Raw genomic sequence first — 72,089 nt, forward strand, 5'->3', positions numbered from 1 at the left:
GGGCAGTCTAAGGGATCACTGTCATTTTTGCCAGATTTACTACTAGTCATACTTTGAATTCTTTCTCTATCATGTCAGAAAATGTAGCTGAGACATAACTAAACATTACAAAGGGGTTATAAATCATATTCTAAATACATACTCGTACTGGACTATGTGGTAATCTATTTGACTGTGAACTTTACAGAAAAATATTGTCATTCCATTACTAGAAATTTAAAGCCCCATAATGAAATATAATTCACAATTTCTACTGACTATTTTGATGAGATGAAATTTTCTTTCTAGATTAGATTAAGTTTTTGTTACATAGACCCAAAAGTGACATGACTCTCATGGGTGTGGAACATGTCAGAAAGTATAACAAAATATAGAACATATGAATGCAACACTCACTTCCCCAATCATTTGTCAGGAGATTGTCACAATATGTGAACATATTACTATAAACTGGAACTGCTAATATTTACAGAATTCATACACTATCAGAATGAAACCTAGTTATAAATATTTGATAAATTTATCATCATACCTAATCTTAACTGTTGTGACTAAGTGCTGTCAAAACGGAAATTTTTACATAAGCTGGTCTAACTATCCCTGTTAGGATATTCGTCTACAGAGTAGATGAGTTTCCTACCAAAACGCCTTTCAAACTCTGTTTAAGCTGTAATTTATCTGAAACAAAGTTTTTAATGGTTGCTGGCAGTTAACTGAATCTATGTATTCCTGAATATTGGGCGCCTTTTTCGACCAAGGTACGTGATTTTAGGTTTTTATGTAGATTGTTCTTATCACTAGTATTGATACTATATATTAAGCTATTGGTTGTAGACACATTATTTTCAACTAATTTAATAAAGGAATAAATATACTGAAGCAGCGGTTAGAATATCCGATTCCTTGTGTCCACTACTACAATAACTTTGTCTCAACTTCGAAACTAAACACGCTATCCTTAAGTACTAACAAGTCCTTTGGCGCTGTTACACTGACAGATAATAGCAGGAATTGGCATAAACGTGGAGGGTGTGCAACTTATCCATTCATAAACTGTTATATTTTGCTGTTATAAGAATAGCTATAACCACGAAAAGTTTTATTAAATAGAAACGGTTATGCCCAGAAGTATTTGCATTTCGGTTGAAGAGATTGGGGAAGCTCCAACATTCCTGCTTGTTACGCTCGTTGAAATTGTGTGGCTTATTCAATATTATTATTATCGTAGTCGTCATTACGACTATGGTACTAAGCTCTATAGGATCTCTCCAACTATTTTATGTCGATTCTTTTACGGCTTCTGCGCTTCGCCAACCCTCCTCCTTTCTCCGGGCTTGGGACCGGCAGCAGCAACTGCAGAGCTACTTAATTCACTCCAACAGTAACTGCAGGCGGAGTTAAAGTGGTTTCCCACACCAACATGTCAATTTCTACGTTCACACTACAAACAAATTTACGACAAGTGCTTGTGCTTTTGCTTTTGACTCTTCTGGACTTCAATTTTCTCAATCAATAGCAGCGCCGAAGATTCGCTATTTATATGCTACAAGATTGACGCGCACAACTATCGATAGTTAACGAGTGTCGAACCATTACAAAGAAATTTATTACACTTGTATTTCCATGGACCTAGCTTTCGGTGAATTAGTCAATTTACTTTGTTTTGCAATATTTGTAAATATGTAATAAATCGATGCAAATACAGTGTTTGGCGGTGAATCGCACAAGACTTTAATGACAGCGAAACAAGCGGACGTGATATAGTTCTCAGATGTTACCACATCCCATTTGAAGGCGTTGTGAGTATTAACTTTGAAGACGAAATTTTTGGCGAACGGGAAGATCTGTGTTTGTTATTGTTTTGGTCAAGATGGTAGGTGCTTCGTGGAACTGTAGTGGTAACTCAGCCATAGGCTTCGTGCTCTTCCGATTTATAAGAAACGAAAAGCAGAACCCAAAATGGGTTGCAAAATTGTTGGAGAGAGAATAGGAAACCTAATATACATTGACATTCTGGGAGGCAAGTGAGTTGATCAGTTAAAATGATTGTGGTTAGCATATCGTATTTTCCCGTAGAATATAAATGTAGAGGATTTATCTAATACTGTGTCGTATGTGCTCAAGCTGCAAGTACAGCGTTGTACTGAGAACGTTATAAACTGCATATTTAGTTTCATAGTTGTAAGCATATATTAAAGAGTACAGAGCTATGTTGTATGCAACTTAGTACTGTTTATATGGTTGATGGAAGGTTTCTTGAAGGTTAACTCTCATTTAAACATTTTGAGTTGTTAAGTAGTGAAGTTCTTGAACTTTATTTTCAGTCACTGAAGCGTTTAACGATGAAACGTGCTAAAAGCAGAAGGTGACATGCAGCTAAACAGTAGATACTGTGAGAAATTTGCATTTGCAAAACAAGATACTGAAGTAGCAGGTAAGGGTTTATGCGAATGTCTCTGCTTACATTCAGAAAATCAGCGTCTTCAAAATTCGCTGTTTATTATTAATCTTAAGTACCAGTGGGGAGTAAATGGTTTAGGGTGTAAGTATATGAATTTGTGTTAGAATAGACAATTTTTAAATCTTACGCTGCGCTGATTAAAAAGAAAATGCTGTAGGACAGATTGAATAAAATTGTGCTGTCAGTCTTGTTTGTGGGCCAGTACAGTGAGAAAGATTTCTAAGTGCAAAGCAGGCAGTGCTGACCCTTTTGGGTTGTACCAAGAAGATGCACACACTGAACAAATGTTCCAACAGTAATTAAGCTTCTTTCTAGATAATTTAGGCCTGTTTTCTTGCCGATTGGTAGTCATTGCCTCATCAATATTTGTGAGGCGGAAAGCGAAAAGGGACCGCTCGTCGATAATTTAGGAATTTGAGTTTTTGTAGTTTTTACATTCAGCATTAAATTCTGAACAACCTGTAAAAAACTTTTATTTTCTATCTCTAAATTTGAGGGAGTTATGGCAGGTTGATTATTTATGACATAAAAGAGGTGTTTTGAGATATGGGCTTTTAAAGTTTCACTTTATTATCATTGCTTAACTTTACACATTTAAGAAACAAATTCTGCATATATATTATACTTAAAATGTCTTTTGTCAAGTGGTTTGGAGTTTTTTTAATTAACACTTCACAATAAGTGGATTACTCCCTGAGACCTACATCACATCAGAGTGTAAATACATTTGAAACCAAATAAATTTGCCCCTTGTTGAGAAAAATATAGCAAGCCCCGTGCTTATTTCTTTGGCATAATATTTATATTTTTACACTATGTTATGGCATCTTTTGGATCAAATTTTGATCCTGGAGCAATTAATGGCACTAGAACCACAAGAAATTGGAAGTCACAAATCCTCCAAAATAGATTACTGAGATCTCATATTTTGTAGTTGCCAAACAGCTTGATTTTCTGTTCATAAAAAAAGGTCTGAATGGGGTTAAAAGCACTTTAACAAGAGCATTTTCGCCTCTTCTTTTTTCACTGGAATATTTGTTTGGTCAGGTTCTTCTTCAGGATCTTTACTTTCGCTGACTTGAGTTTCTAGTTCACGTTCTGAGCCTACTTCGAGACACATAATGTCTTTGTAGTTCTCTTTGCAATAGGTCCTGATGTTCTTAAAATGGTACTGTTTTTGTTGTCTTGTCATCCCTGGAGGAATTACTGCAGCAGGAAACCCAGTGGGTCCATTGTCATTGGGGAAGAATTGGTGCACAAATTCATTTCCATCAATGTCCAATTTGCAATGTACTCTACCTTTGTAGCTAACGTTGAACTCAAAGTGGTTTTATTTAGTTATGTGAGGTACTTTGTTAGCATTACTATCCTTCAATAAATTTAGCCAGTCATATGTATTCACAGCAACTTCACCTATTACATTTCCAACAGCAACAGCTGAGTTAACATGTGTTGTAGATGTAGATTTCTCAATGCAGTTGGCGAATTATTGTATGTAAGAGATATGTCGTTGTTGTGGTCTTAAGTCCTGAGACTGGTTTGATGCAGCTCTCCATGCTAATCTATCCTGTGCAAGCTCCTTCATCTCCCAGTACCTACTGCAACCTACATCCTTTTGAATCTGTTTAGTGTATTCATCTCTTGGTCTCCCTCTACGATTTTTGCCCTCCATGCTGCCCTCCAATGCTAAATTTGTGATCCCTTGATGCTCAGGACATGTCCTACCAACCAATCCCTTGTTCTGGTCAAGTTGTGCCACAAACCTCTCTTCTCCCCAATTCTATTCAACACCACCTCATTAGTTACGTGATCTACCCACCTAACCTTCAACATTCTTCTGTAGCACCACATTTCGAAAGCTTTTATTCTCTTCTTGTCCAAACTATTTATTGTCCATGTTTCACTTCCATACATGGCTACACTCCATACAAATTCTTTCAGAAACGACTTCCTGACACTTAAATCTATACTCGACGTTAACAAATTTCTCTTTTTCAGAAACGCTTTCCTTGCCATTGCAAGTCTACATTTTATATCCTCTCTACTTCGACCATCATCAGTTATTTTGCTCCCCAAACAGCAAATCTCCTTTACTACTTTAAGTGTCTCATTTCCTAATCTAATTCCCGCAGCATGACCCGACTTAATTCGACTACATTCCTTTATCCTCGTTTTGCTTTTGTTGATGTTCATCTTATATCCTCCTTTCAAGACACTGTCCATTCTGTTCAACTGCTGTTCCAAGTCCTTAGCTGTCTCTGACAGAATTACAATGTCATTGGCGAACCTCAAAGTTTTTATTTCTTTTCCCTGGATTTTAATACCTACTCCAAATTTTTCTTTTGTTTCCTTTACTGCTTGCTCAATATACAGATCGAATAACATCGGAGAGAGGCTACAACCCTGTCTCACTCCCTTTCCAACCACTGCTTCCCTTTAATGCCCCTAGACTCTAATAACTGCCATCTGGTTTCTGTACAAATTGTAAATAGCCTTTTGCTCCCTGTATTTTACCCCTGCCACCTTCAGAATTTGAAAGAGAGTATTCCAGTCAACATTGTCAAAAGCTTTCTCTCAGTCTACAAATGCTAGAAACGTAGGGTTGCCTTTTCTTAATCTTTCTTCTAAGATAAGTCGTAAGGTTAGTATTGCCTCACGTGTTCCAACGTTTCTACGGAATCCAAACTGATCTTCCCCGAGGTCGGCTTCTACCAGTTTTTCCATTCATCTGTAAATAATTCGCGTTAGTATTTTGCAGCTGTGGCTTATTAAACTGATAGTTCGGTAATTTTCACATCTGTCAACACCTGATTTCTTTGGGATTGGAATTATTATATTCGTCTTGAAGTCTGAGAGTATTTTGCCTGTCTCATACATCTTGCTCACCAGATGGTAGAGTTTTGTCAGAACTGGCTCTCCCAAGGCTGTCAGTAGTTCCAATGGAATGTTTTCTACTCCCGGGGCCTTGTTTAGACCCAGGTCTTTCAGTGCTCTGTGAAACTCTTCACGCAGTATCGTATCTCCCAATTCATCTTCATCTACTTCCTCTTCCATTTCCGTAATATTGCCCTCAAGTACATCGCCCTTGTATAGACCCTCTATATACTCCTTCCACCTTTCCGCTTTCCCCTCTTTGCTTAGAACTGGGTTGCCATCTGAGCTCTTGATATTCATACAAGTGGCTCTCTTTTCTCCAAAGGTCTCTTTAATTTTCCTGTAGGCTGTGTCTGTCTTACCCCTAGTGAGGTAAGCCTCTACATCCTTACATTTGTCCCCTAGCCATGCCTGCTTAGCCTTTTTGCCTGCTTCATTTACTGCATTTTTATATTTTCTCCTTTCATGAATGAAATTCAATATTTCTTCTGTTACCCAAGGATTTCTACTAGCCCTTGTGTTTTTACCTACTTGATCCTCTGCTGCCTTCACTACTTCATCCCTCAAAGCTACCCATTCTTCTTCTACTGTATTTCTTTCCCCCATTCCTGTCAATTGTTCCCTTATGCTGTCCCTGAAACTCTGTACAACCTCTGGTTTAGTCAGTTTATTCAGGTCCCATCTCCTTAAATTCCCACCTTTTTGCAATTTCTTCAGTTTTAATCTACAGTTCATGACCAATAGATTGTGGTCAGAGTCCACATCTGCCCCTGGAAATGTCCTACAATTTAAAACCTGGTTCCTAAATCTCTGTCTTACCATTATATAATCTATCTGATACATGATTAAGTTACGATCTGTGCAAAATTCTACCAGACGGCTTCCTCTTTCATTTCTTAGCCCCAAGCCATATTCACCTACAATGTTTCCTTCTCTCCCATTTCCTACTGTCGAATTCCAGTCACCCATGACTATTAAATTTTCGTCTCCCTTCACTACCTTGATAATTTCTTTTATCTCATCATACATTTCTTTTATCTCATCATACATTTCTTCAATTTCTTCGTCATCTGCAAAGCTAGTTGGCATATAAACTTGTACTACTGTAGTAGGCATGGGCTTCGTGTCTATCTTGGCCACTATAACGCGTTCACTATGCTGTTTGTAGTAGCTTACCCGCACTCCTATTTTTTTATTCATTATTAAACCTACTCCTGCATTACCCCTAGTTGATTTTGTATTTATAACCCTGTATTCACCTGACCAGAAGTCTTGCTCCTCCTGCCACCGAACTTAACTAATTCCCACTATATCTAACTTTAACCTATCCATTTCCCTTTTCAAATTTTCTAACCTACCTGCCCAATTAAGTGATCTGACATTCCACGCTCCGATCCGTAGAATGCCAGTTTTCTTTCTCCTGATAACGACATCCTCTTGAGTAGTCCCCGCCTGGAGATCCGAATGGGGGACTATTTTACCTCCGGAATATTTTACCCAAGAGGACGCCATCATCATTTAACCATACAGTAAAGCTGCATGCCCTCGGGAAAAATTACGGCTGTAGTTTCCCCTTGCTTTCAGCCGTTCGCAGTACCAGCACAGCAAGGCCGTTTTGGTTAGTGTTACAAGGCCAGATCAGTCAATCATCCAGACTGTTGCCCCTGCAACTACTGAAAAGGCTGCTGCCCCTCTTCAGGAACCACACGTTTGTCTGGCCTCTCAACAGATACCCCTCCGTTGTGGTTGCACCTACGGTACGGCTATCTGTATCATTGAGGCACGCAAGACTCCCCACCAATGGCAAGGTCCGTGGTTGATGGGGGGAGGATGGAAGAGATGTAGGTGACCCTAAATCTTTTCTTTAAAAGTCCAAGTGCCCAGTCACATGCAAATTTCGTATGACCTACTTTCATGAATGACAAAGCAATACTCTTATTTTTGTTATTATTGATTTTCCAAGGAAGATATCCTAATAAGATATCGTTCTTGTTCTGACCTACACAATTGTCAGCATGAATGAACATTGTCTTCTCCATGACTGTAGTATTTCAAGTAGTTGTGGAAAAGACTGACAACAACGTTGGATCCCATTGTTGTTCCTACACTTTCTGGGAGTAGATAGTTTACTTGTTTGTTCACAGTCTCACACATAACCCCAAATATTCCTATTCTGAATGGAACCAAGAACTAAATAGGTCCAGGCTGCAATGGGTTACTGGGTATGTGAACCTGCTGGGCTATGTCAAAACTGTAGTGTACACAACTTCTATCACCATCTTCAAAATTTTCTGTAGTCTTTTTGATAGTTCCCTTATAAAACACTCTTTCTTTTGCAACAAGTTGTAGATGGGACCTCATTTTTTCAATCGTTTCCATTTTAGTTTCTTCAGGCACTGATGCCATTGCAGTTCCTGATGTGAAATGCTGTTGGCAAAATGCACAAAGATCTGATTTGGGCTTCATGACAACTATTTTTGGGCATATCTCTTTCCAAATATTACAAAACACTCTACTTGATACTGGTTTTAAGGGCATATCATTTGTAAAGGAAGCCATATAAGTTTCAAAAATTTTGGCTTTATTATCACTTGAAGGTAGAAGCTTGAAATTTGCATTATACTGAGTGCTACTTCTACCTGGTAAAATTATGGCATGTTGTTCTGCATAATTGTGTAAAAACCTTACAACAAACTCTGAATCAGAAAAAGAAGTCACATTCTTAGGAAGTTTTCTTGCATTACCATGAGCTTTGACAGTCAATCCTGTATCATTTTACATTTTTGTTAGAGCGCTTTAGTCTTTTAATTTTAATATTGTTGGAAAACATGTAAGTGTTTTTACAAACATGCCGACCTTTTACTTAGTATTTACTTCTGGTAGTTTCCTCTCAGTGTGTACTTTATGTTTACGAGCTGTCAAAGAAGAATCTGAAGTTACACACCGCAATTGGCCTAAAATTACTTGATCTAATGTGTTGACATTGTTCTCATTTTGATCAATCTCAGCACATTCATGACGTATTTCCAAATAGTCATCAACTGAACACTAATTGCAACATTCTTCTTTGCACCCGCGACCTGCTTTTAAAAACTCTGAAACGAGAGCATGATCTCTGTCAGCATCAAAAGAGTCAATTAAATTTATGCAGCCATCAGGTCAAAGTCTTGAGCACCATCGTTCTCATCTACAACTTGATCACTATTAACTTTTCGTTCTATTTCAATAATAACATTATCAGTAACATTATCGTTGTTACCTAAGGCTTCATTAAACTTCGGAATGTTTTGTAATAAAGAAATACCAGATAGGTTTTTGCTTGTATTGAAAATTTTACTCTTCTGACAAGAGGTCCCTTTTTGCTTTCCGCTTCACATTTACTATCTGAGGCTACTGTCATGTTATTTGCTCAAGGTCAGGTCCTGACGCTACACCCATCTGCTTAGACCTCTGACGTACCTGTGATGTGGTGTTAATGTCATGGTGAGATTTGATGTTTCTGAGTCTGTCTGTGTTTGTAGATGCTGTGTTGTAGTATTTGGGGGCGCTCTCTTGTGCTAGATGTATGTTAGTGAGTTGTTTGACATGAATTGAATGTTTCAGGTTGCTATTGAAAGAATTTCTGCGGAGATAGTTTGAATTTTCACATTGTGGCTGATGGATTCATTTTTAGGTTTGGAAATATTAGTGGCATGTGTTTCTTATGGTCAGAGATTTAATATTAATTTTTTTTCTTTTTTCTTCAATTGTGAATAAGATACAGATATTTATGGGTAGGTCATTACTTGTTGCAGTGGGAGATATTTTTGCTTTTATTATATGTTTTATGATGGCGATGAACGAGTTGTCGCCAGTGTTGGCTGGTTGCCAGTGCTAAATAGAAACATATAAATCACAGCAGGTTTGTCAGTAATGTCAATAAGGTGCTGGCTGCATGGTCTGGATCTGCAATGACTAGAAGTCATTGGATAATATTACATATATACCCCCCCCATGAACCATGGACCTTGCCGTTGGTGGGGAGGCTTGCGTGCCTCAGCGATACAGATAGCCGTACCGTAGGTGCAACCACAACGGAGGGGTATCTGTTGAGAGGCCAGACAAACGTGTGGTTCCTGAAGAGGGGCAGCAGCCTTTTCAGTAGTTGCAAGGGCAACAGTCTGGATGATTGACTGATCTGGCCTTGTAACACTAGCCAAAACGGCCTTGCTGTGCTGGTACTGCGAACGGCTGAAAGCAAGGGGAAACTACAGCCGTAATTTTTCCCGAGGGCATGCAGCTTTACTGTATGATTACATGATGATGGCGTCCTCTTGGGTAAAATATTCCGGAGGTAAAATAGTCCCCCATTCGGATCTCCGGGCGGGGACTACTCAAGAGGATGTTGCTATCAGGAGAAAGAAAACTGGCGTTCTACGGATCGGAGCGTGGAATGTCAGATCCCTTAATCGGGCAGGTAGGTTAGAAAATTTAAAAAGGGAAATGGATAGGTTGAAGTTAGATATAGTGGGAATTAGTGAAGTTCGGTGGCAGGAGGAACAAGACTTCTGGTCAGGTGACTACAGGGTTATAAACACAAAATCAAATAGGGGTAATGCAGGAGTAGGTTTAATAATGAATAGGAAAATAGGAATGCGGGTAAGCTACTACAAACAGCATAGTGAACGCATTATTGTGGCCAAGATAGATACGAAGCCCACACCTACTACAGTAGTACAAGTTTATATGCCAACTAGCTCTGCAGATGACGAAGAAATTGAAGAAATGTATGATGAAATAAAAGAAATTGTTCAGATTGTGAAGGGAGACGAAAATTTAATAGTCATGGGTGACTGGAATTCGAGTGTAGGAAAAGGGAGAGAAGGAAACATAGTAGGTGAATATGGATTGGGGGACAGAAATGAAAGAGGAAGCCGCCTTGTAGAATTTTGCACAGAGCACAACATAATCATAACTAACACTTGGTTTAAGAATCATGACAGAAGGTTGTATACATGGAAGAACCCTGGAGATACTAAAAGGTATCAGATAGATTATATAATGGTAAGACAGAGATTTAGGAACCAGGTTTTAAATTGTAAGACATTTCCAGGGGCAGATGTGGACTCCGACCACAATCTATTGGTTATGACCTGTAGATTAAAACTGAAGAAACTGCAAAAAGGTGGGAATTCAAGGAGATGGGACCTGGATAAACTAAAAGAACCAGAGGTTGTACAGAGATTCAGGGATAGCATAAGGGAGCAATTGACAGGAATGGGGGAAATAAATACAGTAGAAGAAGAATGGGTAGCTTTGAGGGATGAAGTAGTGAAGGCAGCAGAGGATCAAGTAGGTAAAAAGACGAGGGCTAGTAGAAATCCTTGGGTAACAGAAGAAATACTGAATTTAATTGATGAAAGGAGAAAATATAAAAATGCAGTAAGTGAAACAGGCAAAAAGGAATACAAACGTCTCAAAAATGAGATCGACAGGAAGTGCAAAATGACTAAGCAGGGATGGCTAGAGGACAAATGTAAGGATGTAGAGGCCTATCTCACTAGGGGTAAGATAGATACCGCCTACAGGAAAATTAAAGAGACCTTTGGAGATAAGAGAACGACTTGTATGAATATCAAGAGCTCAGATGGAAACCCAGTTCTAAGCAAAGAAGGGAAAGCAGAAAGGTGGAAGGAGTATATAGAGGGTCTATACAAGGGCGATGTACTTGAGGACAATATTATGGAAATGGAAGAGGATGTAGATGAAGATGAAATGGGAGATATGATACTGCGTGAAGAGTTTGACAGAGCACTGAAAGACCTGAGTCGAAACAAGGCCCCCGGAGTAGACAATATTCCATTGGAACTACTGACGGCCGTGGGAGAGCCAGTCCTGACAAAACTCTACCATCTGGTGAGCAAGATGTATGAAACAGGCGAAATACCCTCAGACTTCAAGAAGAATATAATAATTCCAATCCCAAAGAAAGCAGGTGTTGACAGATGTGAAAATTACCGAACTATCAGCTTAATAAGTCACAGCTGCAAAATACTAACACGAATTCTTTACAGACGAATGGAAAAACTAGTAGAAGCCAACCTCGGGGAAGATCAGTTTGGATTCCGTAGAAACACTGGAACACGTGAGGCAATACTGACCTTACGACTTATCTTAGAAGAAAGATTAAGGAAAGGCAAACCTACGTTTCTAGCATTTGTAGACTTAGAGAAAGCTTTTGACAATGTTGACTGGAATACTCTCTTTCAAATTCTAAAGGTGGCAGGGGTAAAATACAGGGAGCGAAAGGCTATTTACAATTTGTACAGAAACCAGATGGCAGTTATAAGAGTCGAGGGACATGAAAGGGAAGCAGTGGTTGGGAAGGGAGTAAGACAGGGTTGTAGCCTCTCCCCGATGTTGTTCAATCTGTATATTGAGCAAGCAGTAAAGGAAACAAAAGAAAAATTAGGAGTAGGTATTAAAATTCATGGAGAAGAAATAAAAACTTTGAGGTTCGCCGATGACATTGTAATTCTGTCAGAGACAGCAAAGGACTTGGAAGAGCAGTTGAATGGAATGGACAGTGTCTTGAAAGGAAGATATAAGATGAACATCAACAAAAGCAAAACAAGGGTAATGGAATGTAGTCTAATTAAGTCAGGTGATGCTGAGGGAATTAGATTAGGAAATGAGGCACTTAAAGTAGTAAAGGAGTTTTGCTATTTGGGGAGCAAAATAACTGATGATGGTCGAAGTAGAGAGGATATAAAATGTAGACTGGCAATGGCAAGGAAAGCGTTTCTGAAGAAGAGAAATTTGTTAACATCGAGTATTGATTTAAGTGTCAGGAAGTCGTTTCTGAAAGTATTTGTATGGAGTGTAGCCATGTATGGAAGTGAAACATGGACGATAAATAGTTTGGACAAGAAGAGAATAGAAGCTTTTGAAATGTGGTGCTACAGAAGAATGCTGAAGATTAGATGGGTAGATCACATAACTAATGAGGAAGTATTGAATAGGATTGGGGAGAAGAGAAGTTTGTGGCACAACTTGACCAGAAGAAGGGATCGGTTGGTAGGACATGTTCTGAGGCATCAAGGGATCACCAATTTAGTATTAGAGGGCAGCGTGGAGGGTAAAAATCGTAGGGGGAGACCAAGAGATGAATACACTAAGCAGATTCAGAAGGATGTAGGTTGCAGTAGGTACTGGGAGATGAAAAAGCTTGCACAGGATAGAGTAGCATGGAGAGCTGCATCAAACCAGTCTCAGGACTGAAGACCACAACAACAACAACATATATTTAACTGGTTGTTCAGGATTCTTCTTGGCTTCATACATATAATTATAAACAGATAGCTATTGTGGCCTCACTTAGGCCATACGTTACGAAGTGCCTTGTTAGAGGTTGTTTCCTATCAGCTGAAGGCTATGCTACTTTACTACTTGACATTCCGAGCAAGAGTGGACGAGAGCTTGCTAGAAACATGATACAAGTCGCAGAGCAGCGCTAGCGGCGCTAGTCATGACTCATGGGTACAATGATACTAATACGGACTGCAATTGATAACTTCAACCCCTGACAATTGAGGTATCATACGTTGATACCACATTCCTCCCTGGCAAATCTGCGAACGGCTGTTGAATATGGCTTATGACCGCCACGTGGAGGACGCCATGCTGATGTAGTTGAGGAGGTGGGGAGCCTGACTGCAGGCGAGGCATGCCCACCTACACCCTGCCATTCCGACCAATGGGAGACAGGAAACGCCTGGAAACCTAGTCCAGGGTGCACGTCAACATGAGGCATCTGTGCTTCTACAACTATGGGAGCAACCGAAGGGTCGACCTCAATCGGGTCCGTGCACCCGACCGGCAACATAGAAGGAAATCAGGAAGTGCAGACTGTTCTGCGGCATTGGATGGCGTTGTAACTGGAATTTCACTGTGCCCTATCACGGTTGAAGGCACCTGGTCCGTATGGTCATCTGGTCACCGCAGCGTTGCTGGCACTGCAGGTGACTCCACTGTGAGACATGGTATCGGCGCTGGCGCATAATCGCGTGGCAAAAGCGAAGCTACGGGCGCTGGCACCCAGGGGTGCCATGGGAATGACGAAAATAGACAATATCATCTGGCAATAATTTGTGGGTCTGCCATGGCTAAGAAACATGGTGCAGGGGATGCAACAAATGCAGAGTTCTGTGAGGATGACCTTGCAGTGATTCACCTGCGAAGCACCATCGCATGGCTGCGATTGGTACGAAGACGAAAACAACAAAAGAGCATCCTCACGAGAATGAGAGTCAATCAGTTTAGGCATTTGCGACTTAAATGTCCGAACGAATCTTTCAATGGCTCCGTTCGATTGAGGGGAGAATGGTGCTGAAGTTAAATGCTGAATACCATTAGCTTCACAAAAGGTTTTGAACCCTGCAGACACAAATTGAGGTCCATTGTCAGTGACGACAACTTCTAGCAATCCTTCTATGCTAAATATAGAAGACAAGTATTTGATGGTAGCAGACGATGTTGATGACATGTGAACAACAGATGGAAAACTGCTAAAAGAATCAACAAGAATTAACCATCGTGCATCCCAAACAGGACCAGCGAAATCTAAATGCAAGCTATTCTGTGGCAAAGTTGCCTTAAGCCAAGAGAAAATTTTCTGCGGTGGTGCGGATTGTTTTCTGCACACACGGAACAAGAAGAACAAATCTTGGGTATGTCAGCAACAATACCAACCAGGTACAGTGACGGCAAGCTAACTGTTTTGTCTGTACAATACCCTAATGACCGTGGTGAAGAAGTTGTAGCACAGTGACTCCAAAGAATGAGGAACAATAACATGAGACTGATCGTTCTCCGTGCAGAGCAAGATGATGCCACATTGGACAAAAAGTCGTCTGCACAAAAAAAAGACGAACCAATGGTTCTTCGATCCAAATTTTAGACAAAGGCCATTGCTTAGTGACATAACGCAAAACAACACTTAATACTAGGTTGTTAGCTGTTGCTGTGGTTATACGAGAAAAGTCAGCGGGAAAACTTTCTACTACATCATCATTTTGCACACCAGTGAACATACAAGCCTGTTTGGAAGAGTCGAACAGCAAGTCTTCAGCTATTGGCAATCTGGATAACGTGTCGGCGTGGGTTTTTGTGACTCCAAAAATCAAAGCAAGAGCTTCCTTCTCGATCTGTGAGTAGTTACGCTGTGCAGAGGAGAGTAGCTTTGAAGCAAATGCGATCAGGCAATTGCGCAAACCAATTTTGTGAGCAAGAACAGCTCCGATCCTAAAATCGGAAGCATCAACCATGAGGCCAAGAGGTTATGTACTAGATAACAACGCAGTTTTAAGCTGCTGAAGGGCACATTCACATTCAAGTGACCAGTTGAACGAAACGTTCTTTCAACATAGTCGATGTAATGATGTTGCGAGAGATGATGCGTGAGGCAAAAACTCTTGATAATAATTGAGCTTTCCAAGGATGGATTGTAATTATTTAACTGTCTTGCATGCTGGTAGCTCTGATATTGCTCTTACATGATCCGGACTTGGATGGATGCCTTGAGAGTTTATTACATGTCCTAAGTAGGATAACTGTTCAGAAAAAAATGTACACCTGTCCTTATTGAGTTTAAGTCCATTCTCATGTAACACTTCAAATAACTGTCTCAAATTATGCAAATGTTCATGCTGTGTAGAACCAGAAGCTACGATGTCATCTAGGTAATTAGACACTGAAGAAATCGATGCACAAAGAGTCCGTAAGTACTGCTGAAATAGTGCAGGTGCAGAGGCTCATCCAAACAGAAGCCTCTTAAATTTGTAGAGACCTAAATGCGTTTTCACGATGAGAATCTTGTGGGATTCGTCATCCCCAGGAATTTGAAGATGTGCATCTTGCAAATCTAACTTGGAAAAATATTTACCTTGACACAATTTGTCAAACAAGTCTTCTGGACGTGGCAAAGGAAATGTTGAAACAACAAGTTGAGGATTGATGGCAGCAATTTGCCTGATGGTTTTGTTAAGATAACCAACAGTGAAGCCCATAGTGATGCTGTCACTGGTTAAATCACTCCTTGTTCCTCAAGTGCATGCAGTGTTTTAGCAACTTCATCTAGAAAGCGCGTGAGGCACTGTGTGAGAGCGGAAACATTTAGGCTGTGCATTGTCCTTCAATTCAATATGCGTCTGAAAATTTGTCTCGCGCCCTAAACCTGGCGAAAAAAATGTCAGCAAACTCTTGACATAGTTCGGAAACACTGTTGGTGGGAACACGTTTAGTGATGGCTAGTAAATCATCATGCATAATTAAGGAGAATACATCAAATAAATCAAGATCAGAAATGTTTACAGATGAGGGTGAACACAGTGCATGAAAAGAAATCACTTGAGTTTGCAGTCCTAAAACCTGGATACTTTGACCACTGTAGGTAGCTAACTTAACATTTGCGTTACTCAATGGAGGTGAACCAAGCAATTCATAAGTTCTATGATTTATGAGTGTAACAGAAGCTCCAGTGTCCAACTGAAAAGGGATCATATGATTCTGAATGTTCAAGTTTACAAAAAGTTTGTTCTGCCATCAGCGAAAGATGGCATTCTGAGAAGCAGTGTGCACTGGCTTGTGTTGACAGGCAGATCGTGTGTGACGTGTCTCCTTACGTCGGCTTGCACTGGCATCACAAAGAAAATTCACACACTCGGGCAATGTCACAGGTGTTGGAGGCGAATGTACAACATTTATTTCGATTGCTTACAGCTCATTGTGATAGGAAGTCTTAATTTGGAAACCGTTCCGGTGGAAGCTACTTTGTCTGGAAACGTAATATGGAGCATTTGATTTTTGTCTTTTGAGGCACACTGCCTGGACATGTCCCTTCTTGTTGCAAAAATGGCACACTGCCTTGCATGATGGGCATGAGCGCAAAGCAGGCGGCTTCTGCCGGCGCATAACAGGTGTTTGTCTCCTGGAAGTGAATTGGGCAGGCGCGCGCTGAGCCGGTACAGCATCATGTATGTGTGATGCGCGTGCAGCCAGCTTGCTAACCTGACAGACAGTGGGAGGCGATTCAAAAGAATTTGCAGCAAAATCCAAAGTGTCCTGCCTGTCCAAAATGTCCAACACTTGTTCTAATTTAAGAATTTGCTCTCTAATGCATGTGTTGGACTTGTTTTGCACAATAGCGTCCTGTACCATTATGTCAGAATATGATATGCCACAAGAACATGAAAAGCCACAGTTGTGAGTGAGGCCTTGCAAAGTGATTACCCACTCACGGTAATTCTGCTGAGGTGCAAGTTTTGTGTGGAAAAATTTGTACTGCTGAGTGACAACATTCACACTTTCCTTTTAATAATCAGTTAATTCCTGAACAAGTTCTTCAAAACTGTGCTGATCTGGAGAACTTCTCGGGAAGAGTTTGAGGAGAATGTGGTACGATGCTATGCCAACACAAGATAAAAGCACATGCAGCCGTGTTTTACGTTGGATGTCATATGCCGCAAGGTGGTGTGAAAACTGCACATGTCACTCCTGCCATCTTTCCACACAGAAGTCAAATGCACAAAATGGCAGGGCTGTGACCCGCTGTACGGCCGGCTCCTGTGCAGCCGGTACTTGTAGCACAGCTTGTTGTTGTCCCTGGACGAGCGGTCCCAATGTGTGCAGTAGTGCGTTGGGCTGCTGATTCTGTAATCGTAACAGTTCTGCCTCTGGATTTGCCATCACAACGAAAGCAAATATTCACGAACGGGAGTAGGAAAAAATGTCATGCACTCATCAATCACACCATGTGGAGAGGATGGGTGGCACAGCCGGGTATACAGTCTGTAAACATTTATAAATAGCACTGCTTTCACTGTTCCGCTTTCCAAAAAATCTGTACCTTTAACCTTGTCGCCAATTGTTATGACGACGACGACGACGAACAAGTCGTCGCCAGTGTTGACTGGTGGCCAATGCTAAATAGAAACACATAAATCACAGCAGGTTTGTCAGTAACGTCGATAACTTGCTGGCTGAATGGTCTGGATCTGCAACGACTAAAATAATTAAAAGTCGTTGGTAAAAAAATAATATATATTGTACTTAACTGGTTGTACAGGATTCTTCTTGGCTGCATACATATAATTATAAACAGATAGCTATTGAGGCCTCGTTTGGGCCATACGTTACTAAGTGCCTTGTTAGAGGTTGATTCCTATCAGCTAAAGGCTTTACTACTTGACGTCCCGAGCAAGAGTGGATGAGAGCTTGCTAGAAACTTGATACAAGCCACGGAGCGGCACTGGTCGCAACTCGCGGGTCCAATGATACTAATATGGACCGTGGTCGATAACTTCAACCCCTAACAAGTGTGGTATCGAACATTGATACCACACTATGTATGGTATGAGTTTGTTGACTATAGTTTCTTTGTGTATATTGAAATTAGTGATGATGCAATTTTTCATAAATTTTGGGATTTTTCTTGTCAGTGTGTGGTAATTGTGTTGGATTGTAATTGGTTGGTATCATGGTTATTGAAGTACCATTAGAAAATGTTTCTGATATTAGTCATGTGGGCATGATTTGGTTTGTTGTACTGTGGTTTTTGTTTTAGAGTAAGTGAAAGTGTGGAAAATAGATTTTAGTGTTTGAGTGTGTTTCTTTTTGTACAGTGGGCTTTGTTTTTTGGTGCTATATAGGTCAATTTGTCACATCGGGTTTTGGAGTTGGGTGCAAGTTCACGATATGAAGACCTTTGCTTGAGGATTAAGGGTGAAGTGAAATTTGCAACACCTTGTTTTAGAGTAGTATGTTAGTTCCTGGTATCGAGGGCTTTGTTGGAGCTATGTGGGTGAAAATTGTGGTGTTGAGTTTTTTAGTTGTGTATGGGTTACTGGTATTGTAGTCCTCATTTGAGGTATCGAAATTTACAACACCAATAGATTTTGTTTTTGTAATTTTTTTGTGTTAAATTTTGAGGATTTCATGTGCTTGATTTTTGGGCAAATATTTGTTTTGCTGTAATGTCGTTATTCTTACTGTCATATATTTGTCCGCGCCCGAAACCACCTCCGTCATTCAGTTCTCCTGTCAGTTTCATTCTGTTGTTGGAGTTAAATACTTGTTATTTATGTTTGTCTGCAGTTGTAATAAGTGATGCCATGGTCACCGTATTTATGTGCTTGAAGTAGTTAAAACGATGTTGATGACATTACTGTTCAAAACAGGTGGGTGGAGTCATGATTTTGTTTTGCCAATCTACCTTTTATCATAGTCAGAGCAGTAGATCCCTTTATATAGACTGATTTTGTTCTTCAGATATAGTTTGTGTGTCTAACTAGAAATAATGCTATGTTCCAAGGATCATTGGTCTGTTTGTACCAAAATGGTGTAGGTTACATTGGTTTTACACTCTGTGTCTTCTGTGTCTACATACTAGCTACTTACAGATTACCAGCTAGCTCACTGGCTGAAAAGTAATAATAATGAACATATTGGTATCTGTCACTGCTCATGTTACTGTGAAGGAATATTGATATCTAGTTCTAAATAGCCCAAGCAATCGTAGTCTTATGCCACAAGGTTTTTGTTAAATATCTCTCTTCAGGCAGATGTTGCCAGAAGAAGCAATTTCAGTTCAGGTTTAAAATTGTGTAAAGGTTTGCAGCAGCCAGGCGCCTTTGATTTTATTCTTCAGTTTCTATTTACCATGGCCGGTTTTGAATTCACAAGCGATTTATCATCAGATGGGACATATTTATTGCATATTTCCAGCATTGTTGTGGCTCATGTAGCTATGGCCAGAGAACAAAACATGTACACACTGAATGTAGTGAGAAGTATGTACAGTTCACACCTGGCCACAGCTGGACCACTCCAACAATGCTGCAAACATGCACCATCTGATGATAGGGCAACAGTTGGCTCTCCCCATCCTGTGCATCATACTGCACCTGAGAATGCTGTCTGGTGGGTAAAAAAAAGTCAGTCATTATAGTGGGCATATAGGTGTCAAGAAAGAACTGTAGTGTGGCTGTGAAAAATCAGTTCAAGCTGAACTGTGATCTGGACCATCAATACAAGACAGAAATCTAACTTAGGAATTATATCCTATGATGTGAAGATATTTGAGAAGCTCCCATCTAACATACAGCAAGTAATTGGTTATCTCAGCCAATTAAAAACATTCCTGGTGATGACTCCTTCCACTGTTTATCTTAGTGCAAGGGTTTGATTCCTCCTTTAGATGGATGGCAAGTAGTATGTTGTAAACTGTCCTGTGTAATAACAGATTTAGGTTACTATTTTCTTTGAAAAATACTTTATTAATTAAGTAAATATTAAGTTCCTGTTAAGACAGTCTGCAGCTACCTAATGGAACTGAAGTAACAGCAGCTTTCTTTCTAATTCATTAGAACACTTTTATCTGGCAGAGACAGAACTATTATTAAGCAGTATTGTGATAGTTTCTTGTTAATATAGTGTAGGGCTTAAGCTGTAAATGATGTAGCTGACAGTTGCACAAGAAAGAAGGATCCTTTATTGTATGATTATATGATAGCAGAACAAACACTGGTAGCAGTTACTTCTGTAAAATATCTGGGAGTATGCGTGCGGAACGATTTGAAGTGGAATGATCATATAAAATTAATTGTTCGTAAGGCGGGTACCAGGTTCAGATTCATTGGGAGGGTGCTTAGAAAATGTAGTCCATCAACAAAGGAGGTGGCTTACAAAACGCTCATTCGACCTATACTTGAGTATTGCTCATCAGTGTGGGATCCGTACCAGATCGGTTTGACGGAGGAGATAGAGAAGATCCAAAGAAGAGCGGCGCGGTTTGTCACAGGGTTATTTGGTAACCGTGATAGCGTTACGGAGATGTTTAATAAACTCAAGTGGCAGACTCTGCAAGAGAGGCGCTCTGCATCGCGGTGTAGCTTGCTCGCCAGGTTTCGAGAGGGTGCGTTTCTGGATGAGGCATCGAATATATTGCTTCCCCCTACTTATACCTCCCGAGGAGATCACGAATGTAAAATTAGAGAGATTAGAGCACGCACGGAGGCTTTCAGACAGTCGTTCTTCCCGCGAACCATACGCGACTGGAACAGGAAAGGGAGGTAATGACAGTGGCACGTAAAGTGCCCTCCGCCACACACCGTTGGGTGGCTTGCGGAGTATAGATGTAGATGTAGATGTAGATGAATTGCTCTTCACAGTTCTTTACTTTCACTGTTCACAACCTGCCCAATATTACACAATTATATGGCTGATTAACTGCTGGTTAATGTTGAAAAGCCACATTAATAGGTTGCAGGCAACATCAGCATATTGCTGCAATAGTTTGCCATTGAATTTCTATGAGCAGTAAAAACCTAACTAGGCAGTTCTTGCAGAATAATACGATATATGTGACACTATTTCTCAAATAAATTGAACAGACATTGTCATTAATTGTTCTAACACGCAGCTTCTTTGTGTTACACTTATTCTACTGTTAAGTTGATGGATTGTTGTTAATTTAACGAATACATACTTCCTGTCTGAAAATCGTCCGTGGACTGACTGTCTCAGCACCAAAAATCAGTTTTTTTGTATATCCTCACAATAATAGGTGCTGAAGCTTTACATTTTCACTGTTTAAGTTACAGAAATTACAATTAAAATTTAACTCATTCAATGAAACTCATAACTCATTCTTTTTAGTAGTTCCTTCTACCACAAAGATTAGGCCGAATCATTTGTTTAAATAATGACATTCATATAGTTACACAAACAATACTTTTGACAAACCTGGTAATTATTTTGGAATTAATTAAGGGTTGACTTTGCTAATGTGTTTTTGAATAGAGCCAAATAGGTACTTTAAGAATCTGAGTAGTTTTTCTTCCAAATGTTTATATTTACTACAGAATTTATAATTGTTTATAAGTTGACAATAGAATCTGTCACAAAACAATTACTGATTTCACCCTATAACAAAACTTTAACTAGGAATGGTCAAAATAAATTAGGAAATTAATTACATATACAAAAGAAGGCACAAAATTAGACCTTGTGCTATATTCCTTAAGACGGAGGGCCATAATCTCTCTTTTATGGAAATGCAGATTATATTCATACATGTAAAGGTAACTAGGCAAAAATTAAAATAAAAATAATTTAAGGAGGCAGGTGGAAAAATTAGAGACGAAGTAAGGAGATCCCAGCTTGCTTCGTCACAAATGCTTAAGGCCTTGAACATGCACCTATAAAATGACTCTTGGTAAACACTAGCATCACTGTCTGCAGCTGCCCATTTACATTGTGAATGCAACATGTTATCATATTAGCTGAGTATATGCTTCACCATTTGACAGCTTAATATTTGCTCAAACGCAGCAGTTTTCATTCCTATGTGCTTCATTGGCAATGGAGTGGTGTACTCTACACACAAAATTTATGTTACTAATCAGTACATACTTAATTCTTTTCTAATTTGATATACAGTGATGTTATTCTACTTATGTTTGTTCTTTCCACTCATTCAGTATATCTTTGATTTATTTTCAGGAACACATCGCAAATTCAGTAGTACCACAACAGAACGACTACAGGAGCGATATGTACACCTCGCCACTCTAAATTGGGGCCCAGCTCATCGCCAGACTGCAGAAGAACGTCTCTGTGAAATAGGATACCCTGGACCATATTTAAGCTCTTATGGGGCGTGATGGTTACAGAAACATCCGCCAGCTTGTCACAAGCTAGTAACGTTGGTGACTGGGCTGAGGATGCTGTTTTCATCAAGACTGACCCACATCTTGTTTTGGACAATCCCTACACCTCCCCAAACTTGTACTCCAAATGCTCCACAAAAAACTGAGGCTTCAGTTAAGATTCCCCATCAGCTCTCAAACATACAGGGTACTGTGGCGAATAAGTTCCACTGCCATCCTTAGCCTGATGTTCCTTCCATGGTGTGGCCAAGGAGGGGAACGATTTGGGGTCGCACTTCTGTGCGTTGAATTGAACTTGTGATTGCTCAGAGACTGCTAGTGTTTCACCACCACCAGCAAGAGATGATGGACTACGCTTCGAGTGTCATTCTCCATGATGCCACCCACTCAGACCAGGGGCACTACCCACAGGCGCCACCTAGCCACAGCAAAGGCCACCTGGCAGGACGGCCATTGCCGGACGTCCCGATGTCCCAGGGGGATGGGTATCTACCCCTTGGCACACGTGGGGAGTTAATGGCGCAGGCATCAGCAGACCGATCCCTGTGTGGTCAGGGGGGCTACAACCAACACTGTACATGGCGGCCCCACCACAACGGACTGGCTACCGTGCTGGATATCAGGTGCAAAGAAATCCATGGTCATCGTCGACACAAAGCGACACTGCACAATGTATGGTGGAAAACACATCCAGGAAGGTGTCCTCACCCAAGAGATGGGAATGAGCGGGACTGAGATACGACAATGAGGAAGTGGGCTAAAGATTTCAATGCACGATGGACATATGCACCATGTAAGGCTCCCTTCCCCAATTGGCTTGATCTTCAGGAAAATTTTGAAGAATGGAGTTCAAAACCCTACAGGGGACCGTCACATAAAGGCTGAAACGTGGGAAACTCCTTTTAATCGCCTCTTATGGCAGACAGGAATACCTCTGGCCTATTCTTACCCCCAGGCGTGCAGGGGGAGAACCATCAGTGATTTCACCATACAGGCAAAGCAAAGATGACTGATGTGAATCTACTACTTACTATCTAAACGTTTTGGGGATGACTGGAAGAGCATAGGAGATTTAGATTTCTGTATGAACTTCATTGGTGCAGCTCCTATTGTAACGGGCAGTGAGGAAGAGGTTTGAACATCAGCTTGTGGCTGCTTGTAAGGAGCATGACGACCTTACCAAATATTAACAGAAACCAAAAGAATGGCCATTCTCAAGATTCTATAAATCAAAATATTTATCAGAAAGACATGCTGAGTTTGATATGAAATGATTAATGTGAACATATTTATTGTGTAATAAAAATGTTTTCAAAGACAAATGGCACCAAAAAGGACATCATTAACACTATTATTCTACAATAGTAACAAAAATAAATACTTAGTTATGTATTTGCCTCATTAAATTTTTTTATTTTTATATTTATATTTAGTCATGGCGTATTAAGACCGACACATTTTCCTTAAATATGAAGAACAGAATTGCAAAATTGATTTCACATTTTCACATTTCTAGAAGTACATCTCAAACATAATAACTTCACATTTTAAAGGTAATCAGTTTTTTTGTCATTATGCAATTTGAAATGATGCTCCCCAGTTACACATAGTGGACAATTTCATAAGACAATGAATTCACGGGCAATGAACATAAGTACGTTCTCTCAAAGAATGCATTTTGAACCTTCGGCATTAGTATATAACTGCATAGATAGTAAACTGAGCCAGATATAGCTTACTGTTGATGCTATTTTTAATGTTGCTGGAAAATATTATTGTGTTACTGACATAACTACAGGTAAGTTCTTAAATATGCATGGCAGTGTTGTTCCAATTTGATGGGCATTCGGATGCCAATTTGAATTTCATTCGTCTCCTGCAACATCAACCTCAATGACATGCAGAGAATGCATCTACATCATAATTATCTAATAAGATGTTTCATGAGACTTTTAGGGGTGCCACTGAATGGGATGAGGGCTTGTGGAAAGGAATCATCACAAATAGTTAAGTAAAATTTCCACAGGCATGATGAATTAACCCCATGCTAATATACAAATGGAATAACCAATTTCAAATGAGATGTTTTTCCTGTTTTTATTTTTCAAGGTAACTGCCACAAGACGTACATTCTTCCCAGACTACTCACCGTGCCGTTTCTTCCTGTATGGACTTAAAGGGCAAAGACCATATTCCTTGATTTCTAACAACCGAACTGAGAAAGTGCGCCACCACAGTTAATGAAAATGGTAGACTATATCTGCTAGAAAGAACTCGGGGAAAAAATGGGACTAGACTTCAACACCTGTGATGTTTCTAATGGGTCTCATACCTGGTACCTCACACGTTTCAAATTCTAGTTACAGAGATAGTGTTAGGATAACGTATTTCTTTGTTTATTTTAGATGAAAATATGGTCTTCCTGAACTTCCAGTTTCTGTTCACCTTATACACTGAAGTGACAGAAGTCATGGGATACCCCTTAATATATTGTCAGACCACCTTCTGCCTGACGTAGTGCAGCAATTTCATGTGGCATGGATTCAGAAAGTAATTAGAAGTTCCCTGCAGGAATATTGAGCCATGCTGCCTTTACAGCCATCCATGATTCTGAAAGTGTTGCTGGTGCAAGATTTTGTGCACAAACTGACCTTTTAATTTTGTACCATAAATGCTTGATGGGATTCATGTCCAGTGATCCAGGTGGCCAAATCATTTGCTCAAATTGTGTAGAATATTCTTCAAACCAATCATGAACAATTGTGGTGTGGTGATATGGTCAATTGTCATCCACAGAAATGAAGTCCATAAATGGTTGCAAATGGCCTGCAAGTAGCTGAACATAACCATTTCGTCAACCATTGGTTCAGTTGGACCAGAGGATCCAGTCCAGTCTGTGTAAACTCAGTCCACACCATAATGGAGTCACAAACTGCTTGCACAGTGCCTTATTGATAAAATTGGGTCCGTGGCTTCATGGGATCTGCACCACACTAGAATCCTACCTTCAGATCTTACCAACTGAAACAGGGACTCATCTGACCTGGCTACAGTTTTCCAGTCATCTAGGGTACAATCAATATGGTCATGAGCCTAGGAGAGGCACTGCAGTCTATACCGTGCTGTTAGCAAAGGCACTCCTGTCGGTTGTCTCCTGCCATAGCCCATTAACACCAAATTTCACCATGCTGTCCTAACGGATACATTCATCATGTCCCACAACAGTTTCTGCAGTTATTTTATGCAGTGCTGTTCGTCTGTAAGCACTGACAACTCTATGCTGCATTTGTCAAGAATGAATACAGAGTTCCTTTAATACTTTGTTCTTATCTTCCTCCCTCATTCTTTCTTCCTCTTGTCTACTAACAGCTTATCTTATTAAGAAAGAAAATGTATGCACTGAAACACTGGAATCTCCATTAATATGATGACTGCCATGAGGTCATAGCAGAGCCTCACCCCTAACACTGTGTGCCTGGTTTGGCCTGGTGGTGATGCATGTGGCAGTCAACATGTTAAAGTCACACACACTATTAAGACTTTTTTTCATTTCTTCCCCTCCTCTCCACCTCTAAGGAACTATACATCTCTTAGCAGAAGTTCCTTAACATTTTTCCTCATACTTGCCACTTATCCTAATTTTCTTACTAACATGTATGGCAGTGAAATTGATGATCTTGAAACCTCCACCACCAATAAAAATTTATTCACAGTGCTAGAAAAGAAATAAAATAACAGTTTACAATGCTTGCACTTCAAGATGACAATCACTTGAAATGATGTCATGTAGCTGACGACACATTTCATGTCTTAAAGAAGTTAGACCTCACATCTTGCAAGACTGGCACTGAACTTCAATTAATTTCCTCCTGAATTTGGTCCTTCATTTCCTGGATGGTGTTTGGTGGGTCCACTGGAAGATCTGAGATTTCAAATGACCCCAAAGGAACAAATCACATACTGGAAGGTCAGGGGATCTTGGAGGCCAAGAAACGTCCCCACTGTTGGTGATCAGATGATCAGGAAAGATGTTCTGTTGCATGTTAATGGAATGCTGCAAGGTATGGTCTTGTTGGAAGAATGTCTCTAAAGTTACAGGAAGTTGTCACATTAGGGTGTGTTTCACTATGTGAACACAATGTTTTGTATTCATGGTACCGGCATTAGCACAGTTGTCTTAGAAAAAATAGCACCCAACAATTCCAAACATTAATATACTGCACCACACCACCACTTTATTACTAAAGTTGTGTTTCATGAAGCATTTCAGGATTTTCACATGATCAGTCGCTAAAGTTTTGCTTGTCAGCAAAGCCTGACACCTCATCATTCATGGTCAGATTGTTGCACAGACGTGTGTGGTTGTTCATGAACCCCAAAAATTTCTGGTGAAAGAATAGTATTTTCAGGAGCTCATTTGCATCAGTTTTTGGCACTATCTGAATTTTGTATAGGTAGTTTTGCAGTTCTTAGTGCTATATTCACCACACACTGCAATCTGTTGCGTCAAGTTTCAGCACATGCTTTTGTGCAGAATGCCTGGAATTTCGGCTGAAGGCTTCTTCCATTCTTACAACATTCTCTAGTGTACACTTCCATTTTGCACTTCCATCCCTCTTTTGCACCTCGTCACCTATTCCCTCAAAGTTCTGTACCTGTACTTGGATAGCTTGTGCTGATGGGACAGGGGCATGACTTGCGAGTTTGTAAGGAGTATGAAAAACACACTGCATAGCTGCTTAGTTGTCATTTTTGTAAATCACCTTCGTGGCAACAACACATTGTTCACTGGCCCAGGGACGGCATCTCCACTGAACATAAATATCAGGGTCAGTGGCATCACTCCCGTTTTGTGATTCCTACTTCCAGTGTTGCCAAATCTCTCATTTCACTGCCGCACCTGTTTGTTATTTTACCTTTCATATCCAAAGCTAAAGAACCCATGCATGTGCATATGACATTAATAAGTGCAGTAAGTGATCTTCAGTGGTTTCAGTTGTAGTTTTCATGTTCATGTTTCATTAATATTCCTGATGCACACTTAATTGTGAGATCATAATGCCATGGACAATATGGAGATACTACTATACCTGAAAAATAAACTTACTTCCTTACTACTTTATTTTCCAAGAGGCTAAATTACTGCCTCAGATTAATTTTACAAGAAGTTAGCAAAGTTTGTGTTAAATGTTATCAAACAGTGCTTTTTCCAAAGATTGTAGCCAATGGATTATACTCTCAGCCAATATTGCAACTTATTTTTACTCTCTGCATAGGACATTACATTAGTATGAAATAAACACAAGTGACCATGCACAACTTAAAACATTACTCTTCCTTCTTCTCTGACTTTTGAACTATGAAAATGAAATGTGCATATGGCATATTTTGCCAGGGGTACCCTTTCAGGGAGTTTGTCAGCTGCAAGTCATTTTAGTCGATTTCATTTTGATGACTTGCATGCCGGTAATGATGAGGACAAAACAATACCCAGTCCCCAAGCAGAGGAAATTGCTGACTCTGCTGGTAATCAAATCCAGGCCCCCTTAAATGTCATCCAGCCACACTGACCACTAAACTATGAAGGTGGGAGTGAACTATGAAATGCAGTTAAAAAAGTTCATAATTTAAGTATCAAAAATATCAATTATGTGCTTAAAATAATTAAATAGGCAACACTTTTGATTATAGATCTTCACAGCTATTAATTTGTGAGGTATGTCCACAAAGCAAGTTCCATTTGGTTATATAAAACAAATGTGCACAGACACAGAAAAAATATTTATTGTAAAAAATCTACAACTGTTAACCTACTTTTTTACATAGCTTCTAAAATTTTGTAGACACTTGTCATACTGTGGCACAAGTTTTTGTATGCCTTCTTCATAGAAGATTGCCACCAGTGTATTCAACCATGTGGTAACATGTTCGTTTAGCTTGTCATTATCATTGAAGTGTTGACCACCAAGGACAGATTTTAGGTGTAAGAAGAGAGCTAGGAGCAAGGTCCAGGCTGTACAGAGGATGATCAAATGCATCCCAGTGAAATTCTCATAAGAGCTGTGAGGTTGGGCATTATTGTGGGGAAAAAACACCTTTTGACAGTAATCCATGGCGCTTGTTCTGTATTGCACGGCACAATTTCTTGATGGTCTCTCAGTAACTATGTGCATTGATTTCTTACCACGAGGCCAATCAATCAACAAAATGCCTTTTCTGTCCCAAAAAATGGTGCACATGACTTTTAGAGGTGTCAAGATTTGCTTAGGCTTAACCTTTGTTGGGGTGAAGTGTGCCTCCATTCCATTGATTGCTGTCTTACATTACCCAAGTTTCATCCCCCATGACTACCCGAGAAAGAAAACCATCGATTTCTTCATTGTAGTGTGTCAAAAACTGAAGTGCACTGCCCATCGGTTGTTTTTTGTGTTGTTCAGTAAAAAATTTGGGTACCAAACATGAGCAAAGTTTCCGAAAATTCCGTTTTTCAGTAACAATTTCATGAATTAGTGATACTGAGATTTGCAGAATTTTCATAGCAAGAGCACTAAGTGTAAACGTATGGTTGTTCTTAATCTTCTCTTCAATTGTGTGAACCAGTTCATCAGTAACCACAGACGGGCGTTCACTCCATTCTTTATCGTGAACTTGATCATGTCCTTCATTGAACAGTCTGACCCATCTTCTAACCATTGAATCACTCATAGCATTTTGTCCATAAACCTCACAGATTTGCCAATGAATTTCCTTTGGTTTAACTTTCTTTGCATTTAGAAAATGAATCGCAGATCTGATTTCACACACAATGGCATTTTCAATTACGGCTGACATTATAAAGAAGCACTACAAAGCACATGTCGGCAGTAGCGATCGTAGCGCTACCGCAGATAGAAATAGAAACGGAACTTACTTTGTGGACTACCCTCGTATTATTCAGTGTGGTCATTTACAGATACAGAATGGATGAAGTTATCATGACTAGACGTTTGAAAGTATATTTCTGATTTATCTGAAAGAACTCTGTATCTTTATAGTAATTCTAATTTTTTAATAAAAATAAGAAAATGTGATTCTTGGATTATCTTAGAAGAGAATAATTTACAATAAGCACTGTAACTACACACACCTCAAATGGAGGGTCATTACTACAGTAGCACCAGCAATGCCTGAATGATAAATTCTGATTTAAAGACACTGTAGTTAGGTCACTATTCCCATTTAATTCCATTCTTTGATCTGGCCAGCATTCATGAAGAACATATTTCTGTCAGTGTAATTTGATATTTTATAGTTTTACCGTATTTACTTGAATCTAAGCCGCACTTTTTTTCCGGTTTTCATAATCCAAAAAACCGCCTGCGGCTTAGAATCAAGTGCAAAGGAAGCGGAAGTTATGAAAAACGTTGGTACGTGCCGCCACAACCAACTTCTGCCGTCGAATATATGTAGCGCTACGCAGGCATGCTTTGTAGGCACAAAGATAAATACTGGCGCCAAAACCTCTGCGTCAGTAAATAAATTAAAAGAAAGTGGAAGACAAGCTTTTTTCTCCCCCGCGAGTTTCGACCACTGCATTTTCATACATTATCCAACGAAGTAAATACAAATTCCGTACTGTTCATCTTCGAATGTAGCACAATTTCAGTGTACTACGAAAATCTGACTGGCAAGACTGTTTGGGATGTTTGTCAATATGGCCAACTCTACGTTCTGAATTTTTTCCTATCTGTGAGAAGAGATAGTTGCTAATAGGAACCTGATAAAATTTGAATCACATACAGTATTCTCTTCACCATAAGAATAATACGAATATAAACGTTTTGCCATGTATTCTTTCGTGTTTGCTGCTATCTCATTTAAATCCTGTCTGCCTAATAAAGTACGAAACTTGAGTGAGACAGCAGAAAACGCGGAAGAATATACGTATCGTGTCATGTTTATATTCCTATTATTCTTATGCCTAATAGTGATACAGTCAGAAATGAAGCACGGCAAGTGACTAGATTTTTAAATCTAAGATGACTAATTTCTGTGCAGAATTTGATGTAATAAAGAAGCGGCCGCAAAGATTTTGAAACGGAGAAAAATTTTTGCCTAACTCTCGTTCAGAACATGTTCTATCATACGCAGTCTATCATTTGATTCTTGTTGATCATTATCAAAGAAAGCAGCAGTGTAAGTAACAACAAATAGCAGTCTCTTGCCATTGTTCCGCTAATGAGACGATTCCTTTTTTTTTTTAATTGTACGCGGCGGAAGCGCGCACAAAAGCAAGCCATGCCGCGAGCCGCGACAGGTCGTAGACACGCACTATCAGAATGCGACAAACAATGCATGACACAATGCAGTAATGCATTTTCAGCTTAGTGACGCAAACACCTATAACAAAGAAAACGGCACTTATCAGATCAAAGCAAAATAAGCAATCGACTCAAACCAGACGAAGCACGTGAAAAAGGAAGGGTACCTGTATAAATACGGACGGAGCACCTGACGCATAGCAATGGCTACGTGGTAAAGCTTAACTGCTAAGCTTACGATTCGAACCAAACTACTGTAACTGTATCATCATTCATTCGACCTGAATTGTGTCTCATATTACAATGGACCAACTTTGTTTAGATTTGGAGGTGCCGCCTAAAACTTTTCTCTTCCCTTGAATTTCGAGTCTCAAATTTCAGGTGCGGCTTAGATTTGGGAAATTTTTTTTCCTTTGTTTCGAGTCTCATTTTTCAGGTGCGGCTTAGATTCGAGTAAATACGGTAAATGAATTAAATGGTAGTTACATCCCAAAAACAACATTAAATTTTTCATAAAACACACTTTTTAAACTAAATATAGCATCACCAGGTCCTTCAGTGGCTGTAGAGGAAGTACATGAACAATGAGTATTAAACAACTTTTTTTCACAATGGTACAGTTTTAAGAGAATCTGCACATGAAAGAAATATGTTATGTACATCATGTTCCTAGCCAAGCATGTTACTCATATTCACTATCCATCATAACTGCTAAAAACAGTTAAAGTTCAGCGCACAGATTATTTCTCGCTGATAAGCTCGGCAATATTTACAGTTAACAGTGACTCAAATAGCTTTTTATGGATTTAAAATTTTTATTCAGTCAGTCAGAGGAACAATAGAATTTGTTTCTACATCTTATGTTCTCAAAGTCTCACACTATTTACTGACAACAGAAGTAAAATTATACATCTTTCCATAGTATAGTTAACACCATAATCTTGAATTATGATGAAAATCAATTTTTTTCATGCGTCTATTCCTTTTTACCAACATTTTAGCCCAGGAAATCTTTCATACTTCAGCTAAAGCCAATGACTGATATAGAAATATCTAGTAGGTATTACACAAAATATATAACAGAAAAAACAATAAGAGTCATTAAGATGAAAAGCTCTCCTCATGCAGATCTTGTCAAAGAGTAGGTCTGCCTATCACATTTATGGTGGATTTACTAATAACCTCATTTGTTTTACTTGTAGCCATCTGAGGGCCTATTAATATTAAATTTAAAAAAATGAGTGATTTTTGATGAACAATCAATATTAGACTGCAGAGAAAGTAATATTTCAATTATTTACTTAAATTTGCAAGAAGACCACCAAACTTCTGCCTGATACATAATACCCACAGTTGACAAATGTCACAGTACAGATTATAAACAAATACATAATAATCTTTCACACAAATAAGAAGATATAAGTAATGTCATTACATGATGTAAGAGCAAAAAATAAAAGAATTAGAAACTATCAAAGCAAGTTCCTTTCCCCTCCCCCCCCTTTCAATAGGCAATTACATTTTAAAATCAAAGGTTTACTGTCAGTCATGAATCACAGCAGTTTGACAGCCTCCAGATTATCATGGCTTTCCAAAGTTGCTAAGGCTGCATATGATATGATGTGTTATTTCTTCATTAATTTTCATTTTATTGACAATGAATCATTCTTTGATGTCAAATGTGAATGTCTATATGAGACACACACACTTAATAGGGAGTATGTCCACCATTTTCACATGGATGACAGTGGTGAGGTGACACATAATGGCATGTAAGCAGTGAGGTCTTGGTAGGTCACTGTAGGGAGCTGGCAACACACCTGCACACCCAAGGCACCCGATTTCCCTAAATTCCTTGGAGGGGGGCGATGGGCTGTGTTAAATCAGGTTCAGATCTGGCTAGTTGGGGTGGCCAGCACATCAATTGGAACTCACCACTGTGTTCCTTGAACCATTCTGTCACACTCATGGCCCTGTGATATATCACATTATCTTGTTGAAAAATGCCACTGCATGTGGTCTGCAACCAGTGTACGATACTCCTTATTCATCATGGTGCCTAGCGTAAGCTCCACTGTACCTGTGAGTGTCTACTTGAATGTTCCCCAAAGCATAATGGAGCAACTGCCAGCTTGTCTCCATTGCAAGTGAAGGTGTGAAGGAGATGTTCCACTGGAAGATGACAGATTTGCACCCACCCATTGGCACGATGATGATGGCATCGGGATTCGTTAGACTATTCAATTCTCTGCCACTGCACCAATGTACAGTGCCAACGGTCACTTGCTCATTTCAATTGTCGTCGTCGATGTTGTGGTGTTAACATTGGCATATGCTTGGGTCATTGGCTGCAGAGGCCCCTCATTACGAGTGTTCAGTGCACTGTGTGTTCAGACATACTTGTACTCTGCCTAGTATTGAAGACTGAGGATTGTTTTGCTACAGTTTAGTACCTGTCCTGTTTTACCAGTCTGCTCAGCCTACAATGTCCGACATCTGTTATGAGTGGCGGTCCCTCAACCCCATGACGTTTGGATGTGGTATCACCATGTGTTGAAGGCAAATCACCACAGCACTTCTCAAATACCTGACAAGTTGTGGAGTTTCCGATATGCTCATTCTGAGCCTCGGGTCATTACCATCTGCCCTCACTGCCCTCAGTCAAACTCAGATAGACCGTGCACCTTCGCCATTCTACACACACACACACACACACACACACACACACACACAAACACACACACACACACACAGTGTGTGTGTCTAGCAGTCATTCCTCACAAGGTGACACTGCTATTGATGGACAAGTTTATACTGATAGTAGGTTGGTGACCATAATGTTCTGGGTGATCAGTGTCTATATTAAACTGTGCATGTCAACCAGTAACTTGCAATATCTCTGTAACACATGGTCAAATTACATTATCATGGCGAATCCCAACAACTTAAAAAATTATATTATTTCTGACAAAAATCACTTACACATACACAGAACAGACAGAAGAAGTTAACTTGATTTCTTTATCATCACAGTAATTTCTTTTGTATGGTTGATATGGATATTGTGAAAATTTTAGCTAATGTTTAAAAAAATGAGACCATACTGATACCCATATGAAATAAAACAGAAAATCCATTTTTAAATATCCTTATCAGGGTACAACTCCTTATTTACCTTTTAACATGAAATTTACATCTATCATTTATATATGTGAACTGACTTAGTCTGAATAGAAATCTCTAGCTAAATAATAAGAACAAAGGCCTGCTGAAGGCCCATTATGCATGCAGTAACTAGTACAAAATTGATACTAAATACCAGTCATATCTGTAAATCAGTTGCACATAGCAGATCTGATATTCATTTACATGGCAGTACTGGCCAGAAACCAATTTCGTATAATATCCTCCAGACACCTACTTATATTTGTACTGTTCCTTTACAAATAAACCACATTATGATTACAACAAAGTAATTTGGCACTCATCAGTGGCTGCAAGTAACTTGCCACTAAAAAAAATAAAAATAGATACCCAGTTGGCAGGCACTGAGGAATGGCTGCAAATGAAAAACAAAATCATACTGAAATTAATCATACAAGATTTACCTAAGTGTTAATGAGGAACAGATGACGATGAAGCAGTATAAGAGGAAGAAGGTGGTGAGATAAACAGAATACCAAAGATACGGTTGAAGTTATTCTTTCTTTCATATTAGGCAAAAGAGGGAATATGAAGGAACAATAAATGTCCTTGAAAGAAAAATGACTATGTTATCTATTTCAGTTTCTTCATGGTTACTGATCTGTCAGATGACAACTTTTTATTTCTCTGTCTCCTGAACCCTATTTTTCTTGAAAAAAATTTAACAAAAAGGAATAATAGTCTAGTAGTGTCATGACATTTAAATAAACCATCATTGTGGATAATTAAGAAAGATTAAAACACTGCTCCACATGGTACATACACATCCTTTGACTTGTAGAACGAAGTTTTTATTTCACAGATAGAGGAGGAAAGTGACAGTTGTGTTACAAGTAAACAGAAGTTGTCATGATAATATCTGTTTTTACATCTACAAATATTTGTTGTTGCAAGTGAATTAGGACATCATACAGAGCCAAACACACACACACACAAAAACACACACACACACACACACACACACACACACACACACACACACAAGCCAAACATTAACCACATATTTCAACAAAAGCCATATGTACACAAATTGCAAACATTTTAAATAATTATAAAAGATATTTTATATATAATATTTTTGATGAACAAAAAAACTGTAGATTAACATTATAACAAAATATTAAGAATGAAATGAATATTAAAGTGAAGGAATAAAGAAGTTTAAATTTATAGGATGCTGATGACTGTTTAACATTAAATACATAAGTCATTACAATTTTTACATTTATTACTTCAGAACCCAGATCTCCAGAAGGAAATTTATGTAAACCTTGTAGTAGGGCACATTTCTGTTTTCCTGATGAACGCTACTCTCACAAGTTTAAACTTTCTTTAGCATTGGTAGGTTCAACACCTCTGGTACTTCTATATCTTCAAGCTTGATTTTTGATGGATTAAAAGGAAATCTTACTGGGAACATGAATTTTGTGTCCATCAGTATTGTGGCCTGTAAGAGCAACAAGGTTATGCAAATAGTGATGAATAAAATACACAACATGAAACAGTGTACTTCCATAGCAAAACACCCATGTACCCACTATATATATATGTTGTGACAAACTTCTGGGGGGAGATGGTGTATTCATTTACCATATTGAGCAGTTATGGGCACCAGGAAACGCCCACGGCATGCGGCACCACATTGCACATCATCAATTCACAGTTAACATTTGGGTGGGTTTGGTTAGTGAGTGCTTCGTTGAGCAGTACCTTTTACCATCACACTTATCAGACTTTTCTGGAACAGGTTCTTCCCAGTTTGCTTGAAAATGCTACAGTAAATGTGAGGCACAGCATGTGGTTCCAGCATAATGGGGTGCATGCTCATTTTGGATTGGCTATTCGTAGGTGTTTGAACAGGTCTTTCCTGCATCAATTGATTGGGCATGGTGGACCAGTTCCCTGGCCTCCATGGTCACTGGATTTATTGAGTCTTGGTTTGTTTCTGCGAGAGCCATGATATCTCTCATGTATCATAAGCCTGTGTAGTCTGAAATGGATCTTGTCACAAGAATTTTCTTTGCAGGTGTTGCAATCAAAGAAACTCCTGGTGTGTTTGACTATGTCTGGCAATCAATGCATACTTTGATTTCATCATTTTTGAATGCTGAAATTATACTTTTATACTTGATGCTTGCCAATCAAATGAAATAATGTGGAAACGAGCTCATCAGTCAGCATGTTAATGATTTCATGAATGCATTCAAAAAGAGTATTGCCCTGGGGTCCTGAATAAACAAAAACATCTACAGCTTTTTGTAATACAACTATGTCACAATCAACAAATAGCACTTAACAGTAAACACTGTAAATTAATTCCTCACATTGGTGAAGAGCCTTCACACTTTTTTTTAATGTATTTGTTAAATCTCCTCAAAACATACCTGAACAAGGGATTGTGTTTTCCGCCGCAGAAACGATCACATCGATGGCACCTTGTGGGGGAGATTCAGTGGTGACAGCAGAGGTGAAAGCTTCCCAATCTGCCTTGTTTAAAGCCCATCTTGTTGGACATCCAGTAAGATGGGAAAGTGGTCGCTACTACACAAGTCGTCGTGGGCTCTCCAGTGGACAGGTAGGACAAGTCCTGGACTGCAGAGGGATAAATCAATGGCTGAGTAAGTGCCATGAGCCACACTGAAATGTGTGGGGGCCCCAGTATTTAAGAGGCAGAGGTCGAATTAAGACAGGAAAGTTTTGACATCTCTACCTCGGCTAGTAAGCACAGTGCCATCCCCACTAGGATATATGGCCGTTAAAATCTCCCAAAAGTAGTAAAGGTTTAGGAAGTTGATGAATCAGTGCAGCCAATGTGTTCAGGGGTACTGCACCATCTGGAGGAAGATATATGTTGCAGACAGTTATTTCCTATGTCGTCCTTTTCCTGACAGCCACAGCTTCAAGAGGGGTTTGAAGGGTCTCAGGTTCACTGCATACTGAGTTCAGGACATAGACACAAACTCTACCTGACACACTATTATAGGCACTACTGTTCTTGTAATATCCCTACAGCCATGGAGGGCAGGGGCTCACATTGCGGGGAACCAAGGTTCCTGGAGGGCAATGCAGAAAGCAGGTGTAAAGCTTAACAGTTGCTGTAGCTCAGCCAGGTGGTGGAAAATGCAGAGGAATTCCACTGGAGCATGACGATATTGTGAGGTGGGGAAGGCATGAAGCATGCAAGGAGGCAGGTTACGCCTCAGGGTCACCCGCTCCCACCGATTGAGTATTTGTATCCATTCCTATTGTGGATTATGTGTCAGTGAGATCCAGGTCCTTAGGGGATGGTGAAATATCCACCTCAACCGCAGGTGCATAATTAGTCATCGGAGGGTCCTTCTTCTTAGCAAACTTCTTTGTTTGCATGCCTTCTTGCTTCTCTTTAGGGGCTGGCTGGGAGTACTTCTCTGAAGTAGCTTCAGGCACGGAGGAAGACCGAGAAGCTCTTCATCCAGCAGCTTTTGGCTCCTTTAGCCACTGGTGTGTGCCCCCTGTGTCATTGGTAGAGACCTTGGGAGAGAAGGTAACAAAGGACCCCTTCTGCATGAGAGGAGCTGAAGGAGCCTGTTGCTTCTCTGGCTGGAGGGAGGGGACTGATGTCCCCTGCATTTAGGGGGGCCTTGCTCCCGAAGTAGGTACTATGGGAGAAACAGAGATTTTCCCCCTACCACCTAGGGGGGCAGATGCAATCTGGAGGCCTGGAGGGCCCCCAGTTCATGGCACACAGAGTGTGGTATGGCTGGTACTTGTGATGGCGATTGTAATGTAGCAGCAACACATGTGGACATCAACCAAATGGGGTGTAATCGATAAAATTTACATTTAGCCTCTTAGTAAGTCAACCGGTCCAAGGTCTTGTATTCCATGATTTTTCGCTCCTTTTGGAGTACTGTGCAGTCTGGTGAGCAGGGGGAGGGCTGCTCTCCACATTTGATACATGTGGTAGGAGCAGCACAGGGAGTATCTGCTTGCAGTGGATGTTCGCAGTCTTGACATGTGGCACTGGAAATGCAGTGGGAAGACATGCCTGAATTTCCAGCACTTAAAGCACCGCATAGGGGGAGGGATGTATGGTTTATCATCACAGTGGTAAATCATCACCTTGACCTTTCAGGCAATGAATCACCCTCAAAGGCCAAGATGAAGGCACAACCCTGTTGTCTTTGGGTCCCCTGTAAACGCACTAGATGAAATGAACAGCCCGCCAATCTAGATTGCCACGTAGCTCATCATCAGATTGCAAGAGGAGATTGTGATGGAAAATAATCCCCTGGACCATGTTGAGGCTTTTATGGGGAGTGATGGAAACACGAATATCATGCAGCTGGTTAGAAGTGAGTAACGCCTAGGATTGGGCTGGGGATGCTGTCTGAATCAAGACTGCACCACTGCTCTTCTTGCACAGTGCTGTCACTTTCCCAGGCTTATCCTAAAGATGTTCAAAAAAAATGTGAGGCTTCGTAGGTAGAAAGGAGTCCCTGTCTATTCTGCTACAGACTAAATACCGAGGCGAATATGGCTCTCTTCTTTCTTTTTTGTTTGTTTGTTATGGTTTTAGGGCGCAAAACTGCTACGGTCATTAGCACCTGGTCTGTGACTTAGGAAAAGCTAAAAAATGAAACTGGAAACCAGCAGCAATTGGAGCAAAACTCAAAAAAGTGGGGAAACCAAAAACAGAAGGGGGGTTGTTTGTCCCCAAAATGAGCTTAAAATTACTGACGTCATCTCACTGGCACTAATGAACTCGAGGATGCTATCGGCTGAACGCGTGTCATCTGCTAAAATGGAAGATATATCACATGACAGCTGTAGACGGGCGCAAAACTAAGTAAAATAGGGGCACTCAAGTAAAAGGTGTCTCACCGTCCACAGTTGAAAGCAGTGGGGACAGAGTGGGGGAGGATCGCCACTTAAAAGATGTCGATGGCTAAAAAGACAGTGCCCTATACACAGTCTAGTTAAAATTACCTCCTCCTGATGATGAGTTCCGGAGGAAGAGGTCCAAGCACAGGGAAGAGCTTTCACCTCCCACAATTTATTATTGGGAAGTGTCGACCAATGTGCGTGCCATAAAAGAGCAACACGATGACATAAAACACTCCGTAGATTGGCGAAGGGAATCATGCGAATAGCTGGCTGAAGAAGAGAGACTCCAGCCTTGGCCGCTATATTGGCCACCTCATTTCCACAGATACCAACATGTCCAGAGGAACGCCACAGAGACACCCCTCAAGTGGAGCAAGTGGAGGCAGTCCTGAATCCGGTGGACCAGAGGGTGGACAGGGTAGAGAGCTTTGAGACTGAGGAGAGAGCTGAGAGAATTTGAGCAGATAACATACTGTCTCTGCTGATGGCGACGGATGTGTTGGACAGCCTGGAGAACAGCGTAAAGCTCCGCAATATAAACCGAACACTGGTCGGGAAGCCGAAATCCATTTGGGGTGTCGCCAACAATATAGGCACTCCCAACACCAAACGATGTTTTTGAGCCATCAGTGTAAATAAATGTGGTATCCTTCATTTGTGCGCATAGAGCAGCAAATGCCCGACGATAAACATGGGAACGGGTACCATCCTTGGGAAACTGACAAAGGTCACAGAGCAGGCAGGTCCAGGGCCGGAGCCAAGGTGGTGCTGTACCCCAAGTTGTCAAGAAAGTCTTAGGAAAGTGGAAGGAAAGAGAATGGAGCAGTTGACGGAAGTGGACTCCCAGTGGTAGTAGGGAGGAAGGGCAGTCAGCATACCCTAAATCCAAGGAGGTGTCGAAAGAAATTGTCATGGGCCAGATTTGCAGGCATGGAAGACAGATGGCTAGCATAATGACTCAGAAGGACAGCTCGCCGATTGGACAGAGGAGGTTCAGCAGTCTCAGCATATAGGCTTTCCACAGGGCTGGTGTAAAAAGCTCCAGACACTAAACATAATCCATAGTGGCGGATAGAGTCGAGACGCCGAAGAATAGACGGCCGAGCAGAGGAGTAAACTATACTTCCATAGTCCAATTTCGAGTGCACTAAGGTGCGATAGAGGCGGAGAAGGACCACTCGGTCCGCTCCCCAGGAGGTGCCATTCATGACACGGAGGGTGTTGAAGGATCGCAGATAGCGAGCCGAAATATAGGAAACATGGGAGAACCAGCAAGCTTTCTGTCAAACATAAGACCCAAGAATTTAGCGACATCCGCGAATGGAAGGTTGACAGGGCCTAGATGTAAGGAAGGTGGAAGAAACTCCATATGATGCCAAAAAATAACACAAACGGTCTTACTGGGAGAAAAGCGGAAGCCGGTTTCGATGCTCCAAGAGTGGAGGTGATCGAGACATCCTTGAAGAAAGCTGGTCCGTTGAGAGCTGTAATAGATCTCAAAATCGTCCACAAAGAGGGAGCCGGAGACATCAGGAAGGAGACAATCCATAATTGGATTTATGGCAATGGCCAACAGTACAACACTTAGCACGGAGCCCTGGGGTACCCCGTTTTCTTGGGAGAAGTTACGGGAGAGAGTAGTGTTCACCCGCACTTTATATGTGCACTCTGCCATAAATTAATGAAGAAAAAGGGGCAGCAGACCTCGATAGCCCCAAGAGAACAGTGTGCGGAAGATGCCTGTCCTCCAACAGGTATCGTATGCTCTCTCCAGATCAAAAAATGTCGCTACTGTTTGGCGTTTCCTGAGATAATTGTCCATGATATAAGTGGAGAGAGCAACAAGATGGTCAATTGCAGAATGTTGCTTTCGGAAACCGCATTGGGCAGGTGTTAAAAGACTGTGGGACTCCAGCCACCAGGCTAAATGGCAATTCACCATACACTCCAAAACCTTACATACACTACTTGTGAGAGAAATGGGGCGATAGCTAGAGGGGAGATGTTTGTCCTTTCCAGGTTTCGAAACAGGAACGACGATAGCTTCCCGCCATCATCTGGGAAAAGTACTGTTGGTCCAAATTCGATTGTTAAGGCGAAGGAGGTAACACAGCAACATTTGTATGTGGACCATCCGGTCCTGGGGTGTAAGAGTGAGAAGAAGAGAGTGCATGTTGGCGTTCCCGCATGAAGAAAACAGTATTGTAGCTTTAGCGATTTTGAGAGGAAAAGGCAAGAGGTTGCACTTCCGCTGCACGTTTCTTCGGGAGAAACGCTGGCGGGTAATTTGAAGAGCTCGAAATCTCAGCAAAGTGTTGACCCAATGAGTTAGAAATTGCGACGGGGTCCACTAATTTATCATGCGCGACAGTGAGCCCAGAGACCGGGGAGAAATTAGGTGCTCCAGATAACCGCCGAATCCGAGTCCTAACTTCCGAGGAGGGAATGAAGGTGTTAAATGAGCTAGTAAAGAAGTCCCAGTTTGCCTTCTTGCTATTGCGAATGACGTGACGGCATCGTGCACGGAACTGCTTATAGTGGATACAGTTGGCCAAAGTAGGATGGTGTCTGAAAACGCGAAGAGCACGTCGCCGCTCATGTATTGCATCACGGCATGCCTCGTTTCACCAAGGAACTGGGGGGCGCCGGGGCAATTCGGAGGTGCAAGGTATTGAATGTTCTGCAGCTGTAATATGAGTGACCTCATTGTTGACTCTAGGGAAGTGACGGTCATCGAATGTCGCTAGAGACGAAAAAAGTGTCCAATCGGCTTGGGCAAACTTCCAGTGTCTCGGGCGCATATATGGCAGTTGTGGCTGCAATCGAAGGACACATGGAAAGTGGTCACTCGTGTGTGTATCAGCAAGAGTGAACCATTCGAAGCCCTGAGCTAGCGGAACAGTACCGACCGAAAGGTCCAAATGAGAGAAATTTGTCATGGAGGCAGACAAAAACGTAGGGTCCCCAGTGTTGAGGCAAACAAGATCCACTTGGTGGAAGACATCTATCAATAGTGAGCTGCATGGACAAGGATACGGAGATCCCCAAAGCAGGTGGTGGGCATTGAAGTCCCCAACCAGCAAATAGGGGGGCGGAAGCTGACCAAGAAGATGAAAGAGATCAGCTCGTGCCATTGGTGTGGATGATGGAATGTAGACACTATAAAGAGAGAAGGTGTATCCAGAAAGGGAAAGACGGACAGCGACACCTTGGAAGGAACTGTTTAAGGGGATTGGGTGATAATGGAGAGTATCATGGAGAAGAATCATGAGTCCTCCATGTGCTGGAGTGCCTTCAACAGAGGGGAGATCAAATCGGACCAACTGAAGTTGGGGGAAAACAAAGCAGTCGTGGGGATGCAGCTTTGTTTCCTGAAGACAGAAGATGACCGGCGAGTAGGACCGTAAGAGGATCGACAATTCATCCCGATTGGCTCAAATGCCGTGGATATTCCAATGGATAATGGACATAAGGTGGACAGAAAATGGAAGAATGTGACCAAGGTTGCCCTCAACTCAACGACTGCTCAGAGCTTGCGACTGACAGCGTGGAACGGCATTCAACTGAAGGCAGAAGATCCCAATCCATAGGTTGTTCAGGAGCACCTCCTGCCACCAGCGATCGGCCAGTTGATCGGCCGCCAGCAGTGCACCTCGGCGACACAGAAGACGGCTGAGGGTGGTTACCACCTGGCGGTGCTGTAGGTGAGACACACTGTGGCGAAGAAGGAGAGGAACTGGGTTGCTTATTAGCCTTTTTGGAAACAGAACATTGAGATGAAGGAGGAACCGATGGTTGAGAAGTTGGGGTACGTAAAAAATCTTCACGAGTAGGCTCTTTTTTGGAAGTCCGGGTGTCTGATGTTGGGGTTCGAGATTTAGCAGAACCCAATGAACGGTGAGCCATAGAGTGAGCAGGTGAGAGTGGGGAGGTTGAATGGCCGATCTTTGCACTGGCCGATCTGATGACCATGGCACTAAAGGTGAGATCACAAGTCTGAGTGGCTGCCTCCTTTGTTGGCCAAGGAGAGGCAAGGACAGTGCTGTATTTACCTGTGTGAGGCACAGTGGGCTTTCGAGTGGCGAATAACTTTCGAGCAGCAAAGGTCGACACCTTTCCCTTCACTCTGATTTCCTGGTTGAGCCGTTCGTCTTTAAAATGGGGCAATCTCTAGAGGAAGCTGCGTGGTCACCCATACAGTTGATGCAACGAGGGGATGGAGGTGGACAAGCACCCTCATGGGCATCCTTGCCACACGTAATGCATTTGGCCAGATTGGAACAGGACTGGCTGGTATGATTGAACCGCTGACACCGATAGCAATGCATAGGGTTTGGGATGTAAGGGCGAACAGAAATTATCTCATAGCCCACTTTTATGTTCGATGGGAAGTGAACTCTGTCAAATGTCAAGAAGACAGTACGGGTTGGAACGATGTTCGTGTCAACCCTTTTCATGACTCGATGAACAGCCGTGATGCCCTGGTCAGACAGGTAGTTTTGAATTTCCTTGTTGGACAATCCGTCGAGGGAGCGTGTATAAATGACCACACGTGATGAATTTAAAGTGCGGTGCGCTTCCACCCGGACAGGGAAGGTGTGTAGCAGTGAAGTATGCAGCAATTTTTGTGCCTGTAGGGCACTGACTGTTTCTAACAACAAGGTGCCATTTCATAATCTGGAACAAGACTTTACAGGACCTGCAATTGCATCGACACCTTTCTGAATAATGAAAGGGTTGACCGTGGAGAAGTTGTGACCTTCGTCAGACCGAGAAACAACAAGGAACTGTGGCAATGATGGAAGAACTTACGCTTGTGAGCAGACATAGTAGATGATGAGGAAACCATTGCGGAAGTATCCCCCATGATTACCGGCATCTCCGATGGAGTGCTCCTTCCTTGTGGGGGCCCTCTCTGAGGGCACTCCCGCCTTAGGTAATTGTTCACACCTCAGGTCACATCTCCCGAGAAATGGACGGAGGGACCGATCGGCACTTTTGGAAGGTATCAGCTTGGGTAATCACCCCTCCCTGGGCCTGGCCATTACTAGGGGTTACGTAGGCATTGCCCTGTCACCAGCTACGCATAGGAATGCTTGGGTTGGCCTTCAGACATGCGCAGGGAGGAAAAAAGAGGAAGGGAAAAACAAAGAAAGGGAAGGGAAAGGAAAGAAGTGAGGTCTCAAATGCTGCAGCGGAGAAAAGGGTAAAGAGAAGAGGTAAGGAAAAAAGAAGGACAAAGACTTGCCAGCAGAGAAAGTGAAGAAGAGAGACTGTTTTACATTTTAGAGCATCCACCTCCGGACGAAGGCAAAAAAATACTCCCAGAGGGGGAGAAAGGGAAGGAAAGAGGCATTGGTGAGGGGGGGGGGAGGGGGGGGGCAAAGATGGGGGATGGGGAAGGATGCGGAAAAGGAAGGTATGCACCCCGGAAAGGAAGGAGGGCCACATTAGCTCGGGGTCCCGTGCTCGCTACTCACGTATCCACAAAAGAGTTGTGGACCCTCTGGGGGGGTCTCTTCTTTCTGTAGCCCTATGTTCCTAGCATGGTGTAGCGAGGGAGGGCAACGATTTAGTGTCATATCTGTCAGCATTGTACTCGATCTTGCTCTTCGTGCCGTGCGGTTAAAGGCGCTGCAGTCTGGAACCGCAAGACCGCTATGGTCGCAGGTTCGAATCCTGCCTCGGGCATGGATGTTTGTGATGTCCTTAGGTTATTTAGGTTTAACTAGTTCTAAGTTCAAGAGGACTAATGACCTCAGCAGTTGAGTCCCATAATGCTCAGAGCCATTTGAACCAGCCATTTGCCCTTCGTAGAGACTGCTGACGGTGTATGGTCACCAGCGAGAGATGACTTAGTCCACTTCATTGCAGGTCATCTGCCCTGATGCCACCTTCTCCGATCAGGGGCTCCCCCATGGGCGACACACAACCACAGCAAAGGCCACCTGGCATGATGACCATTGCCAGGAGTCCTGATGCTGCAGGAAGACAGACGTCTACTTCTTGGTATACATGGGGAGTTTACAGTTCAGGCATCAGCAGTGCGATCCTTGTGTTGTCAGGGGGCTACTACCAAATGGGTACAAGATGGCCCCACTACAACGGACTGGCTACCATGCTGGATAGTGGGTGCAGAGAAATACAATACTGTCATGAGGGCGAAGGAGGACAGGAGGCAACGGAAGCAGATGACATACCCCGTAAAGTGTCCTCGCCCAAATAGTTGAGTTGCAGGTGGAGATGCAAAGCCATGACAAGAGGTTCAAGAGATCGAATCTAAGGTCACTATGGATAACTCTCGCACCACGTAAGGTGTCCTTCCCCATATGGCCGGCACTTCTGTAGAATTTGGAAAGTGGCAGGTCAAACCATAAAATGGGACCTGAACGCATAGGGCCAAAAAGTGTGAGATTCCTTTTAGTCACCTTTTATGACAGGCAGGGATACCTCGGGCGTATTCTAACCCCCAGACCCATTGGGGGATCTCTGAACAGTCAAAGGGACTGTGTCTGTGATACAATATCCACAGTCAACATCTATCTTTAGGAGTTCTGGGAACCTGGATGGTGCAAAACTTTTTTTGATGTTTGTATAATCAGAACCAGCCAAGACCAAACCTTGTTAAGACAAGTCTGTGCATTTCATCTGTGGGGTGGAGCAACTCATTGTGAGCTACATATAGTATGGTCAGGAACCAGATTAAAGCACTGTTATGCTACTAAATGTCTAGGTTCAAATCAGGTAAATCTGGTGGTACAGACATCAACGTGAGTTAATTGTATTGCCTCCTGGATCACTATAGCATGTTTCCAGGCATGAGACATCGGCAGTTATGTTGGAAGATGCCATCACTGGCAGAAAGAAATCAAGCATGAAGGAATGTAAATGGTCTACAACAGAGTCCATATACTCCATAGCTTTAATGTGTCTTTGATTATTACCATACTTCCCATGAAAAACAAGGCGAATGTCCAGCAGAGAATTAAAGTACTTCCATTGGCCTGCATACTTTGTGCAACAAATGATTCAAGCAGCCGTTCGTCTGGATGACTGTATATCTAGACACAATCCCTGATCTTGTGTAACAAGAAATGTGATCCATCTAACTAAGCAAGACATTTTCACTGATTCATGGTCTAATCTCTCTGCTGCTGTGGCCACTGCAATCACAACTGGCAGTGTCATTGGGTCAACATGTAAACACACAAGGGTTGTCTGTTGTGGAGGTTTATTTTCAATAATGTGCATGAAACTATGTATCCCTTAACACTGTTCAGCACTGTACTGTGTCATCAGATCTACCACTGAGCACTCCCTGTCCGCCTTTACAGAGCTGGCAAGTCTCTGACCTCCACATTCTATGATCAGCCATGGACATTCAGCATCTTGTCACCTACCAGTGCTTTCGCCATCCTTCAACCACCACTTTCTGTAGGTGCTCATAACAGTTGCATGATATAGGTGACCTTGGGGTGGACAGTTGGCTATGATGTCAGGATGGGAGACAGTGGGGAGTTGAGGCTGGTTAGTAGGCTGGTGAAGGATGAGAGAGAAGAGACTGTCAAAATTAATGTTTTATTTTGCACCGTTACATTATCACTGTATCTATACTGCGAGATGGCCTTGCGCCATTCTATGGGTGTCAGCAATGCATGAAGGTGAAGAGTAATCTTGCAGAGGTAGCCAATCCTGCAATTTGTTGCCTTGTTGCCCCCATGACAGGAGTTGGGCTGCTGCTGGAGTGAGCCAGGAAGGTCTGCTGCACTGTGGTACTAAGTCTGAAGCACAGACTCCATGTTGTCTCCTTGTCTGCTATAGCCCTGTGCTCATGTGCAACTGCTGCCTGAGTAAAACTGCTACAAAATTGATGACACTGATGGGGGAAAAGAATCGCAACACCAAAAAATAATTGTATGCTCTATAACTATTTATTTGCACTTTGTTACCTATACATGTTTGGTTGGTTGGTTTGTTTAAAGGTGGGAGAAGGGACAAAACTACAAGGTCATTGGTCCCTTGTTCCTAATAAAGTAATGCCAAAAGTGTGAGAATGAAACGGACAAAACATATAACACAAAACGGAACGAAAGGAAAAGCCACAAGAGTGAAGGGAAGGCAATGAACAATAAAAGGAACAAAAGAGGACAAGGAAACACAACAGAGACGCTAGAAACAGAAGAGAGTAAAACATGAAAGCAAATTACAGTGGCTAGCCAACCACGAGAATAAAAAGGGAAAGCCAGTCACTCAGCAATACATTAAAACCTCCACCCTAAAAGCACTAAGGTGGAGGACACAAAGGGGCAAAGGACATGCACTAAAACCTAGATAGAAGTATAAAACACACTCTCATGTATAAAATGTAAAACTGAAGCTGCTACAGAGGCATTGTTGCCCAACACCAAAGGCAGGGTGCTGGGAAAGTTACAAGTCTGCTGCAGAGTGGCTAAAAGTGGGCAGTCCAGCAAGAGGTGGACGACTGTCATTTGGGGCTACAGTGACACTGAGGTGGGTCCTCGCAATGGAGTAACCATGCGTTAGTCACGTATTGCCAATACGGAGCCGGCAGAGGACAACTGATTCCCTGTGAGAGGCCTGCGTGGAAGAATCCCACACATTCATAGTCTCCTTAATGACATGCAGTTTACTGTGCATGCTGTAATCCATTCCGTCTCCCAAAGCCAGAAAACCCTGTGGTGTAAGACAGAATGCAGGTCAGCTTTGGAGATGCCTATCTCCTGAAGCAGTTTCTGCATCGCCTGTTTGGCTAGCCTGTCAGCAAGTTCATTGCCGGGGATTCTGACGTGTCCTGAGGTCTACACAAACACCACGGATCGGCAGGACTGTTCCAGAGAATAGATAGACTCCAGAATGGACACCACCGGAGGGTGGCGAGGGTAGCACTGGTCGATAGCTTGTAGGCTGCTCAATGAGTCAGTACACAGGAGAAATGACTGGACGTACTCAAAAGCACGAGATATGGCCGCCAGCTCTGAAGTGAAAACACTGCAGTCAACTGGCAAGGAGTGCTGCTCAACATGCCCTCCACAAACATATGCGAAGGCTACGTGACCATCAGCCATTGAGCCAGCAGTGTAAACCGCTTCAGAGCCCAGAACACGTCAAGAATCATGAGGAAGTGACAGCGGAGAGCCGCAAGGTTAACAGAGTCCTTAGGACCATGCAAAAGGTCCAGAAGAAGCTGCGGCCAAGGCGTACACCATGGAGGCATACATGAACGGACCGCAAACAGAGGTGGGAAAGGGAAGGACTCCAGTTTGGAGAGAAGGGACTGCACGTGAACCACAATCGTTAGCCCAGATCTGGGCCATCGATGTGAGAGATGGACTGCCGCGGGAAGGAAAACGAGATGGTAATTCGGATGCTCAGGGGAACTATGAATGTGTGCAGCAAGTTTGATCTGCAGTGGAGGGACAACAGCCTCCACCAGGACACTGGTCACTGGACTCGTACTAAAAGCTCCTCACGCTAATGAAATCCCACAGTGGTGCACAGGGTTGATTAAATGCGATGTTGAAGGCGCTGCTGAACCATAAACCACTACCATAGTCAATTCAGGATTGGACAAGGGCTCTGTAGAGGCTGCAGCAGTGTAGAGCGATCTGCACCCAAATTGTTGTTGCTCAGGCAACGGAGGGCATTGAGGTGCTGCCAGAACTTCTGCTTAAAGCTGAGAAAGATGAGGGAGCCAAGTCAATTGAGCATCGAAAACCAGTCGTAGGAATTGATATGTCTCCACTACAGCTAGTGGATCATCATTAAGGTAAAGTGCGGCTTCCGGATGAACAGTACAACGCCAACTGAAGTGCATGAGACACGACTTTGCGACTGATAACTGGAAGCCATGGGCTAGAGCCCATTACTGCGCTGTGTGGATGGCTCCCTGTAGGCGCCGCTTGGCAACAACAGTAATTTAGCAGCAGTACAAAATGCACAAGTCGTCTGCATACAGAGAAGGTGAGACAGACGGCCCAACAGCTGCTGCTAGACCATAAATGGCCACTAAAAATAGAGACACACTCAATACAGAGCCTTGAGGGTCTCCATTCTCCTGGATATGGATGGAACTATTGGGAGGCATCAACTTGGACACGGAAAGTACGGAGCGACAGGAAGTTTTGGATAAAAATCGGGAGTGGTCCATGGAGATCCCATTCATACAATGTGGCAAGGATATTATGTTGCCAAGTCATGTCGTATGCTTTACCTAAGTCAAAAAAGACGGCAATCGTGTTGCCATCTAGAAAAGGCTGTTCGGATGGCAGACTCTATGGACACAAGATTATCAGTGGTAGAGCGACCCTGGCGAAAGCCGCCCTGACGTGGAGCCAGCAAGCCACGTGACTCCAGGTCCAGCAGCTTACAAAGAACGTTGGTGAGGCTGATGGGCTGATAGCTATCAACATCGAGCGTGTTTTTACCGGGTTTGAGCACCGGAATGATGGTGCTCTCCCACCATTGCAACGGAAAGATGCCATAGCAGCAGAGCCGGTTGAAGATGACAAGAAGATGTCGCTTGTAGTCAGATCAGAGATGTTTAATTATATGGCTGTGGATGCGATCAGGCCCAGGAGCTGTGTCAGGGCCATGTGCAAGGGCACTGAGGAGCTCCCACTCTGTAAATGTGGTGTGATAGGATTCACTGCAGCATGTAGTGAATGAGAGGACATTCCCTTCCAGCTGTCGTTTGAGTGTGCGAAAGGCTGGAGGGTAATTCTCCAACGTAGAGGCTTGGGCACAGTGCTCGGCAATCGTGTTTGCGTTGGTACATAACTCGCTATTTATGGTAACGCCGAGGACAGCTATTGGGGCCTGGTACCCGAAAAGACGTTTGATCTTTGCCCAGACTTGCTAAGGTGATGTGTGGCACCCAGTGGTGGAGAATTATCTCTGCCAACACTCCTTCTTCCATTGTTTGATAAGGTAGTGAACACAGCACGGAGCCGTTTAAAAGCTATGAGGTGCTCCAGGGAAGGGTGCCGCTTATGCCGCTGTAGAACTCACTGACACTCCTTAATTGCTTTAGCGACTTCCGGTGACCACCGAGGGACTGCATTACGCCTTGGGCAGCCTGAAGAGCAGGGGATCACGTTTTCTGCCACAGAAACAATTGTGCTAGTCACCTGCTCAACCATAACATCCATGTTACCATGTGGGGGAGATTAAGCAGTGACAGCAGAGCTTAAAGTTCCCCAGTCCACCTTGTTCAAAGCCCATCTGGGCAGGTGTCCTCGTGCTTGGCGCTGGGGCAGTGACAGGAAGATGGGGAAGTGGTCACCACCACACAGGTTGTCATGTGCTCTCCAGTGGATAGATGGGAGAAGTCCTGTGGTGCAAATTGATAAATCAATGGCCAAGTAACTGCCATGAGCCACACTGAAATGTGTGGGGGCACGTGTATTAAAGACGTAGCTGTTGAATTGCAACAGTAAAGTTTTGACATCTCTGCCTCGGCCAGTAAGCAAGGTACCACCCCACAAGGGGTTATGGACATTAAAATCTCCCAGAAGTAGGAAAGGTTTAGGGAGTTGATAAACTAGTGCAGCTAATACATTCAGGGGTACTGCACCATCTGGAGGAAGATATACATTGCAGACAGTTATTTCCTGGATCATCCTTATTCTGACAGCCACAGCTTCAAGAGGGATTTGAAGGGGCACAGTTTCACTACAGATTGAGTGTAGGACATAAACGCAAACTCCACCTGACGCACTATTATCGTCGCTATGGTTCCTGTAATATCCCTTATAGCTGCAGAGGGAAGGGGTTCGCATTGCTGGGAACCAGGTTTCTTGGAGGGCAATGCAGATAGCAGGTGTACAGCTTAACAGTTGCCGTAGCTCAGCCAGGTGGTGGAAAAACAAGCCGCAATTTGACTCGAGGATTACACCGTGAGCCTGGGAAGGCAGGGAACATTCAGTGAGGCAGTTTAAGCCTCAATAGTCATCTGCTGCCACTGATTTATAGCCTCAGCAGTCTATAACCATTGTGTTTGAGGGTCTAGCGAGCTCTACGACCTCAGTGGACACCAAACTCTTCCCCCCCACCCCACCCCCCCCCTCCCCCCCCATCCTCAGCCACAGAGTTTGTAGGTAGCGGTGGTGTGGATGCCACCACGATTTCCTTGGTCTTATGGGTTTTCTTTTTGGATTTCTCTTGCTGCTCCTTGGGTTTCCCTGGCTGGGAGGACTTCACTGGCTCAGTCTCTGGGACTGAGGATGAGTGTGAAGCACTACAACCAGCTGCATCTGGTCTCTTCAGCCACTGGCGGGTGTCATCTTCCCCACTAGAAGAAACCTGGGAAGGGAGTGACCCAAGGGACCCTTTCCTAGACTTAAGCTTCTCTGGCTAAGAAGTGGGGAAGGGTGTCCCCGATGGTTGGGGGGTGTTGCTCCTGAAGTAGGTGGTGCAGGAGCAACACCATCAAGGGGTGGGCAGGTGTAGTCTTCCACCTCTGAGAGGTGACCTTGGTTGGCGGAGCTGATGGTGCCAGAACTGTTGTAGTGGCGGCATAAGACAATGTCATATGCACAGGATGCAGGTGTTCAAATTTCCTTTTAACCTCAGTGTAGGTCGGTCGGTCGGTCGGTTGGTCGGTCCAGGGTCTTGTACTCCATGATTTTCCTTTCTTTCTGGAGAATCTTGCAGTCAGGTGAGCAAGGCGAATGGTGCTCTCCGCAGTTGACACAGATGGGAGGCAGGGCAAATGGAATATTGGGATGTGATGGGCGTCCACATATCTCGATATGTGATGCTGGAAGTACAGTAGGAAGACATACGCCGAACTTCCAGCATTTAAAGCACCACATCATGGGAGGAATATAAGGCTTTACATCAGACCAGTAGACCATCACCTTGACATTCTCGGGCAATGTATCACCCTCAAAGGCCAAGATGAAGGCACCGATGGGAATCTGATTATACTTCGGACCCCGGTAGACATGCTAGACGAAATTTACACCTCGCAGCTCTGAACTGGCACACAGCTCATTGTCAGACTACAAAAGAAGGTCTCTGTGAAATACGATACCCTTGACCATATTTAAGCTCTTAAGGGACATGATGGTTACAGGAACATCTCTCCAGCTTGTCACAAGCGAGTAAGTCCCGTGATTGGGCAGAGGATGCTCTTTTGATCAAGACTGATTGAAATTTCATTTTGGATAAGCCCTCTACCTCCCTGAACTTGCCCTTTAAATGCGCAACAAAAAACTGAGATTTCATCGTCATAAAAAGATTCCCCATCAGCTCTTGAACATACAAGGTACTGGGGTGACTAAGGTCCACTGCCAACCTTAGCCTGATTTTCCTCCCATGGTGTGGGTAGGGAGGGGAACAATTTTGATTCGTACTTCTGTGTGTTGAATTGAGCTTGTGATTGCTTAGAGACTGCTGGTGTTTGACCACCAGCAAAAGATGATGAACTACGCTTCATCACGTGTCATTCACCCTGATGCCACCCACTCTACATCTACATCTACATCCATACTCTGCAAGCCACCTGACGGTGTGTGGCGGAGGGTACCTTGAGTACCTCTATCGGTTCTCCCTTCTATTCCAGTCTCGTATTGTTCGTGGAAAGAAGGATTGTTGGTATGCCTCTGTGTGGGCTCTAATCTCTCTGATTTTATCCTCATGGTCTCTTCGCGAGATATACGTAGGAGGGAGCAATATACTGCTTGACTCTTCGGTGAAGGTATGTTCTCGAAACTTTGACAAAAGCCCGTACCAAGCTACTGAGCGTCTCTCCTGCAGAGTCTTCCACTGGAGTTTATCTGTCATCTCCGTAACGCTTTCGCAATTACTAAATGATCCTGTAACGAAGCACGCTGCTCTCCGTTGGATCTTCTCTATCTCTTCTATCAACCCTATCTGGTACGGATCCCACACTGCTGAGCAGTATTCAAGCAGTGGGAGAAAAAGCATACTGTAACCTACTTCCTTTGTTTTCGGATTGCATTTCCTTAGGATTCTTCCAATGAATCTCAGTCTGGCATGTGCTTTACCGACGGTCAACATTATATGATCATTCCATTTTAAATCACTCCTAATGCGTACTCCCAGATAATTTATGGTATTAACTGCTTCCAGTTGCTGACCTGCTATTTTGTAGCTAAATGATAAAGGATCTATCTTTCTGTGTATTCGCAGCACATTAAACTTGTCTACATTGAGATTCAATTGCCATTCCCTGCACCATGCGTCAATTTGCTGCAGATCCTCCTGCATTTCAGTACAATTTTCCATTGTTACAACCTCTCGATATACCACAGCATCATCTGGAAAAAGCCTCAGTGAACTTCTGATGTCATCCACAAAGTCATTTATGTATATTGTGAATAGCAACGGTCCTATGACACTGCCCTGCGGCACACCTGAAATCACTCTTACTTCGGAAGACTTCTCTCCATTGAGAATGACATGCTGCGTCCTGTTATCTAGGAACTCCTCAATCCAATCACACAATTGGTCTGATAGTCCATGTGCTCTTACTTTGTTCATTAAACGACTGTGGGGAACTGTATCGAACGACCAGGGGCCCTCCCCGCTGGTGCCACCCAGCTGCAGTAAAGGCCACCTGGCAGGATGGCCATTGCTGGGAGTTCAGATGCCCCAGGGGGATCGGCATCTACCCCTTGGCATACGTGGGGAGTTAAAGGCACAGGCATCAGCAGAGCAGTCCCTGTGTGGTCAGGGGGCTACAACCAACAGGGTACATGGCAGCCCCACCAAAATGGACTGGCTACCGTGCTGGATATCAGGTGCAAAGAAGTCAACACAGAAACTGATACTGCATAGTGCATGGTGGAAAATGCACCAAGGAAGGTGTCCTCACCCAAGAGATGGAGAATGGGCAGGACTGCAATGTGACAATGAGAAAGTGGGTTAAAGATCTCAATGCACAATGGACATGATGCACCTTGTAAGATGCCCTTCACCAATTGGCTCGCTCTTCAGGAAAATTTTGAAGAATGGAGGTCAAATCCTACAGGGGACCATCACATATGGGTTTTATATTTTGGGAAATACCATTTTCACTATCTGTGTAATTTGAAAATGTATCCCAAGCCAAAACTTGTCAATGAGTAAATGAAAGTGAAATTTTTAACTTTTTCTGTTTTTCCATTGTATTGTATATTTGCTTCATAATTCCATCCCAGCTCATATGTATGTACAATGACCTTGCATATTCTGTTGGTATAATCCTCTATGGCTTGTCAATGCCTCCTTGTAATAGCTCTCAATCATTCCTGAAAGAACATTGCACAGCTCTGCTTCTTGCACCTCTTGAGAAACCCCTACTTTACCTGCTCAAACATTTATGATTTCTTAATGCCTCTGTATATCCCACAGTAGTTTTCAATTCTACCACTAGATGTAATTTTGACACCCACAACAACTGAACATTGGACTAATCACCAATACCTGCTGACATCATTGGGTCCTCAACAAAGACCACCACATCCTCAGATGACCTTCCAGGAAAGGGGGTCTAGCAGCAGCTGATCTATTACTTGGTCTGGTGCCTGGAGCAGTGCCATTTCCTCATCCTTAACTGCAGTTTGCCCCCATTACTGTTTTATCTGCTGACAACTGTACTACCTTTTCTTTCAAAACATGAACTGCCTTAATCTCCAAACTGCATCATGTGTGCCTGCCATTGCAACATCTTTACTCCTCATCCATACACAATACCCAAAGTATAAATATGCAACAGTTCACAACCTGAAAAAATAAATAACAAATTACAAACCATACCTTATCATTAACACTCTACACTCCATATATAGCCTTGCAACATGACCATATTGTAGCATGTAAAGCAAGTTACATGTACTGACTCAGCCCACACTGCAGAATTCCCAAGCAGATTATATTGTGAATATCAACAGGCTCCAAACACTGAGCCTTACCATTGTCCTGAAACTCAGACACATTATCCATTTGCTCTGACCTAAACCAAATAACGTCAAGTAATTTAAAGGGGGAGGGGGAGAGAAAGGGGGCAGAGGGAGGGGGTCAGAGGGAGGGGGGCAGAGGGATGGGGGCAGAGGGAGGGGGGCAGAGGGAGGGGGGCAGAGGGAGGGGGGCAGAGGGAGGGGGGCAGAAGGAGGGGGGCAGAGAGTTTCCTATGATCTTCAAAGATTCCTGCTGCAACACCTTTGAAGGGAAGTTTTTAACTATGGAAGGAGAAACCACTCTGGACCACAGGAGGGCTGCCACTAAAGAGGAGACAGACTTCAGGAATACAGTCTTCAGTGTTACCCAGCAGCAGTTTTTGGTTACACGGATATGCATTTTCAGACTGCTTTTATTTTGCTAATTGCTTTGTTTCATGGTAAATATTTTTTCTTCCCGAAGGCTTATTCTTCCACTTCCTGCTCCTGTAGAATTATCATTCCACCATCTTGCTAATCAGTGATATCACACACAAAATACTAGATAGTGAGTAATAGTATAGGTCAGGGATGAAACTGTGGGAGATGTCACTGTCAAAGCTATCGAGGTGGTCAGTCAGGAAATGGAATACTCCTCTCAAAGAGCTCTCCAGGACTAATTAATTTTTCATTGGACTACAAAAACATCATACTGCTGAGCAGAATTAAAATGAAGAAGGCTAATTGTGGTACCTTTGTCAGTGTAGAAAATGCGACACATTACATGGTTTATAGATGTCTGACAATTTCTCTAAAAGGTTCAGTAGTTATGAAACATTGCAAGAGCAGCAATTTGCTCTCATTTCTCCATACCTGTTTCTGCGGTTCAGTTGTATCCAGGAGCTTGGCCTGTATTCTGTGAATAAAGCTGACAGGAACACATTCTTCAGATTCATCAATGGTTGTATACAGATTGAGTATTTTGATTATCTGAAAAACATGTGTAGCAGTTAGAACCATAGAAAAAAAATGCAGTAATAACTAGAGATGAAATATTCATTTCAATTAATGGCTGTACTACTACTACTACTACTAGTACTACTACATTTGCAATGATTATGTATGAGACAGACAAAACTGTTCCTCAAAGAAGAATTTCAGAAGGAAGAACTAATTGTACCTACAAATAGTACATAATTCAGAGACAACAGCTGATACTTATTAAGACTTCAAGCGCATAAAATTCAGATTATATTCTGTCTTCAAGTATCATGTCACCATATCTGACAAACAAATGCCAACACATTTGTGTTCTGACACTGACAATGGCAGATATCATTAGCGATGAAAGACCCATGTCTTTGTCACAGGAGGAGACAATTCCATTTACCAATATACATGGATGCCTGCAGTGCTGTGTATGTCACGAAGTATTTAATTTTGCCAATATGTATACCATACAACATGATTGTACGAAGACATCCTGAAAAGCAATGCCTCTGAATTTTCTACATGAAAACTCTAAGATTCTTAAAGAAAACATATGTTTTAGCGGTCTGTATCTCTATTCTCAGCATAGTCTTCCTGGTAACACATTTCTCTCCGAGATGACAATTTCTTGGTACAGTCATTGCAGAATATTTGACTTGGTTGATGGACCCAGAACCTCACCTCAGCTTGTAGCACTTTATCATTGTCAAAGCAACATATTTGAAGGTGTTCTTTAAGTTTTGGAAAAATGAAAATTTGATTGTGCCAAGTTGGAATTGTATGGAGGGTGATCGATGACAGTGAATCAAAGGTGGACGATTGTTGCAGATGTCACAGTGCTAATTTGTGATCTACCTTTGTCATACTAAAGGAGCAGGTGCTACATGTGTGGACAAACTCTTCTAACCCAGAATCTGATTTTAGCATGCTGTTTCTCATCTACTGACATAGTTACATTATTCACCACCATGTTACATGCTACAGTTCAGAGACCTCTCATGGCAGAGGGCTGCAAATATATAGAAATGAAGAATAAAGATGTAGAATGTTAATAACATGTGCTTTATTTAAAATGCATTAAGAATTTATGTATAAAAAACGTGGAGGCATACCTTTTCAGCACACCCTTGTACATGCTCCCATGCAATGCATTAGGAGCAGATAGAGGGCAAAGTACTCAGAGATCTAACAGACTTAAAAGCACAATATCAAGAGGGTTACATCTGAAAAAAAAGTTTATTGTAGCAATAAGTGTGGTAGCAGATGCATAATACTTGTTTCCAAAGGAGTTGTAGAGAATTTAAGGAGTTTTCCTTCCCAACAAATTGCAACTCACAGGAACTTGGACATGACAACCATGGTAGGAGAAAGATATGGATGCAAAGTATGAGGACATACCTAACCACACTACAGTTAGCTTGATTGGTAACTTCTTGTTAACTACTTTCACATTTGTGAGCGAGCTTTTCCTTTTGCCAAAGAGATAGGGAAAGATGAGTAATATCTGAAAGATTTAAAATGTTTATCAGAGCTAGCATTCCTGCCAGACATAAAAATACATCTGAACAATTGAAATTGTTACTGCAGTGGATGGAGAATTAAATGGTTGACGTGTAAAACAAAATCTGAGTGATCTTGGTATAGCTATGTTTGAGATACAACTGAGAAACTGCAATTTAACATTTTTGGGTCACCTGGCTTCTTTAAGATTACTAGTTTTACTGATTACCAAGTCAAGATAAACCAGTTCAGCATGTCCTTAAAAAGGGACTGCAGGAGCTCAATATTTTGGAAATGGAAATTAAATTATTCAGCAATCCTTTCCTGGTTTCATTCCATGGTCTGTCACCATTATCAAAGTTAAAATCTGTGAATGTAGTATTTCTAACTTCACTGACAGATAGATACCACAGCACACTGACTTCGTCCTAGTGGGATTTTTCATTACAGCAAAAATGTTTCACAACCTATACAAAAATATGGTCATGATCATGTGCATGTTTGGGTATATATACTGATGTGATCACTTTTTTTGTCCATAGCAAGACTAAAAAGCAAAGAAGGGAGTTTTCTTTATGAGATTACAATGAATCTACCACAGTAACACTGCAGACACTTTGATTCTCAATATTTCCTCTTAATATGGAAAAACCTCAACTTCAGAAGCCCAATGAACATATTATATACTATTAATAGATTTCCTTATTATTTATTTCCTTTGTTTTCTGCATTTTTTAGTTAATGTAACACTCCAAATTTGTTGTTGACAATAGCATAATGTGCACCATTTATAGTTAGGTTACAAGGTGCTGCTGTGCAGGCTAATTCAATTCCTCACTGACACCAACACTGGTTGGAGCAATCCACAAATTACTATGAGCACATAAGCTGGAACAACCTGTTCTAGCTGCAGAGAATTACATCATCAGTTGCTGTATAATATACATATGAAGCACCAAGAAATGCTAATTACTTTAATGAAAAAACAACTGTAGCTCACAAGTCTTTATAAATATGTTTCTTCCTAACTCATATGGTATATAAACCAGTCTTGAACATGAGTGGATGCATTACTATGTAAGAACCATCACAACGGGCAATCTAATCATGTGCAAAATCAATAAATCAGTTATAACTGACACCAATTTGAAACAATGATACAGTTAATTTTGAATACATACCTGCAACATTGAAAGTTTATCACACATATTGCATACATCCTGAACATTCTCATCCAGCATACGAGCCTGTAGCAAGTGGGCAGCCTGAATTATGGGCTGTAATGTGCTTGGCACATCAGCATACTGGAACAAATGTGATAATTAACCATTTGAAACACTGAATTTTGCTGCATTTAAAATTATTAAGAGAACACCAAGTACTATGTTTTGGTCTGTATTGACCAGCAGAATTGAATAGACATCTACAAGAGAAATCTGAACTCTTCAGTTTACCAATTGTGGGCACTGATATAATCAAGTTATGTGTCATAAGTGGACCTCTGCTGGTGATAATCTAAAGTACCATTTTATGTAAAAACTAATGGAATATGGAATACTGGTAAATGAAAAAATATGTACATTACCATTTCCTTTCAAATTTTAATGCTCTGTTGATAGTACGGCCAGGAAAGGGAGGAACACTTGTGATAAAGTGAAAGGGTCAAAAAAGAAATCAGTGGTGAAGAGTAAAAAATTTAGGACTGGTCCTGTATGAAATTCCATAAACAAACACAGATGAACGATTTTAGTGTCACATGAACATCTTTGATTATTATTCACAAAAAAGGGGAGCACTCTACAACACAAATGTAGAGTGGGGTTCCTACAAATGATAGCTTTTCTCCTATGGAACTCTATTCCTGCACTGCAACACAATTGTAGAGTGGGGTTCCAACTAATGATGGTTTTTCTCCCATAAATCTGTATTCCCTACAGGAGTACACAGATCCACTTCACTGCATTATTAAATCACTTAACTCAGTCACAAATGGGAAACTGGGATGGCTGGTGCAGTTATTCCTACTCACTGAAATGAATGGCTACAGATGACAGTGATAGACCACCAATATGTTAGAAATATCAATAAACTGCCAAAATAATACCGATATTCATACATTGCTACTGTACCACTGATATTTTTCTCACTGTACTGGCCTTTCATAATTATATTTGATACACATTTTTACTGGATACTGAATTAAGTAATCACTGTTTTTCAGGTATCCCTGTTAGAGGGACTCGGTAAAATGAAGACTCATTAAGTACTGTTGATACCAGATTGATATGACACATAATAAAGAAGATTAGAGATTGTTACATTCATAAAATGACCAGTAAATATCAATGTGCAAAGCATGGTGCGCTCTGAAACATTTGTGCTTGCATCAGTGTTGCACTTTGTTGTTGGATCTTTCTTAATCTGTGTTACAGAGCAGACAAACTTTCAATCTCCATGTACTTTGGTGGGGTGCAAACGTCCAACAATGTCACCTACTCATATTTTCACTGCCCTTCAACCACTTTCCATGGATACTGATAACAGTAGCACACAAAGAGCTAACCAACTTAGGTTTCAAGTCATAATAACTGCCATTTGTGGTGGTAGTAGTAGTAGTAGTAGTAGTAGTAGCAGCAGCAGCAGCAGCAGATTTATTCATCCGTAGATCTATTATTACAAGGATATTGGACATGTCAAAGTATTTACAAGTTTAGAACAATTTAAAATAAGTTAGAGACAATCATTAGATTTACTCCTGGTAAAGAATACTTTTTTGGTTCCTCCATAATGAGTGAGATGTTGAGTGCAGAAAGATGAAGAGATGTTAGTATTGTGCTATGCGTAGCTTGCGGGTAAGTTTTTCTAGAAAGGAAAAGAGAAGGAACAAACAAGGTGAAGGTGTTATGTGGAATGTTGTATGTTTTATCATCGTCATCATCATCATCATCATCATCTATTTATTTATTTATTTATATAACTTTTTTTTTATCAAAGCCCTACTCTGTTTTAGCTAAGTAGTCCTTCAATGTATAAAATATATTGTATAACAGGTACTTTTTAGCTGTCTTTTTAAATAAGTGAATTTTTGTAATTTCTTCAATCTCATTTGGCAATTTATTTTGCAGTTTTATCCCGTGGTAGAAAATACTGTTTTGAGTTTTATGTTTATTTTTTCTTGGTAAATGTAAGTTGAGCCTCTCTCTTGTTGCATGGTCATGGACAGAGCTGTTTGTGCAGTAATTACCAATGTTATTTTTGATGTGTACAATTGACTGGTAAATGAATTCACAAGAAGCAGTTAAAATCCCCAGTGTTCTGAACAGATCTTTACAATGTGCTTGACTACTATTTTTGGTTATTATTCTTATGGCTCTTTTCTGGAGTTTGAAAATTGTGTTCATATTTTGTGCATTTGTTCCCCAAAAAATAATGCCATAGCTAAGAATTGAGTGTACATATGAATAATATGTAACTAAATGACACTGTGTGTTACACACTGATGATAGGATTCTAAGGGCTGATGACATTCTGTTTGCAAGTAACTTTGTGTGTTCACACCACTTCAACTGAGAATCAATAGCCAGTTCTAAAAATTTTGCATTTATTTCACAGTCTATAGAGGTAAAATCTACATTTAATTTAACATGGTCATTTTTCCTCTTCAAACTGAAATTCATGGCATTAGTTTTCTTCATGTTAAATGTCATTTTATTGCTTATTGACCAATCATAAACTTCCTTGAGAGTTTCATTTGCTTTCTTGGCAAGGAGTTCTCTTGTTTTCTCAGTGACTATAATATTGCTGTCATCAGTGAAGACAATTTTTTCACCATGAGTAACGCTAGTGGGAAAGTCATTGATGTATATCAGGAAAGTATTTGTCTCAATATGCTACCTTGTGGAACCACTATAGTAATGTATTTTGGTTCTGATAAGAGTTTTACTAAATGTTTAGTTCTATTTGAAGTATGTGTTATCTCTACTCTTTGTGCCCTATCTGCTTCGTATGATGGAAACCAGTCATTAGCTACTCCTCTTATTCCTAATGCTTCTAATTTATTTAATAGAATCTTGTGGTTGACTGTATCAAATGCCTTAGAAAGATCCAAAAATATGCCTGTGACATACTCATCTTTATCAAGAGCATCAAGTACAACTTTTGTGAATTCTACTATGGCTGACTTCGTATTTTTGCCACTTTGTAAATCAAATTGTGATTTGCTTAAAAGAATGTATTTATTCAGGTAATTCATTAATCTGTCTTTCATAATTGCTTCTATTATTTTTGAGAATGCTGACAGCAGAGAAATGGGCTGGTAATTTTCTATGTCTTCTGCATTGGATTTCTTAAGCAAAGGTACAACTCTTGCCTGTTTTAACTGCTCTGGAAATGTCCCTGATGTGAAGGATTCATTTATTATATTTGTTAAGGGGCCTTGTATAATCCCTATACATTGTTTCAGTACACACACTGGTACTTCATCTAAGCCTGCTGATCTTTTATTTTTTAGTTTTTGAATTGTTTTACTGACTTGATTCTCTGTGGTTGGAAGGAACATCATTGTATTAAGTGAAACATTATTTACAGGTGTTATATTTGTTTTGGGGAATTTTTGCTGTAACTTGTCTGCAATACTTGAAAAATGCTCATTTATATAGTTTGCTAAGTGTTGTGGATCATTTATTACCTTATCCTGCTCCCTTCGCAGTATGTTATTCTGCATTTGTTTGCCTCTTTCCATTTCCTTTTTTTATAACATCCAAGACTGCTTTGCTTTTATTCTCTGCATTATATATTATTTTATCATTAAATGACTTTTCTGCAGCAGTCAGCACATTCTTATAGATCTTTTTGTATCTATGATAGAAATTTAAGAATTCTGGATCATTGCAAATATTTTTCTTGAGGTGTTTAAGTGTTTGGGAGGACTTCTTAATACCTACTGTTATCCATCTGTTTTTGTGAGATGTTGATACAGACATGCATACTTCTGGAAATGTGGAGAATTTAGTGAATTTCATATTCACATTGGTTTCCTTATACACTGCATCCCGATTTTTGATAGATGTTGTTTGTAGCCTTGGAGTTTAGGGAATGATTCAATGCCTGATTTTTACTACTGTTATTTGACAGAGATTTTCTGATAGTTTGAGATCTTTTACAGCTAAATCACATTTTTCCCTGTCCATATTTGTGGCCACATGGTCAATTACTGATGCAGTCATTGTAGTAACCCTTGTTGCACTATTGACCAATAGGGACATGCCAAAACTTTGAAGGATGTTTATGAAGGTGCTGCTGGATTCATCTATGATATTAGTGCTGATGTTAATGTCCCCACACAGAATTACATTGATCTTTGCACTTCAGACTACTTCTAGAACTTCTGTTAATTTATTGAAAAAAATGTCCACACTACTACTGGGAGATCTATACTCACACAAAAGGATTAATTTCTTGGTTATATCAAGCCCTGTTAATTCAGTAGCTGATATTTCAAAGTGTTTGTCTTCACTTGCTGTACTGAGGTCATGTCTTCATTTGAACTGTATTCCTTTTCTAATATAAATGCATGATCCTCCACTACTTGAAGTAGTTGCCCTTTCATACAATGATAATACTACATATTTGATTTCTGTGTCTCTACACCAGTGCTCAGTAATACAAACTACTGTGCAGTTCAAAGATTGGAGCTCAACTTCTAATAGTTGTATTTTAATTTTTATTGATTGCATGTTTTGATGGAGAATTGTTAAGTCTATGAAATGCCCCATGTTACTCTTTCCAATGGTTTATTTTTATTTGCGTCATCTGGTATGTGTGATATTTGAAGTGTTAAAATATGTCTTGTGAGTGATTGTTTCAGTATTTTTTAAACTGCTCAAGATAATCTTTATGATGGGAACCTGGTGTCTGGATTTATCCTAAAAAAGACCTACTTTTCCTACCTATGGCGACAGTTATTTGACCATGTGTGGCCAAAGATCCACTCCCTATACTTTCATGAATCAGCTGTACTAATCTTCCCTTCCCAGTCCTGTTTAGGTGCAGGCCATGCCTAGTCAAACCCCATCTGTTGATAATCCCGATGGGCAGCAGAGAAACATGAGCAAAGGTGGCTGTCCTCAGAGCCAGTCTTAACCCCACATTGATTCACGCCACAGCTCCATCAAGGTGTGGTTGATCATGAAGCAGGAACAGCTCAACAAAGTATACGTTGGTGACATGAGTCAGGGAAGGTATCTTGTCCAAGTCACCACCTATGTCATATGCCCCATCCCTGTCCAAACTGTTTCCCATCCCACCCACTAACACTACATGGTCCTCTGCTGTAAAGTCCTTACATAAAGACCCTAGGTCCTCTATCAAATGACTTAGCCCTGCATTTGGCTTGAAGATACTGGTGGCCTGGTACACTGCCCTTTAACTGAGGACCTACACCTCGACCATGGCTACTACCTAGCAGCAGCACTTTCTTCTTCCTAACACTTTGTACATTCCTAGACTTCTTGGCCATAGTTGAAGTGTGCTGCATATTTCCTGCTCCTCATTCTACCTGAGGCTCTTCTCCATGTAACTCTGGTAGTGGTAGATGCCTGTTTTTGCTGTTGACGATAAAACTGTCAGATCATGTTCTCTTTCTTCCCATCCTCCTACCAGCTGCCACTTCCCAGCCACCCTCCTCCCCCTATCTCCCTTGATCCTTATGAATTCCTTCCTTGCTCCCTCCGACTGTGTCTGGAGGGCATAGATTTTCCTTTCCTGTTCCGCAATCAAAATGTTCCTACTGCATACTCTGCATTCCAGGAGAGAGCCTCTTCTGTTTTCCCAATATTCTCCCCATTTCTATGTTTGCTGTTTACTTGTACATGTATAAATAAACATTGTTCTTTGGGCCACACTATTGTTTATGTCTAACATTATGACACAATTGGTGTTGAGTGTGGTGTTCACTTCATCATGCTCAGTGTATTTGGTTTTTCTGTCAGTTCTCATGTCCATGTAAGCAGTACTGAAATCGCTCCTTTAGGAAAAGGAGGCCCTTTCAGTTGCTACCACAAATTTGTCAGCCACACTGACTGTGTAGGTAGGCTTCTATGTTGTCAGCATAACCACTACCCTTTCCCCATTATGGTGTTGTGTCTGAAGACAATTGGCTTATTAGAAGTGGCTTAGGTAACACCACTTTGTTTTTGGAGTCACCAGTGCAATCATGTTTAAGGCTTTGTTCACTTCTTGGATTTCCCCTCAAATTTACCAGTTGTTGTTCCATCTTGTCCCACTCCAGGAACCATCATCACTTTCTTTGATGAAATATTTAAGTGTGTAATTTCTCCAGTTCTCACCAAAAAAGAGCATGCATGTAATTGCAGCACATGTTGAGTTCTATTGTTGACATAAACAACCTTATCAGTCCTACAGCCTCAGTTGCAAATATCAGTTTGTTACTGATGCTTGTCAGGATTCACATGCTGATTCTATGGTCTGTGAAGCCACCATTTGATTGGCTCCAGAAAGGAGGGGCATCAACACAGACTACAGTCTGATACTCTATTTTTGGCTGAAGTGTTGAATATTATTCAATCTTTTGAGGCATCTCATGCTGTTGGTGATTAGACTGAGGCTTGGTGTGATGTCACCACAGCAACGTCTGTTCCTGGTTGTTTGAAATCAGTTAGTTCTTGGGGGAAGGAGGAGGGGAGGGTGGAGTACACCACTCAGGTTCCTTTCAGAGTATGCAGGCACAATAGCGCTTCTCTTAGCAATTGTATACAACCACTCACTTGACGAAAGGTCTGTTCCTAAAGACTGGAAATAAGCACAGGTCACACCAATATTCAAGAAAGGAAATAGGAGTAACCCATTGAACTACAGACCCATATTACTGACGTCAATTTGCAGTAGGATTTTGGAGCATATACTGTACTCTAGCATTATGAATCACCGTTAAGAAAATGACTTATTGATACATAACCAACACGGATTCAAAAAATATCTTTTTTGTGCAATGCAGCTAGCTCTTTATTCCCATGAAGTAATGAGGGCTGTTGACAAAGAATCTCAGATCAATTCCATATTCCTAGATTTCCAGAAGGCTTTTGATACTGTTCCTAACAAGTGACTATTAATCAAATTGCGTGCATATGGAGTATTGTCTCAGTGGTGTGACTGGATTCGTGATTTCCTCTCAAAAAGGTCACAGTTCATACTGATAGATGGTAAATCATCAAGTAGAACAGAAGTTATATCTGGCATTCCACAAGGTATTGTCATAGGCCCTCTGCTGTTCCTGATGTACATAAATTATCTAGGTGATAATCTGAGCAGCCCCCTTAGATTGTTTGCAGATGATGCTGTAATTTACTGTCTAGTAAAATCATCAGATGATCAATTCCAATTACAAAATGATCTAGAGAGAATTTCCATATGGTGGAAGAATTGGCAATTGGCACTAAACAAAGAAAAGTGTGAGGTCATCCACATGGGTACTAAAAGAAATCTGATAAACTTTGGGTATATGATAAATTGCACAAATCTAAAGGCTGTCAATTCAACTAAATACCTAGGAATTACAATTATGAGCAACTTAAATTGGAAAGACCACATAGATAATATTTCGGGGAAGATGAAACAAAGACTGCGCTTTGTTGGCAGAATACTTAGAAGATGCGACAAACCAACTAAAAAGACAGCCTACATTACACTTGTCCATCCTCTGCTGGAATATTGCTGTGCAGTGTGGGATCCTTACCACATGGCATTGATGGAGGACATTGAAAAAGTGCAGAAAAGGGCAGCTCATTTCGTGTTATTGTGTAATAGGGGTGAGAGGTTCACCTGACATGATACGTGAGTTGGGGTGGCAGTCACAGAAACAAAGGCAGTTTTCTTTATGGCAAGATCTATTTATGAAAGTTCAATCACCAACTTTCTCTTCTGAATGCGAAAATATTTTGTTGACAACCACCTATATAGAGAGAAATGATCATCACAATAAAATAAGAGAAATCAGAGCTCGAACAGAAAGATTTAGGTGTTCCTTTTTCCCACGCGCCATTTGAGAGTGGAATGGTAGAAAAGAAGTATGAAAATGGTTCGATGAACCCTCTGCCAGGCACTTAAGTGTAAATTTCAGAGTAACTATGTAGATGTAGATGTAGATGGCAAGTTGCCCAGTGCCTAGGGCACATGGCCTTGACATGCTACATGAAACAGTGTGGGAAAGATGAGTGAGGTAGTTGGTTGTCATTTGTCACTGTCCATGAGGATGCAGAAGCTGCATGCACTATATATAATATTTTGCATGCATCATTCCCAGCCCTCTTCTGCAGGTGTTAATTGTGTATCTCCAATGCTTATGACTTTTAACACACTGTTTATTGAAGTGTGAGTAATAGACAAAGAGTTCAGGCAACAAGTGGACACACATATACAGCACTGACATTGCTGAACTTGTTAACATATGTTGATTTGGTATGTTTGGCATTGTGTCTGTGTACTTAACATCTGGCGAGTTACAACTGAACAACGTATTTGAGTTTTGGGGCAATTTACAGCTTACACTGTGTATAAATCTGTGGTTCATTCCTTAACTCTTCTGGTAGTGGATGATGCTGGTGCCAACAATTTATTTGGTCTGGATGCTTTCCATGTTTCTGGTTTTTTATTGCAGATGCAATGCACCTTGCTTCTGATGAGGTCCCTTTAGCAGCAGTTAGATTCGCAGATTCTGAGTTCACATTTTTTTATGTTTTAGGTTGTGCCACTAATTTTACAGCCCACATTACCTTGAAACCTACTGCGCAGCCACATTTTTACATGCGTACCCTATTCCTGTAGCTTCGAACAAACAAATGAAATCAGAATTTTATAATTATATAGGCTGATGATTTTGGGGTCTTACAGCCTATTACAACAAATATGTGGCCTATCCTCACTGTCTGCTAAGAAATCAAATGGTGAGTAGTGCCTCTGCAGTGACAAAGTTTCCGATAACACACACACTATTATTGACACTCACCCTTTGCCCCATCAGGATGAGTTGTTGGCCAGACTTATAGGAGGCTAGTTATTTGCTAAAACTGAATTATCTGAAACCTATTTACAGGTTTCATTGGATGAGGATCCAAAAAGGCTCCTTGTGACAGGGACGCCCTTTGGGATATACCAAAATCAGTGCCTCCCATTTGGTGTGGCTGGCACACCTGTGATTTTTCAGCATTTTTGGAACAATTGATGATGTCTGTTCTGGCATGCATCAACTATCCTGATGATATTGTCATGATGGGAGCATCCAAGGAAGAGCATTCATGCAACTTATGCTACTTGGTCATGGCCTTAAATACTGCAGCCATCAATTGTGTGTTTGGGGTTTGAGTTCTTTCAGGATAACATAAAGCAGGGTTGATCAAGATTTTAGCTCCCAGGCCATGCCCAGAGACAAGGGCCAAAGTGCTCAGCCTCCCTTCATGTTTCCCGTATTGCCATGATACACTGTCTCAGCGCAAGGTGGGAGAAGAGGGGAAAACGGAACACACCTCATTTAAATGGCAGTGCAAGCACACTGCATACTACGTGGTTTTATATTTCACATTTACCAACAACATAGCTAACAAAAAAACAAATTTTTGGTATTATTTAATTATTTTTGGCTCATTGAAGACATAATTTTTATCTGGCAGCAACTGTTGGTATATGGACAGATGCAGACAATTTCACAGTTTTGCACTCATGTTGCCACATAACTGTGACTTATTTAGTTTCATAGTAACACAAAATGTTTTTCACACAAATATGATGATTGAAACATTGTAGCACTTTTGTAATCTCATTATGATGACTTTGAAACTCTACCTGGTGAAAGTAATATAGATGTTCTGGACAGTTTTAATGCAGAAAGATTTGTAATTAAAACTAGAATTACAAGGCAGTTCAATCAATTACATCTGTATAAGGCTGGGGGCACTTTCAATTGAAACAAAGGGTATAAAAAAACTGATGTACAATTGACAGTGTCCTCAAAATCTTTATAAAACTATCCTTGTAATTCTTGCAAGGCCACAATGGATTATACAAACTTTGTATTTTCTTTCATGGCAGTCAGCTTACGGAACTGGACTGTCTTTGCCAGGATGTATCCCTTCTACAACACGATTTTCTTTTCAAATGCATCCACATAAAATCAGAAAGAAGTGTGAATAGTGAGCAGTCGAGTCTACTTCAAATGCAAAGTCTGCACTCCATTGTGGATGTTCAAATTTTCATTCCTGCTCTCCTTTTTCCTTCACAAATTCAACAATTGTGACTTTTAAGTCAAGAAATCATTCCAGGCATGCCCCTTGACTTAATGAATGTACTTTCAGCAATATATGAAGTCTCTGCACCCTTTGTTCAGTTCTATTGAAATGTATTGCAACTGACAATGGAATAATGTGTGTGACTTCAGAAATTTTACTGGTCGTGCCATCAATTTCTTCAGGCACTCCAGGCCTGCAAATGTCTAGATGCTACCAGCACTATTCTCACTGGCCCTCACTTATGATGCTTTGCAAGAGCTGCACATGTCAGGGGCCATATCACTTCCACCTTTACTCACAAGTTCCAGGCCAGAATCTGCTCCCATATCCACCAACATCCACCAACATCCCCAATGCCCACCACATAGGTCATGGTTGTGTCATCATTTGCCCCAATGTAATCAGGGGAGTAACCTTTTGGTAAGGGGGGAGGGGTGCTATAATCCTGTACAACATATATGGATATGATCCATGTTACCAGCTTACCAGTACACTACAGTCATACTCTGCCAGTGGCATCTGTGCGAGATGGCCACTGGAGGCTGCCCATAACTTGGGCATATGGTGCATCTGCTGGAGATCTCCTCCATATAAGGACAGCAACAGCAGGTGCTCATCCTCAGATTACGTTCTACTGTTTATTGTACCATTTGTGTGTGTGTTGTTTACTTGTATGTGGTTAAACAAACTTTGTTCTTTGTGGCCACACTTTTGTTTGTGTCTGGCAGCACAACAGACAGGTAACAGCCAATCATCACAACTGTAGACAGAATGATGTGCCATCTAAACAATATTATTGATACACATACGAAGATACATAAAATGATGAGACAGAGTCATTGTATGACAACTGTTATATTTAATAAAAAAATAATAGTTAAACTGATTTTAAGGTTGTAATCTAACATCTGCATAGATGAACCTTAATTTGACATGAGAATGAAAACTGTGTTTTGTTCAAAAAATGTTCAAATGTGTGTGAAATCTTATGGGACTTGACTGCTAAGGTCATCAGTCCCTAAGCTTACACACTACTTAACCTAAATTATCCTAAGGACAAACACACACACCCATGCCCAAGGGAGGACTCAAACCTCCGCCGGGACCAGCCGCACAGTCCATGACTGCAGCGCCTTAGACCACTCGGCTAATCCCGCGCAGCCTGTGTTTTGTCATTTAAAACTAAGCTGGTATTCTATATCATATGTTTATTGATTTAAACTATCCGTTTCCCTTTTTTCTTAAAGTCATGTAAAATGTCACAGCGCACATCTTAATGCATTATTATTTCTTAAGAGATGTTGTGCAAGGTTGAACTCATCTTCCATAGTGTCCATCTTCTCTCATGTTCTGACAACCTAACTACCACAGATCTGCTTGACTGTGTTAGCAGTTGATTTTGTACACAGTGATCTGCTCTTAATATTTCATTGTGTCTTTAACATAAAATAATGATTACATTATGGATATTGTTTGAATATCAGATTTGGATAATGGAACCACACACCAAGGAATTGAAAGCTTGTGGCTGGATGCTACCATCCTGCACAGGTCACAGTAGAAGTAGCTGTTTTTCTGTAAGTGATAAATAGACCTTTAATTGTGTTAATGGGAGATTCTTCTATGGAACATTTGCCATATCACAATTAAAAAGTGCTGCTGCCAGTAGTGGTGCTATCTTGTGTGGTGAAATTAATACAGTTATCAAGTTCAAGAGGAAACTTGTGTCCAGTGATGTTATCTCTAAAAAAGTCAAAAAATAAAAATTCCTAAATAATTCTAAATTTCACAATCTGCATGAAGATCCAATTGCAGCTTCTAACAACCAAGAGGAACAAAACACTACAAAATAATGTGAAAATTTCAGCTCAGAAACCAACAGCTGGACACTTGTAAATATGAATCCAACGGCTCCTAGATGTTTTGGTTTACCTATGTTACATACAAATGACATCCAGTACAGCCAGAAGTGCCCTGTTTCTCTGCTTCTTGTTGATTACTAGGGAAGAAACTAGATTACACCACAAGAAGAAAACAAAACTTAAACTAATATTTGGCATCAGAAATTCCACAGCTCTTGTAGCTAAAATTCAAACAATATTGGTTTTAACTACATTGCCTGACAAAAAGTCACTTAACAGCCATGGTCAGATATCAATTTACTCTCATATACATATGCATGATTGTCAAGTACGTAATGATTAGAGTTGCAGGTAGTCCATTACTGTTGTTCGAGTTAAGTGTTGTTACCAAGCCTGGTAGGATATATAAGGAGAATGGACAGTGTAAGATGTTGAGTGATCACTGTGAAGAACATGGAGGTGCCGCATACTCTTTTTTTTAGATAGTGTTATCAGCACCTGACAGAGTTTGAAAGGGGCCTCATTGTGGGTCTTCAATTGGTTGGCTCATCAGATTGTGCAATATCCAGATTTGATGGCATTTGTATGTGACAGTGGCTATGTTTGACTGTATGGGAGTGTAAGGTCATATATAATTATTGTGAATGTTTTGGTGAACTGCACCTGACCACCACATAGAGGGACTGTCATATTTTGCACTAACCACACTGTAACCCCTCCTCACTTACACCTGCCTTCCCAGAACAAATAATAAACTCCTGCTACATTCTGTGTCATTCCACACCATTGGTCAGAAACCAGCAGCAGTTTGACCAGAGAATTACCATCCCATGAGGTGGTCATTAAAACCACAAACAGCCTTCTTTTTGGAGTGATGCTGTGGCCAGGAAGAATAAACTGCTAATTAATGTTGTCACTTTGTCTTTGTTGATGAACTGAAGTTTTGTACTACCCTGGATGACCGCCATTGGTCAGTACAATGCCGGTCTGGGAGAGGCCCCATTCTTTCATGGTTTTGTAGAAGCACAAGGTGTTACTCCTGCATGCAGTATATTAAGTACTAGTTACAACAATTGTGGGCCAACTTGCCTCAGGAGAGGACACAAAGTCCTTATGATGCCTTTTCCAACAAAATTCGTGCATACATCCATTTCAGAGGGGTGCAACATCATACTGGTAAGTGGACTCATACTATTAAGTTCTTCGTAAATTTGATTCAGTTTTGTAACCACTGCTGTAACATCACATAACTTCTCAACCTGTGAAGTTTACTTTTTCCCCTTCTTGGAGCTTCACTTTTTTGTCATGTAGGATAGGTTTGTTCAACATCACTCGTTGTATACGAATACTCCCACTGATGGCTGTAAAAACAAATCGAGATACCATTTATACATACCTAAGCTGAATTTCATAGTGCTACACATCAACAATTACCACTGAAAAATGTGTAAAACAGAATTATTTTCTGTTTGAGAACACTTACTACAGACCATTAAAGACATAACTATGGATTTCTTTTATTAGTCCTACACTACATGATTTTTCACAGACAAATTGAACAAGCACTCTTCCTGTGAAAGCAACAAGAGCTGCAAAATTAAATACTGGATCAGATATGTGGGCGATGTGAAGTGTTTATGGAATAGTATCACTAGACAAATGCATTCCTACAAGATTTAAAGTCACAACACAAGGTGTACAACTTTGCTTCCACCGTTTGCCGATAGGTGGCGACAATGGTAAGTAGTGGTTGAAACAAAGAGATTGCAGACATCAGGCAGTTAGCTTGGACCACAGTCAACATAGCCTCATTCAAACATTAGTTGATTTTTGTCTGCATCATGAAGTTGTACTTGATTGCAAATGTCAGTTTACGAGCCAAATTCTCATCATTTGTGGGAGGTGATACTGTTTTGTTTCAATATGAAGAAAACAGCGGCTGAGCCTCATTGAATGCTCTCAGGTATGTATGGTAAGGATGCTATTAGTGAAATAATGTGTCTTGAGTGGTTTCAATGCTTCGAGAACGGTGATTTTAACGTCATAGACTGGCATAGTTGTGTAAGAGAGAATGTTTTTGAAGATGCAGAATTGGAGACATTGCTGAGTAAAGACTCGCTTCAAACT

The sequence above is a fragment of the Schistocerca serialis genome, chromosome 3, assembly GCF_023864345.2.
Source record: "Schistocerca serialis cubense isolate TAMUIC-IGC-003099 chromosome 3, iqSchSeri2.2, whole genome shotgun sequence".
Lineage (NCBI taxonomy): Eukaryota > Metazoa > Arthropoda > Insecta > Orthoptera > Acrididae > Schistocerca > Schistocerca serialis.